Genomic DNA, 72089 nt, shown 5'->3' with positions numbered 1-72089 from the left:
GTGAGGGTCGATCCCACGAGGATTGATGGACCAGGTGATGAGCGGATAATTTATACGCTTTTTGGCATTGTTTTTAGTATGTTTTTAGTATATTTTTATTAGTTTTTAGTTAAAATTCACTTTTCTGGACTTTACTATGGGTTTGTGTGTTTTTCTGTGATTTCAGGTATTTTCTGGCCGAAATTGAGGGATCTGAGCAAAAATCTGATTTGGAGGCTGAAAAGGACTGCAGATGCTGTTGGATTCTGACCTCCCTGCACTCGAAGTGGATTTTCTGGAGCTACAGAAGCCCAATTGGCGCGCTCTCAACGGCGTTGGAAAGTAGACATCCTGGGCTTTCCAGCAATGTATAATAGTCCATACTTTGCCCGAGATTTGATGGCCCATACCGGCGTTGCAAATCAGCTTCAGAATTTCCAGCGTTTAACGCTGGAACTGGCATAAAACTTGGAGTTAAACGCCCAAACTGGCATAAAAGCTGGCGTTTAACTCCAGAAAGAGCCTCTACACGAAAATACTTCAATGCTCAGCCCAAGCACACACCAAGTGGGCCCGGAAGTGGATTTTTCTGTCATTTACTCATTTCTGTAAACCTTAGGTAACTAGTTCACTATTAATAGGATCTTTTGACATTGTATCTGTACCTCATGACACTTTACACGTTTCTTTGTGTACCTTCCACGGCATGAGTCTCTAAACCCCATGGTTGGGGGTGAGGAGCTCTGCTGTGTCTTGATGGATTAATGCAATTACTACTGTTTCTCATTCAATCATGCTTGCTTCCATTCTAAGATATTACTTGTTCTTAAACCGGATGAATGTGATGATCCGTGACACTCATCATCATTCTCAACTATGAACGTGTGCCTGACAACCACCTCCGTTCTACCTTAGATTAAGTAGATATCTCTTGGATTCTTTAACCGGAATCTTCGTGGTATAAGCTAGAACTGATGGCGGCATTCAAGAGAATCCGGAAGGTCTAAACCTTGTCTGTGGTATTCTGAGTAGGATTCAATGATTGAATGACTGTGACGAGCTTCAAACTCCTGAAGGCGGGGCGTTAGTGACAGACGCAAAAGAATCACTGGATTCTATTCCGGCCTGATTGAGAACTGACAGATGGATAGCCGTGCCGTGACAGGGTGCGTTGAACATTTTCACTGAGAGGATGGGAGGTAGCCATTGACAACGGTGAAACCCTACATACAGCTTGCCATGGAAGGAGCCTTGCGTGCTTGAAGAAGAAGACAGTAGGAAAGCAGAGATTCAGAAGATGGAGCATCTCCAAAACCTCAACCTATTCTCCATTACTGCAAAACAAGTACTTATTTCATGTTCTTTTGCTTTTCACAATCAATCCAGATAATTTCTGATATCCTGACTAAGATTTACAAGATAACCATAGCTTGCTTCAAGCCGACAATCTCCGTGGGATCGACCCTTACTCACGTAAGGTATTACTTGGACGACCCAGTGCACTTGCTGGTTAGTTGTGCGGGATTGCAAAAGTGTGATTGCAATTTCGTGCACCACCAGGCAACAATAGTTGAGTGATTTACTTAGTCAGACAAGCAAAAAGGAGTGTTTTAAGTTCAAATTGCATTAAACAAAAATTCAGAAAAGTTTAAGAAAGCAAACAGTAAATTGGTTGTGAAAAGCATGTGAGAAAGTAGTTAAGGCTTTGGAGATGTTCAGATTTTAGGATTAACAATTCTTATTAACTTCTTTGATTATGCAAATATTCAATTCACAGCAAACTTTAAGTGATTAGACTCCAATTCCTTGGGAATTTTATCCTTATATAACTCAATTAACTGCCAATTTCTTGGTCACTTAATCTAATTAGAAACTTTAGGTTCAAATCCTAGTTTATAAGCCACACAAAACCCTAACAATCCAAAGATGATATGATTATATGTCACGTATCACATTAAGTCCAGATAGTTAGAGATTTATGAGAATTAAATTTTAAGCAATTATGTAGGTGAGATCACTTTTCCAAGAGTCAACAAGAATTCAAGTTAGAAAAGAGTTATTTTTCAATATACTCTAATCTTTAGGATGAAGAACGAAACTAATTATTGAATGTAAATCATTGCATAAATCAAAAGTAGAAAATAATATTTATTAATCCATCCAAATAAACAGAGCTCCTAACCTTAACAATGGAGGTTTAGTTGCTCATGGTGTAGAAAACCCTAGCAGAGAAAAGTGTAAAGTGTGAAAAATAGGAGAAGAAGAAGAGAGAGACTCGAAGGGCTTTATCTTTTCTCCTTTTATATCTAACCCAATTGATTTAGAAATTAAATTCAGAAACCTAATTAATCTTTTTTATAATTAAAAATAAATTAAAATATAATTTAAATACATGCGGGACCACACCCTGGGTGCAGTTGGTGGCGCCATACTTGGAAATCCAAGTGCTGTACTTAAGAAGCTTGGGATGCACATGGTGTTTGCCTTAAGAATTCGGGAGTTTGCCTCGAAAGTCCTTGAGTGGCACGAAACTTGGTGAGAGTGGCGTTTGGCTTGAGGGCTTGGGTTCGCATGGCACCAAACTTGAAGATCATGGCGCCATACTTGTGCTTGTGGCGTTTGGCGCCGCCTTCTGCTCCAAATCCAGCAAGTAAGCATAGACTATTATATATTATTGGAAAGCTCTAGAAGTTGGCTTTCCAATACCTTTAAAACCATGCCAATTGGACCTATAAATCAAGTTATGCTCGTTAGAGTGTGAAGCAGTCAGGGTTGACAGCATCCACGAATTGCACTTTGCCAAACTCGCCCGAATGCCACCTGTAATAAATCAAATTGCAAAACAACTAAAAATAACATTCATGGTGGCTTAAAATACCTAAATATCAGAATAATATAGCAAATCCACATGCAAATTACTAAGAAAAGATAAGAAAGATGCTCACACATCACAATACCAAACTTGAATTGTTGCTTGTCCTCAAGCAACATAAATAATAGAAATTTGAGATGTGGGTTTGCTTAAGAGTTGAGCTATCAATCAAGCTCATTTCTATCCTCTAAATGGGGTTAATGACACTGTGATTATGAACAGTTTTGGCATCTCTCTTTCTCTTGAAAACTTGGTGATATCAATGTCATACAAAACTAGAACCCGAATGATGTTATGAACACACTCTCTCTATCTCTCTTTTAACTCTTGATTGATTCTTGAACACAACATTTTTCTTTTTTTCTTAGGTGCTTTGCACCTTGAGCCTAGTCGTGTCTAAATGTTTTATCTCAAGCTTTGCTCAACACCGAAATACCATAAGCACTTAATTGGGAAACTCTTTGAGCTTTTATTATTTTTCTTTAGATTCTTCCCAATCAGTGGTGTTCAGAGCCTTTGGCTTCTCCAAAATTGCGTTTGACTTTGACTCTAAGTGTTCTGTCTCAAGATTTATTGACACATTCACACCACAAGCATATAGCTAGGAAAATAACTCGTTTGAGCTTTTGATCCTAGCCATTGATGCTCAGAGCCTTGAGCCTTGCTTTTTCTTATTCTTTTATTGTTGTTTCTTTTGCTTCAAGGATTAATTTCTTGTTTATCTCTTGGAGAGCTCATAACACTTTTCTAAGTTCCTGTTTATCATGAAGTAACATCTCCTTGTTTCCAGAGTCATTCATGCACTATTCTTTTCATGTAGTCACAATCATAGATAAATACCACCACATACAATTTGACAAATAATTATAAATTTAAGCTCAATAACACTTGCATTACACCACTTTTCTCTTCCTTTTTTTTTGAATTCAAGCTCAGATAGTGATACATGAGACATATTAGGATTGAAATAAAACTAAAATAACTAAAAAAAAACTAAGATGAACTAGAAAAACTAAAATTGACTCAGGCCCATGCAAAGGACACTAAAAATCAAATAGAAAATAGGAAAATAACATAATAATAAGGGAATGAAAATAAGAATGGAAAAAGGAACTCAACCACCTCAGTCATCATGGTGGTCATCTCCCTGCTAAGGCGGTGCTCCATAAGGTCCTCTAAAGAGGTCAACTGTTGCCATGGATAAAAAATAAAAAAATTAGTGGAGCGACAACACTAAACTTAAAATTTTGCTCATTCTTAAGTAAAATAAAATTAGACTAAGAGAAAAAGAGGAAGAGGAAGAGTGACGGCAGGGTAAAATAGTAAGTGAAAAAAAAAATTAAAAAAATACTTATTTTAAAATTCTGCATTTTGTGTTTTGTGTTTGGCCCTTTCTTTATTAAATGCCTTTAATTTCTCTCTAAGCTCCCAATCTCTCGTCCCATGTGTTATATTTTCTACCTCTTTCTTTATCCGTATTGCAATTTATACATACGGTGTAACACAAAAGAAAGAATTAATACTCTTTTTGCAGCTGAAATAAGTTGTTGGCAAAGATTCCTATATATAATAGTTTAGCTTATATGTATGCTCCGTGTAATTAATTAGAAAAGTTTGGAAGCTATATATATATTACCTAAGTACACAAAATAATAATGTGCGGCGAAGCCACCAGGTTTTGTCTCTCAGTTTGGGATTCTATATATAACCTTACCATAATAGAGCATTGTTATTAATTTGCTTAACTACAATAACTATGAAGCAAGTAGAGTAGTTAGTTATTAGTAACTTGATGTACATTAAATCTTGTTTATATATTAATGAACTGTGAAGCAACTTTGAGACAACATTGTTCCGAGGGTTACCTGAAACTAGAGGTCGATTTCGGACGAGATCTTCTATGCTGGTCGTTGCTGCGGAGTCCGATTTGATGATGGTGGTCGGAGTTTGGTGTGTCCGACTCGTTGGACTTGGTGATGATGCTGATCCTTCGTCCCTGGAGGGTGGGGGGTACCTGCAAGGGACTCCGATACTTAAGTTAGCAAGGGTATTAAGCAGGTATTGAGTAGAATCAGAATATGAGTTATACCTGGGTGCTCCAGTGTATTTATAATAGCGTGGAGTGACCTTTCTGGAGATAAGATAGTTATCTTATTTTATCTTATCTTTGAGTGAGGTCATCTTATTTTCAAGGGAACCGCCTTTATCTCTACGGGCTTTGGGCTGCCCGTGGATTCGGGACGTGTTCCTCTGTTTGGGCCCTTTATTGGGCCTTCTTGTGTCTTGGCCGAGCTCTTTGAGAAGAGGTCGGGTCATCTTGACCTGAAGAGGTCGGTCGCTTTATCTGTAGAACATCCCGGGTCGGATAGCTTTGACCCAGGGTATGAACAGTGCCCGCTCGAGCTTGGTCTTTATTTGGGGGTCGAGTCTTAGTTTTAGGACTTCGAACCTTCTCAGGTGAAGCCGAACTCGAGCATTTTGTCAACTTTGCCTTTGTAGGGTTCCTTTTTGAATGCAAAACGTTTCGCCTCCTTTTGAAAATGCGCGCTTTTGGATTAGCATCCTGGCCTTGGGAACGTACGAGGATTTTTAATGCCCCATTAATTGGTTTTTGATGCTCTATTTTTCTTGGCTTTTATCTTGAAATTTACCCTCAAAAAATGTTTTTCTCCTCTCTTGCTTTTGCTGTGACTTCCCTTTTTCTCCTCTCCTTCTGTTTTCTTCTGAAAATTTACGTTCCTTGGTGTTTCTTCTTGCGATGTTTGTTTGGCGATCGTAAGTGCTTTCGACGGAGATTTCTGGCCTCCTCGTCTTCAACCTTCTTCTACATTCTTTTCCTTTTCAGGTTGTGTGATCTTCTCATTTCTGCGACGTTTGCTTTTTTCTCCAGGTTGGTTCTTTATTTGCTTTGGAATGTGATTCTTCAATAGAGTTTCGATTTTGCCTGTATCTATGTTGGAAAGCCTGAATCTTTTCGTATTGCCATGCTTGACTGCCGCTGTGATGTACATGCTCTGGTCCTCTTTTTGCCCTTCTGTTTAGTGTTTCTAGGGTTTTGCATGTTGCCGCTGCTTGAAAAAGGTTGTTCTTTTAGTGGTTATAGGTTCTGTTGGTAGTTTCTCTTTTGGTGAAGACGATGTTTTGTTTGATGATTTCTGCTTTGGTTGTTGTTTCTGGAACGTTGTTGCTGGGGTGTGAATCTTGTAAATCTCCTTGGGTTCTTGTATTGTGGCTTGCCCCCAAATGGTGCCCCAGGATTTTCAACGTAAATCCTGCGGACTCCTTTTGTTGCTTGTAATGTACTGGGTTGTGTGGTCGAGTTGTTTTGCTGCTGTCCGAGATGTGTTTTAGTAATCCGATATTCTTTTCTTTATTGTAGGACTAGTTGGTCTTATGGCTTCTCGCAAGAATATTGTTGAGACGTCTTCCCGAGTCCCTGAGGGCATGGCCGATTGGGTAGATTCCATGGTTCTTCTATGTCTTTCAGTGGTGGATTCTGACTTCTGTAGAGAGCTGCGAAAACACCATAGGGTCTGTGGTAGTGGTGCCCAGGAAGGGAATTACGAGCTGGTAGCGCTTGATTCCAATGAGAGAGTTTGTTTTCCTACTTCTGTTGAGGGGGAGCGTCCCTACTTTTATGCTTAGGAATACTTCTTTAGTCTGTTGGACATTACTTTTCCTTTTTCCGCTTTTGAGACCAACTTGTTGTGGTCTTGTAACATTGCTCCATCCCAGATTCATCCCAATTCGTGGGGCTTTATAAAAATTTTTCAGCTGCTGTGTCAAGAGTTAGGCATCAAGCCTTCTCTAACTCTTTTCCTCTATTTGTTTGTTTCGGCCAAGCCTGGGGCCTCTTCAAAAAAGAAAGCTTCTTGGGTTTCCTTTAGATCTACCCAAGGGCGCAAGGTCTTTGCCATCTATGATGAGTCCTTTAAGGATTTTAAAAACTATTTCTTTAAAGTTTGAGCTGTCGAGGGGGTTCGCCCCTTTTTTCTTGATGAAAATGATGAACCTGCTTTTCCTCTTGAGTGGCAAAAGAATGTCATAGTGTCTCGGTATACTTGGGAGATATTGGACGGGGTCGAACAGGCATTTGTGAGCGTATTGGAGGATATTTGGGGGGAGCCTCTGCATCTGGATACTAAGAAATTTCTGGGGGACCCCTCTTTGGTCTGAAAAGTGTTGGGTATTGACTGACGTGCTTTTTTATTCTATTTTATCCCTGTGATCCATGACTTTTATTTGCTGATTCTGTTTTTTCTGTTTTTCAGAAATGTCAAAAAATACCGACTCCATGAAGGCTTTCAAAAAAGCCAGGAAGGTAGTCGCTGCACAAAACATCTCGGTCAAGGCGGCAGGGGAGGGATCTTCTCAAACCACCATGAAACCGCCTGTACCAGGTTTCCCTGGGCAAAGGAGGGTGATCCCTACTCCTCGGGTTCGCCTGTTAGATCCTCCACAAACTTCTACTGCTGCTTCTGGTGCTCCTTCCTCAAAAAAGAAGAAAACAAATGAGCCCTTTAACCTGGATGCCCCGGATTTTGATGCTGTCGAGTTTGTCGACCAGCAAGTTGCCCCTTACGGTGCGCATTCTATGGATGATGTGTCCCTTCTTCAGCATTTAGACTTTATTACCAGAAACAGTGTGAAGATGGCACATATGGGTGCGGCTATTTTCTGAACTGTTTAGGGTATCCCGATTCATACTACGAAGTCTTTCATGGAAGAGGCTAAATCGGAGTTTGATCGAAACAAGGGTCTGAAGGAGGAATTAGAGGTGAAGTTGGCGAAGGTAGAAAAGGAACTGGAGGGTGAGAAGGCTAGCTCTATCGCCTTGGCGGCTTCCTTGAAGTTGGCTGAGGACATGGCGTTGAAGCACAAGGATAGCTATGTCTTAGCTTATAGGGAGTTTGTGCATCTCCGAGATGACTTAGAAACTTCTCGGGTTAATTATGCCGAGCTCCAGGGTCACCTTGTGGGCAGCGTGACTGTTGCCTATGAGAACTTGATGGAGCAGTTCCAGATTGTTGCCCCTGATGCCAATTTGACTCTCGTTAGTCTTGATAACGTAGTAAAGGATGGCAAGATTGTCTCGGATGATCCCGATGATGAGATTGAACCTCACCCCGGGATGCTGCTACTGGGAAACCTTTGGACTCTCTTTGATTATTTCTGATGAATTTGTGTGTAGTCCGGCCTGTGGTCTTTGAACTTTTTTATTTTGTAAATGGTGTTTTGTTGACTGTTGATACTTTCTATTGCTTGTTTAGCAACTTTGTTTTGAAAAACAAAGTGACTTTCAAGCTTTCTGGGCTGATTTGGGTGGCCTCTGAAGCTTTGCTATTATAATTTAGTAGTTTTTATATCCTGTCTGCTTTGCACTCGTCTTGGCACCTTCGTAGGTTTTTATCTGACATGATTAACTTGATCCTTTGGCCTGATGCTGCTCTTATCAATCTTAAACTGTTGTTTATCGTAATACTGATATTGCCGAACTTGGTTTTTGATTTGTTTTGTAGCCCTCCTTTTTGGACCTTACTCAAGGTCTCTTCCAAGGGTAGCTTTATCAGGTCGATTCCGGTCAAATTACTCGGTAATTCTTTTTCTGGGACTTTGTTCATGTCTCTTTCAAGGATTACCTTCGTAGCTTTGTATCTTGGACCGATTTCGTCATGTCGGGCTTTTGACGAGTTACTTGATAATCCTCTTTCTTGGACCTTGTTCAGGTCTCTTTCAGGGATTTATCTTTTGTAACTTTCTCTTTCCGGGCCGACTTCGTCATGTCGGGTTTTTGTCGAGTTACTTGATAATCCTCTTTCTTGGACCTTGTTCAGGTCTCTTTCAGGGATTTATCTTTTGTAACTTTATCTTTCCAGGCCGACTTTGTCATGTCGAGCTTTTGTCGAGTTACTTGATAATCCTCTTTCTTGGACCTTGTTCAGGTCTCTTTCAGGGATTTATCTTTTGTAACTTTATCTTTCCGGGCCGACTTTGTCACGTCTGGCCCTATCGAGTTACTTGATATACCTCTTTTTTGGACTTTTTCAGGTCTCTTTCAGGGATTTATCTTTTGTAACTTTATCTTTCCGGGCCGACTTTGTCACGTCGGGCCCTGTCGAGTTACTTGATAATCCTCTTTTTTGGACCTTGTTCAGGTCTCTTTCAAGGATTATTTTTTGTAACTTTTTTGTAGGAGTCTGACTTCCTCATGTCGGGCTCTTCGAAGTTATAGTAATCCCCTTTTATAGGGTTGGCCAGACCTCTTTCCAAGGCTTTACTTATAACTTGGTTTGTTGTGGTTGGTCCGACTCTTCGTGTCGGCCAACCTTTAAGTTATTTTATAGCAATCCACTTTATTAAGACCTCGTCAGGTCCTTTCTATGGATCACTTTCTATAACTTCTTGTATTATTCTTGTTTTCATCATTGCCGATTTTGTAGAATTTGGGTTTTTAGCCCTCGTTTTTATCGTGATCGCGTAGTGAATTTGGTTTTCACTTTCTGTCGATCTGTAGCTTTACAATCGGGCAATGAATGTTTTTAGAATAATACGACTTGAGCGTTTGTAGAGAATCAGGAAAAATTTTATTAAAAGAAAATGCAAATATACATGAGGAATTAATTTCCTAAGTCGGGTGATTCGTAGGTCTTGGCGGGGCGCCTCGTTAAAAAACCTTTCAGGAAAAAGAGTGCACCTTGTCCAAAATCTTTTATCACTCCTAGCTATGGTACCTTCTTAGGTTGCAGGCGTGCCATGATCTAGGAAGCTCTCGCCCGTCGAGTTCGGAAAGTTTGTAGTAGCCCTTTCCCAATACTTCTATGACACAGAAGGGTCCTTTCCAGTTTGCTGCCAGCTTTCCTTCTCTAGGTCGAGTTGTTCTTATATCATTTTAAATTAGGACAAGATCGTTTTCAATAAAGGCCCGTTGTATTAATTTTCGGTTGTATCTGGAGGCCATTCGTCTTTTCAGCGCCTCTTCCCTTATCCGAGCTTTCTCTTGGATTTCTGGAAGTAAGTCGAGCTCTTCCCTTTGAAGTTGGGAATTGACTTTTTTGCTAAAATGGATTACTCTGGGTGATCTTTCTTCGACCTCTACTGGAATCATTGCCTCCATTCCGTAAGCTAATCGGAAGGGTGACTCTTTTGTCGTGGAATGTGGAGTCGTTCGGTACGCCCATATGACTTGTGGGAGCTCCTCAGCCCAGGCTCCCTTTGCATCTTGTAATCTCCGTTTTATCCCTGCTAATATAACTTTGTTAGCAGCTTCGGCTTGCCCATTGACTTGGGGGTGCTCAACAGAGGTGAATTGTTGTTTTATATTCAGGTCGGCCGCTAGTTTTCTGAAGCCTGCGTCTGTGAACTGGGTACCATTGTCTGTAGTGATGGAGTATGGAACTCCGAACCTTGTGACGATGTTTCTATACAGGAATTTCCAACTTCTTTGAGCTATGACATTGGCTAGGGGTTCTGCCTCGATCCATTTTGTGAAGTAGTCTATTCCTACTATGAGAAATTTGACTTGTCCTAATCCTTGAGGAAAAGGTCCGAGGAGATCGAGTCCCCATTTTGCGAATGGCCAAGGTGAGGTTACGCTGATGAGTTCCTCTGGCAGAGCAGTGTGGAAGTTGGCATTCTTTTGACATGGCGAACATGTCCTTACGAATTCTATGGCCTCTTTTTGTAGGGTTGGCCAATAGAATCCTGCCCGTAGTACTTTTTTGGCGAGTGCTTGCGCTCCGAGGTGATTGCCACAAATGCCACTGTGTACTTCTTCTAAGATATCTTTAGTGTTGGAAGTCGGCACGCATTTTAGCAATGGTGTTAAAATCCCTCTTTTGTATATTTATGATGGTATAATATTGTGCTTCTCGTTTTAACCTTTTTGCCTCTTTCTCATCTGTAGGGAGGGCTTCTGTTGTGAGGTAATTAATTATGGGGGTCATCCATCCCTGATCGCGACCTGTTATGGCTAGGACCTTTTCTTCTTCTGAGATTGATGGCTTCTGTAGAATTTCTTGGATAAAGCTTCTATTGTTGCCTCCTGGTTTGGTGCTGGCTAGTTTTGAGAGTGCATCGGCCCGGGCATTCTGTTCTCAGGATATCTCTCCAAGTTGTCTGAGCTGTTCCCTGGTTTTGTCCAGGTACTTTTTCATAGTGGGATCTTTAGCTTGGTAGCTGCCTATTATTTGTGAAGTGACTACCTGTGAATCGCTGAAGATGATAAGTTTTTGAGCTCCAACCTCCCTAGCCAGCTTCAAACTAGCTAGTAGTGCCTCATATTCTGCTTGATTGTTTGAGGCAGGGAACCCAAATTTGAGGGAGAGTTCGATCTGGGTCCCCTGGTCGCTTTCAATTATTACGCCTGTGCCACTTTCCGTTTTATTTGAGGAGCTGTCCACGTATAGATTCCATTATGTGGGGATTTCTGGTGTACCCGTAAATTCCGCAATGAAGTCGGCCAGATATTGAGATTTGATGGCCGTCCGAGCTTCGTATTGAAGGTCGAATTCAGACAACTCGACTGCCCATTGCAAAATTTTGCCTGCCAAGTCTGTTTTCTGTAAGATTCCTTTTATGGGTTGGTTAGTCCGAATTTTAATGGTGTGAGACTGGAAATATGGGTGAAGTCGTCGAGATGTTATTATGAGAGCGTAAGCGAACTTTTCTATTTTCTGGTAGTTCTGCTCGGACCCTTGTAACGCTTTGCTGATAAAATATATAGGTTGTTGCCCACTGTTGTCTTCTCGGACCAGTACTGAGGCTATTGCCCGATTTCCCACTGCGAGGTTGATGAGCGGATAATTTATACGCTTTTTGGCATTGTTTTTAGTATGTTTTTAGTAGTTTTAGTTAGTTTTTAGTATACTTTTTATTAGTTTTTAGTTAAAATTCACTTTTCTGGACTTTACTATGAGTTTTGTGTTTTTCTGTGATTTCAGGTATTTTCTGGCTGAAATTGAGGGACCTGAGCAAAAATCTGATTCAGAGACTGAAAAGGACTGCAGATGCTGTTGGATTCTGACCTCCCTGCACTCGAAGTGGATTTTCTGGAGCTACAGAAGCCCAATTGGCGCGCTCTCAACGGCGTTGGAAAATAGACATCCTGGGCTTTCCAGAAATATATGACAGTCCATACTTTGCCCAAGATTTGATGGCCCGAACCGGCGTTCAAAGTCACCTTCAGATTTCCCAGCGTTAAACGCCAGAACTGGCACCAAAGTGGGAGTTAAACGCCCAAACTGGCACAAAAGCTGGCGTTTAACTCCAAGAAGAGTCTCTACACGAAAATGCTTCATTGCTCAACCCAAGCACACACCAAGTGGGCCCGGAAGTGGATTTTTATGTCATTTACTCATTCTTAAGCTACTAGTTCTCTATAAATAGGACCTTTTACTATTGTATTTTCATCTTTCAATCTTAGGATCTTTTGATCATGTTTTTATGATTGAACCCTCTTTGGGAGGCTGGCCATTCGGCCATGCCTAGACCTTGTTCTTATGTATTTTCAACGGTGGAGTTTCTACACACCATAGATTAAGGTGTGGAGCTCTGCTGTACCTCGAGCATTAATGCAATTACTATTGTTCTTCTATTCAATTCCGCTTGTTCTTGTTCCAAGATATCACTTGTTCTTCAACTTGATGAATGTGATGATCCGTGACACTTATCATCATTCTCACCTATGAACGTGTGACTGACAACCACCTCCGTTCTACCTTAGATTGGGTGAATATCTCTTGGATTCCTGATACACGACGCATGGTTGATTGCCTGACAACCGAACGCTCGCCTGACAACCGAACGCTCGCCTGACAACCGAGCCAGCCATTTCGTGAGATCAGAGTCTTCGTGTTATAGGCAAGAACTGATGGCGGCATTCAACAGAATCCGGAAGGTCTAACCTTGTCTGTGGTATTCTGAGTAGGATTCAATGATTGAATGACTATGATGTGCTTCAAACTCCTGAGGTCGGGGCGTTAGTGACAGACGCAAAAGAATCACTGGATTCTATTCCGGCCTGATTGAGAACCGACAGATGGATAGCCGTGCCGTGACAGGGTGCGTTAAACATTTCCACTGAGAGGATGGGAGGTAGCCACTGACAACGGTGAAACCCTTGCATAAACTTGCCATGGAAAGGAGTAAGAAGGATTGGATGAAGACAGTAGGAAAGCAGAGAGACGGAAGGGACAAAGCATCTCCATTCGCTTATCTGAAGTTCTCACCAATGAATTACATAAGTATCTCTATCTTTATCTTTATGTTTTATTCGTATATCACCCATACCCATTTGAGTCTGCCTGACTAAGATTTACAAGGTGACCATAGCTTGCTTCATACCAACAATCTCCGTGGGATCGACCCTTACTCGCGTAAGGTTTATTACTTGGACGACCCAGTGCACTTGCTGGTTAGTTGTGCGAAGTTGTAGTGATCACAATTTCGTGCACCAAGTTTTTGGCACCGTTGCCGGGGATTGTTTCGAGTATGGACAACTGACGGTTCATCTTGTTGCTTAGATTAGGTATTTTTCAGAGTTCTTAAGAATGAATTCTAGTGTTTCAAGGTGATGATCTTATCATCACTAAAGCTGATTGATTCTCATCAATTTAGCTCTTGAATGCAATGTCCTGCTGAAGCTTGACTATCCATGTCTAATTCTTTTAGACTGAAGCTTTAGACTAACATTGCATGATTCTTGGAATTCTCATTAAGAATTTTGATACCTTTATTTTCTTTTCCACTTAATTTTCGAAAAAAGCACAAAAAAATTATAAAATCATAAAAAACCAAAAAAAGATTTTATGTTTCTTGTTGAGTCTAGTGTCTTATTTTAAGTTTGGTGTCTTGCATGCATTGTTTATTTGATCTTGGTTCTATTTTCAAGTCAATAGTACAGGGAACTGAAGATTCAGAACATGCAGCAGAGGAATTACACAGAAAAAGCTGGGCGTTCAAAACGCCCAGTGAAGAAGGATAGACTGGCGTTTAAACGCCAGCCAGGGTGCCTGGTTGGGCGTTTAACGCCCAAAAAGGTAGTGCATTGGGCGTTAAACGCCAGAATGTGCACCATTCTGGGCGTTTAACGCCAGGATGGCACAAGAGGGAAGATTCTGTTTTTAATTCAGATTTTTTTTTCAAGTTTTCAAAGTTTTTCAAAATCAAATCTTTTTCAAATCATATCTTTTCAATCAAATCTTTTTCAAAATTAATTTCTTTCCTTTTTCAAAGATACTTGCTAACAATTAATGATTTGATTGAACAATTCAAGTATGTTGCCTTTTCTGTTGAGAAAGGTTTAATGTTTGAATCATATCTTTTCTTGTTAGGCAAGTCATTAATTTTTAAAATCAAATCTTTTTAAATTGTTTTTCAAATCATATCTTTTTAATCATATCTTTTTAAAAAACCATTGTTTTTCAAATCATAACTTTTAAATCACATCTTTTTCAAAAATAGTTTTCAATCATATCTTTTTCAAAATCTTTTTCAAAAAACACTTGATTTCTTTCCCACCTTTAATTTTCGAAAATTATCAATCAATTTTTCAAAATGTTTTTAAAATCTTTTTAATTAATTTTCGAAAAAGCTCTTCCCCTCTTCTCACATCCTTCTATTTGTGGAGTATCACTCCTCCTCAATGCACAATTCGAACTCTATCTCACTAAGTTCGAATTCTTCTACCTCTTTCTTCTATTTTTCTGTACCTCTGACACCTCAAAGAATCCTTATACTGTGACATAGAGGATTCCACATTTTCTGGTTTTCTTCTCTTTCATATGAGCAGGAGCAAAGACAAAAGCATTCTTGTTGAGGCTGATCCTGCACCTGAAAGGACCTTGAAGTGAAAGCTAAGAGAAGCTAAAGCGCAACTCTCTGTAGAGGACCTAACAGAATTCTTCAAGGAAGAAGAACCTATGGCAGCCGAAAATAACAACAATGCTAACAATGCAAGGAAGGTGCTGGGTGACTTTACTGCACCTACTCCCGACTTCTATGGGAGAAGCATCTCTATCCCTGCCATTGGAGCAAACAACTTTGAGCTTAAGCCTCAATTAGTTTCTCTAATGCAACAGAATTGCAAGTTCCATGGACTTCCATTGGAAGATCCTCATCAGTTCTTAGCTGAATTCTTGCAAATCTGTGACACTGTCAAGACTAATGGGGTTGACCCTGAGGTCTACAGACTAATGCTATTCCCTTTTGCTGTAAGAGACAAAGCTAGGACATGGTTGGATTCACAACCTAAAGAAAGCCTGAACTCTTGGGAAAAGCTAGTCAATGCCTTCTTGGCAAAGTTCTTTCCACCTCAAAAATTGAGTAAGCTTAGAGTGGAAGTCCAAACCTTCAGACAGAAGGAAGGAGAATCCCTCTATGAAGCTTGGGAAAGATACAAACAATTGATCAGAAAGTGCCCCTCTGACATGCTTTCTGAATGGAGCATCATAGGTATCTTCTATGATGGTCTGTCTGAACTGTCCAAGATGTCTTTGGATAGCTCTGCTGGAGGATCTCTTCATCTGAAGAAGACGCCTACAGAAGCTCAAGAACTAATTGAAATGGTTGCAAATAACCAATTCATGTACACTTCTGAAAGGAATCCTGTGAACAATGGGACTAATCAGAAGAAAGGAGTTCTTGAGATTGATACTCTGAATGCCATTCTGGCTCAGAACAAAATATTGACTCAGCAAGTCAATTTGATTTCTCAAAGTCTGTCTGGAATGCAAAATGCACCAAGCAGTACTAAGGATGCTTCATCTGAAGAAGAAGCTTATGATCCTGAGAACCCTTCAATGGAAGAGGTGAATTACATGGGAGAACCCTATGGAAACACCTATAATTCTTCATGGAGAAATCATCCAAATCTCTCATGGAAGGATCAACAGAGACCTCAACAAGGTTTCAACAACAATAATGGTGGAAGAAACAGGTTTAGCAATGGCAAGCCTTTTCCATCATCTTCTCAGCAACAGACAGAGAATTCTAAGCAGAACCACTCTGACTTAGCAACCATGGTCTCTGATCTAATCAAAACCACTCAAAGTTTCATGACTGAAACAAGGTCCTCCATTAGGAATTTGGAGGCACAAGTGGGACAGCTGAGCAAGAAAGTTACTGAACTCCCTCCAAGTACTCTCCCAAGCAATACAGAAGAAAATCCAAAAGGAGAGTGCAAGGCCATCAACATGACCGAATTTGGAGAGGAAGGAGAGGCAGTGAACGCCACTGAGGAAGACCTCAATGGACGTCCACTGGCCTCCACTGAGTTCCCCAATGAGGAACCATGGGAATCTGAGGCTCAAAATGAGACCATAGAGATTCCATTGGACTTACTTCTGCCTTTCATGAGCTCTGATGAGTATTCCTCCTTTGAAGAGGATGAGTATGTCACTGAAGAGTAAGTTGCTAAATACCTTGGAGCAATCATGAAGCTAAACGACAAGTTATTTGGAAATGAGACTTGGGAGGATGAACCCCCTTTGCTCACCAAAGAATTGGATGACATGTCTAGGCAGAAATTACCTCAAAAGAGGCAGGACCCTGGGAAGTTCTCCATACCTTGTACCATAGGCACCATGACCTTCAAGAAGGCTCTGTGTGACTTAGGGTCAAGTGTAAACCTCATGCCTCTCTCTGTAATGGAGAAGCTAGGGATCTTTGAGGTACAAGCTGCAAGAATCTCACTAGAGATGGCAGACAATTCAAGAAAACAAGCTTATGGACTTGTAGAGGATGTTTTGGTGAAGATTGAAGACCATTACATCCCTGCTGATTTCATAGTCCTAGAGACTGGGAAGTGCATAGATGAATCCATCATCCTTGGCAGACCCTTCCTAGCCACAGCAAAGGCTGTGATTGATGTTGACAGAGGTGAACTAATCATTCAAGTGAATGAAGAATCCTTTGTGTTTAAGGCTCAAGGATATCCCTCTGTCACCATGGAGAGAAAGCTTGAAGAGCTTCTCTCAAAACAGAGTCAAACAGAGCCCCCACAGTCAAACTCTAAGTTTGGTGTTGGGAGGCCACAACCAAACTCTAAGTTTGGTGTTGAACCCCCACAGTCAAACTCTAAGTTTGGTGTTGGGAGGTTCCAACATTGCTCTGAGTATCTGTGAGGCTCCATGAGAGCCCTCTGTCAAGCTACTGACATTAAAGAAGCGCTTGTTGGGAGGCAATCCAATGTTATATTTTATCTATTTTCCTTTGTTATTTTATGTTTTCTGTAGGTTGATGATCATGAGAAGTCACAAAATCAATTGAAAAAGCAAAAACAGAATGAAAAATAGGAAGAAAAATAGCACACCCTGGAGGAAGAACCTACTGGCGTTTAAACGCCAGTAAGGCTAGCAGATGGGCGTTTAACGCCCAGTCTGGCACCATTCTGGGCGTTTAACGCCAGAAAGGGGCACCAGACTGGCGTTAAACGCCAGATATGGGCAAGCACTTGGCGTTAAACGCCAGAAATGGGCACCAGCCCGGCGTTTAACGCCAGAATTTGCTCAAAACGCATTTTTGCATGCCATTTGGTGCAGGGATGACTTTTCCTTGACACCTCAGGATCTGTGGACCCCACAGGATCCCCACCAACCCCACCACCCTCTTTCTTCTTCACCCATTCACCAATCACCTCAATACCTCTTCCCCAAAAACCCTTCACCTATCAAATCCCATCTTTCTCTTCACCACTCACATCCATCCTTCATAAAACCCCACCTACCTCACCATTCAAAATTCAAATCACTTTCCCTCCCAAACCCACCCATAATGGCCGAACCCTACCCCTCCCCTCACCCCTATATAAACCCATCTTCACTCCTTCATTTTCACACACCCTAAACACTACTTCTTCCCCCTTTGGCCGAACCACATAGCCTCCTTCATCTCCTCCATTTTCTTCTTCTTCTACTCTATTCTTTCTTCTTTTGCTCGAGGACGAGCAAACCTTTTAAGTTTGGTGTGGTAAAAGCATTGCTTTTTGTTTTTCCATAACCATTTATGGCATCCAAGGCCGGAGAAACCTCTAGAAAGGGGAAAGGGAAGGGAAAAGCTTCCACCTCCGAGTCATGGGAGATGGAGAGATTCATCTCAAGGGTGCATCAAGACCACTTCTATGAAGTAGTGGCCTTGAAGAAGGTGATCCCCGAGGTCCCTTTCAAACTCAAAAAGAGTGAATATCCGGAGATCCGACATGAGATTCGAAGAAGAGGTTGGGAAGTTCTCACCAACCCCATTCAACAAGTCGGAATCTTAATGGTTCAAGAGTTCTATGCCAATGCATGGATCACCAAGAGCCATGATCAAAGTGTGAACCCGAACCCAAAGAATTGGCTTACAATGGTTCGGGGGAAATACTTAGATTTTAGTCCGGAAAATGTGAGGTTGGCATTCAACTTGCCCATGATGCAAGGAGATGAACATCCTTACACAAGAAGGGTCAACTTTGATCAAAGGTTGGACCAAGTCCACACTGACATTTGTAAAGAGAGCGCCCAATGGAAGAGAGATTCAAGAGGGAAGCCGGTTCAATTAAGAAGGCATGACCTCAAGCCCGTGGCTAGAGGATGGTTGGAGTTTATCCAACGCTCAATCATTCCCACTAGCAACCCGTCTGAAGTTACTCTAGACCGGGCCATCATGATCCATAGCATCATGATTGGAGAAGAAGTAGAAGTTCATGAGGTTATAGCCCAAGAACTCTATAAGGTGGCGGACAAGTCCTCTACCTTGGCAAGGTTAGCCTTTCCTCATCTCATTTGTCACCTCTGTTATTCAGTTGGAGTTGACATAAAAGGAGACATCCTCATTGATGAGGACAAGCCCATCACTAAGAAAAGGATGGAGCAAACAAGAGACCCCTCTCATCATGAAATCCCTGAGATACCTCAAGGGATGCACTTTCCTCCACAAAACTATTGGGAGCAACTAAACACCTCCCTGGGAGAACTGAGTTCCAACATGGGACAACTAAGGGTGGAGCACCAAGAACATTCCATCCTCCTCCATGAAATTAGAGAAGATCAAAGAATCATGAGAGAGGAGCAACAAAGACAAGGAAGAGACATTGAGGAGCTCAAGCACTCCATAAGACCTTCAAGAGGAAGAACAAGCCACCATCACTAAGGTGGACCCGTTCTTTAATCTCCTTGTTCTTTATTTTTCTGTTTTTCGAAAATTATGCTTTATGTTTATCCATGTTTGTGTCTTATGATCATTAGTGTCTATGCCTTAAAGTTATGAATGTCCTATGAATCCATCACCTTTCTTAAATAAACAATGTTCTTAATTGAAAAAGAGAAGAATTGCATGAATTTTGAATTTTATAACAGATTGATTATTTTGATGTGGTGGCAACACTTTTGTTTTCTGAATGTATGCTTAAACAGTGCATATGTCTTTTGAATTTGTGGTTCATGAATGTTGGCTCTTGAAAGAATGATGAAAAAGGAGACATGTTACTGAGGATTTAAAAAATCATAAAAATGATTCTTGAAGCAAGAAAAATCAATGAATACAAAAAAAACGAAAAAAAGAAGGGAGAAAAAGAAAAAGAAAGAAAAAGAAAGAAATAAAGTTGTGATCCAAGGCAAAAAGAGTGTGCTTAAGAACCCTGGACACCTCTAACTGGGGACTCTAGCAAAGCTGAGTCACAATCTGAAAAGGTTCACCCAGTTATGTGTCTGTGGCATGTATGTATCCGGTGGTAATACTGGAAGACAGAGTGCTTTGGGCCACGGCCAAAACTAATAAAGTAGCTGTGTTCAAGAATCATCATACTTAACTAGGAGAATCAATAACACTATCTGGATTCTGAGTTCCTATAGAAGCCAATCATTCTGAATTTCAAAGGATAAAGTGAGATGCCAAAACTGTTCAGAGGCAAAAAGCTAAAGCCCCGCTCATCTAATTAATACTGATCTTCATAGATGTTTTTGGAGTTCATTGCATATTCTCTTCTTTTTATCTTATTTGATTTTCAGTTGCTTGGGGACAAGCAACAATTTAAGTTTGGTGTTGTGATGAGCAGATAATTTATACGCTTTTTGGCATTGTTTTTAGTATGTTTTTAGTAGTTTTAGTTAGTTTTTAGTATACTTTTTATTAGTTTTTAGTTAAAATTCTCTTTTCTGGACTTTACTATGAGTTTGTGTGTTTTTCTGTGATTTCAGGTATTTTCTGGCTGAAATTGAGGGACCTGAGCAAAAATCTGATTCAGAGACTGAAAAGGACTGCAGATGCTGTTGGATTCTGACCTCCCTGCACTCGAAGTGGATTTTCTGGAGCTACAGAAGCCCAATTGGCGCGCTCTTAATGGCGTTGGAAAATAGACATCCTGGGCTTTCCGGCAATATATGACAGTCCATACTTTGCCCAAGCTTTGATGGCCCAAACCGGCGTTCAAAGTCACCTTCAGATTTCCCAGCGTTAAACGCCGGAACTGGCACCAAAGTGGGAGTTAAACGCCCAAACTGACACAAAAGCTGGCGTTTAACTCCAAGAAGAGTCTCTACACGAAAATGCTTCATTGCTCAGCCCAAGCACACACCAAGTGGGCCCGGAAGTGGATTTTTATGTCATTTACTCATTCTTAAGGTACTAGTTCTCTATAAATAGGACCTTTTACTATTGTATTTTCATCTTTCAATCTTAGGATCTTTTGATCATGTTTTTATGATTGAACCCTCTTTGGGAGGCTGGCCATTCGGCCATGCCTAGACCTTGTTCTTATGTATTTTCAACGGTGGAGTTTCTACACACCATAGATTAAGGTGTGGAGCTCTGCTGTACCTCGAGTATTAATGCAATTACTATTGTTCTTCTATTCAATTCCGCTTGTTCTTGTTCCAAGATATCACTTGTTCTTCAACTTGATGAATGTGATGATCCATGACACTCATCATCATTCTCACCTATGAACGTGTGACTGACAACCATCTCCGTTCTACCTTAGATTGGGTGAATATCTCTTGGATTCCTGATACACGACGCATGGTTGATCGCCTGACAACCGAGCGCTCGCCTGACAACCGAGCCAGCCATTCCGTGAGATCAGAGTCTTCGTGGTATAGGCAAGAACTGATGGCGGCATTCAAGAGAATCCGGAAGGTCTAACCTTGTCTGTGGTATTCTGAGTAGGATTCAATGATTGAATGACTGTGACGTGCTTCAAACTCCTGAGGGCGGGGCGTTAGTGACAGACGCAAAAGAATCACTGGATTCTATTCCGGCCTGATTGAGAACCGACAGATGGATAGCCGTGCCGTGACAGGGTGCGTTGAACATTTCCACTGAGAGGATGGGAGGTAGCCACTCACAACGGTGAAACCCTTGCATAAGCTTGCCATGGAAAGGAGTAAGAAGGATTGGATGAAGACAGTAGGAAAGCAGAGAGACGGAAAGGACAAAGCATCTCCATTCGCTTATCTGAAGTTCTCACCAATGAATTACATAAGTATCTCTATCTTTATCTTTATGTTTTATTCGTATATCACCCATACCCATTTGAGTCTGCCTGACTAAGATTTACAAGGTGACCATAGCTTGCTTCATACCAACAATCTTCGTGGGATCGACCCTTACTCGCGTAAGGTTTATTACTTGGACGACCCAGTGCACTTGCTGGTTAGTTGTGCGAAGTTGTAGTGATCACAATTTCGTGCACCAGAGGTACAAGATGAGTGGTTCTCCATCCCGTGGCTGACTTAATATAGGTTGCTGTCCTAAAATTTTTTTGAAGTCTTGGAAGACTTGCTCGCATTCAGCTGTACATTCAAACTTCTTTCCCTTCCTTAGAGTGGCGTAGAAGGGGAGATATCTTATTGGGGATCCCGCCAGGAATTTGGACAAGGTTGTCAACCGCCCGTTGAGTTGTTGTACCTCTTTGATACAAGTCGGGCTTTTCATGTCGAGTGCGGCCCTGCATTTGTCCGGGTTTGCCTCGATTCCTCTCTGTGTGATCATAAAACCCAAGAATTTACCAGCTTCTACTGCGAAGGTACATTTTATGGGATTGAGTCGTATGCCGTGTCGTCTTATGGTGTTGAATACTTGTGTCAGGTCGGATAATAACATCTCTTCGTTTTGCGTCTTCACTAGCAGAAATTTTTTATAGTCGGTGGGTAATTTGCCTTTTGGGTTAAGAAAGAGGTTTTTTCTTGGTCGGGTGGGTACATTGGGATTTGGTTATATCCCGAGTATGCGTCCATAAAGGAGAGGTATTTGTATCCGGAGGAGGCATCTACCAGTGCGTCGCTGTTTGGGAGCGGATAAGGATCTTTCGGGCAAGCTTTGTTGAGATCGGTATAGTCGGTGCACATTCTCCACTTTCCATTTGACTTTTTTACCAAAACGATATTAGCAAGCCATAGCGGGTATTTGACTTCTCTTATGAAGCCTGCCTCCAGTAGAGCTTGTACCTGTTTTTCCACTGCTTAAGAGCGTTCTGGCCCTAGCTTTCTGCGCCTTTGTTGTACCAGCCGAGATCTTGGGTAGACTGCTAGCTTGTGGCACATTAGTTTGGGATCTATGCCTGGCATGTCTGCGGCCTTCCACGCAAAGAGGTCGGCATCGTCGCATAGGAGCTGTATGAGTGATTCTTTTAATATCCCCTTTTAGGAGTGTGCCAATGTTGGTTGTTTGGTCCGGGGTGTTCCCGATTTGGATTTTCTCTATTTCTCCTTCAGGTTGTGGGCGGAGCTCCTCCCGCCTCCGAACTCCACCGAGCTCGATCGTGTGGACTTCTTCTACTCTGCTTCTAAGGTTTAGACTTTCGTTGTAACAGCGGCGCGCCATCTTCTGATCTGCCTTTACTGTGGCTATTTCTTCTGCGGTTGGGAACTTCATGCATAGATGCGGAGTCGAGACTATTGCGCCGAGTTGATTTAACGTTGCCCGACCTATTAGGGCATTGTAGGCTGAGCTTACGTTAACGACGATGTAATCTATTTTGAGTGTTCTTGGCTGACTTCCCTTTCCAAAAGTTGTGTGGAGCGGGATGTATCCCATTGGTTGAACCAGGGTATCTCCTAACCCGAACAGGCTGTCCAGATATGCTCTGAGTTCTTTTTCTTCCAAGCCGAGCTTGTCGAAGGCGGTTTTGAATAAGATATCGGCAGAGCTCCCCTGGTCTATCAATATGCGGTGAAGATTTGCGTTTGCCAGTATGATAGTGATGACCATGGGATCGTCATGCCCTGACGTGATGCCGGATGCGTCTTCCTTGGTAAAAGTGATCGCCGGGATGTCGGGTGTTTCCTTCTTTTCTGCGACGTGGTATACATCTTTGAGATGTCTTTTGTGGGATGATTTGGAGATTTCTCCTCTGGCGAATCCACCGTGTATCATGTGGACATATCTTTCTGGCGTCCGGGATGATCGCGCGGTTGGTCCGACGTCTTCTGCTTTTCTTCTTTTCCTTTGTTCATCATCACGGGTGGCCAGGTATTGATCTAGCTTTCCTTCTCGTACGAGCTTTTCTATGACATTTTTTAAGTCAAAACACTCATTGGTGGAGTGCCCGCGGATCCGATGGTATTCACAATATTCAGCCCAGTTCCCTTCTCCTTTTTTGCCTTTGAGTGGTCGAGCTGGTGGTATTTTTTCTGTGTTACAAACCTCTCTGTAGACATCCACAAGAGACACCCAAAGAGGGGTGTAATTGTGGTATTTTTTATTTTCTCTCTATGGCGATCTTCTTTCTTTCTTGAATCTTTGTCTTTATCCCGAGAGGTGAACCCGGTCTTTGAGTCTCTCTTAATTGGGAGTTTTCTTCCATGTTGATGTACTTTTCCGCTCGGTCCTGCACCTCGTTCAGAGACGTGGGGTACTTCTTTAATATAGATTGACTAAAAGGTCCTTCTCATAGGCCATTAATGAGGCCCATGATAGCGGCTTCTGTTGGCAGGTTTTGTATATCCAGGCATATCTTGTTGAATCTCTCCATGTAGTTGCGCAGGGTTTCCCTTTCTCCTTGTTTGATTTCCAGTAAGCTTGGCGCATGTTTAGCTTTGTCCTTTTGGATGGAGAATCTGGCCAGGAACTTCTTGGCCATGTCGTCGAAACTCGAGATGGATCTTAGAGGGAGGTTGTCAAACCATCTAATTGCTGTTTTGTTAAAGTAGCTGGAAAGGCTTTGCAATGAACTGCATCTGAGGCATCGGTGAGGTACATTCTGCTTCTGAAGTTGCTGAGATAATGGCTAGGATCTGTAGTGCCGTCGTATAAGGTCATGTCTAGGAGTTTAAAGTCCTTTGGGATTTTTGTCTTCATGATTTCTTTGGTGAATGGGTCTTGCTCCTTTCGTGTGTTATCTTCGGAAATGGATCTGCTGGCTTTAGTCTTGACATCGGCTTCAAGTTTTAGGAGTTTGTTCTCCAATTCCCGGCGTCCTCTTATTTCTCTTTGTAGATCCTTCTCGGCCTCTTGTTGACGTAGAGCGTCTTCCTCCAGTTGTTTTAACCGATCTTGAAATGCCTCCAGGGCTCCCTCATTTGGGGTGTTCTTATTGTTGATTTGGGGAGTATCTTTTGGTGTTGTGTCCGCATTTTTATGCGGCGTTCTTTCTTCTAGATCTAAGGTGTGATCATTGTCATGGTCATCCGCCATGGTAATGGGATGACTTCTAGGTTCCCCGGCAACGGCGTCAATGTTCTGAGGGTTACCTAAAACTAGAGGTCGATCTCGGACGAGATCTTCTATGCTGGTCGAAGCTGCGGAGTCCGATCTGATGATGGTGGTCATAGTTTGGTGTGTCCGACTCATTGGACTTGGTGATGATGCTGATCCTTCGTCCCCGGAGGGTGGGGGTACCTGCAAGGGACTCCGATGCTTAAGTTAGCAAGGGTATTAAGCAGGTATTGAGTAGAATCAGAGTATGAGTTATACCTGGGTGCTCCACTGTATTTATAATAGCGTGGAGTGACCTTTCTGGAGATAAGATAGTTATCTTATCTTATCTTATCTTTGAGTGAGGTCATCTTATCTTCAAGGGAACCGCCTTTATCTCTACGGGCTTTGGGCTGCCCTTAGATTCGGGACGTGTTCCTCTCTTTGGGCCCTTTATTGGGCTTTCCTGTGTCTTGGCCGAGCTCTTTGAGAAGAGGTCGGGTCATCCTGACCTGAAGAGGTCGGTCGCTTTGTCTGTAGAACATCCTGGGTCGGACAGCTTTGACCCAAGGTATGAACAAACACTTTGAATGATATAATTTAGAAGGATCGATATAATTGATGAGCATCCTTTTTTTGTATCACAAACTTTTCAGTTTCTATTTTTTTTGGAGTTTTTTAGTCATAAGCTTTCCAATGACCATAGAATAAATATTTTGTTTTCCTTCCTAGCTCTTATTCTAGCTTCATCTTATTTTATGATAATTTTCTTGCTTATCATTTGTTATTAGAGACACTAAGTCAATTTGTTTCAATTTTGTATATGATAAAAATTAAACAATAAAAAACTTATCAAATATTATATGTTTTCCTAACATTTACTCCTGTTTTATTTTTTTATTTTTAAAAAAGTTTTTCTTTCTTTTTTCATTTTTTGACTTTAAAACCAGCAATTCTTTTTATCAGTAATTTTTTAGAAAGCACAAAATTTTGTAATGAGTAAGCAACCTTCTCAATACCTTTCGTATGCTACATATTAGGTTGATTGGAGGTAACTTTGTTTTTGTTTTCTTTTAAGTTATCACTACTAAAAAATCAGTTATTACAGACGGATATTTTCAACGGATTTTATCCCACAGAAATACAGACGAAATTTCAGAGAAATTTTTTTGTCGGAAAACAAGAAAAATAAATTAGCATAAATTACAGACGGAAAACAAAATCCGTCGACAATTTTGTCGGTAAAATTAATTTTTTTTGTGGAAAATAGTTACAGATGGAAAATCAATCTGTAATTAAATAGACAAAATGCTGCGCTTTATTAAATTATTACAGACGAAAAATCTGTCTGTAATTTAAAATTTTTCGTCGAAAATATTAGAATAAAGATTTGAAGATCACGGTTATCTCTTCATTTCACACTACACCCTCACGATTCATCACTCATCCCTCTGAATGCTTCATCGGCGGCGCTATCAGCATTGCACCGCCGTCTCACCGAACCTCCATTGCACTCTACTTCCATCGGCCTTGCTCGCATCACTCCCTTCCGTCGCACCCCTTCCTGGTTCTTTTCGTCGCACCCCTTCCATCGGCCTTGCTCGCTTCGCTCCCTTTTGAACCCTAATGTGTGTTTCTCTCTTCAATCTCGCCACTAGTGCTTGCTCTTTTCCGTGTGTTGCTGTGTTTCTCTCTTCGATCATGCCTCAGCTGTGAAGATAACCTAATCTCTTTTCTCTTTCATCGCTGTTTTCTTTCTTTCAATACCATCGCTAACTCTAATTATATTATCCTATGTTCCATCGCTAACTATGATTCTATTTCCTATTCTATGATAAGAACTTGTAACAGTTATAGTTTTTTATTTTGTGTTCTTATAAACATGTTCGTGAAATCAAGGTTCCTGAATGCATTGACTAGTTTTATTTTTATTGCTGAGGAAGAGGAGGAGGTATGCATCTGCATTTTCTGTTGTCATATATGTGTCATGCAAAACTGTTTGAAATTTTACTTGAACAATATGTTGCCTTGTATTTAATTTCTTTTTTCATTTTTGGTTATTAAACAGGAAGCAGAGATAGAGTATATGGAAGGTTATGATGAACTTGAAGAGGAAGATGACACGAAGGATTTTGTTAATTTTAGAATTGATGATGCTGGTGGTGATCACAATGATGAAAATGGTAGGGATTAGACAGTTCAATTTAGAGAATATATCCTAAAGCAATTTCAAAAAATATTCTTTAATGGAAAGAAATTTTTATTTTGCATTGTTCAAACCCAGTTGCAGGATTTTGGATATGATATGATTGTGTGATGGTTGCAACCTATTCACCTAGTGATTTTAGTAAAATATATTCCTCAATGTTTAATTGAGACCTGAAAAGCAAGTCATATATAAATCCAATACCAATATGCAGAATTACAAGAGTGGTATTTTCTCATCAAATATACTGTAATTTTGATGCCATTTGTTGTACATTCCAACATATTTGTTGGCTTCTAGCAAATAAAATAAAATAAATCTCATATAACAATTACCATGATATAATATTTTTTTTGTGACTAGTGTTGCCTATTATTTTTCTTATATATTGGAGGTGAAAAGTTGTGCATGTGGAGTTGAAGCTCTATGGTTGAGTTTAGAAAAATGAAATAAACTAGGAAATGAACGCATTTGAAAATCAAAAGTATAACAGAGTTTTCTAATGCAGCTAGAAGCTCTGAAGATGAAGAGGCAGAAGCAGCTGCTCAGAGAAGGGTGAAACGGAAGAATAAGTTAGCTTTAATGAAATCTGAGAAGGATTCTGTTGATCTTAAATCAAAGAAGGCAAAGGTCCTTGTTGAGGTAAATCTATATTGCGCCCTTCAATTGAAAAAATGATATCATTTCTCTTTTAAACGCTGGTTTTTGTTCTGATATGAATTAATTTATGTAAACGAAAACTTGTCCAGAATTTAACCACTTATTAATGGTGCTTTAGGGTATAGGGATTCCAAAATTAATAAATAGAAAACCAAAACTACTACTTGTCTCTTTGCCTCATTGCCAAAACCACCACTGCCTTAAGCTTAGTGTGAAACCAAATCACTTTCATTCATTCATATACATCAAGAGAGAGAGAGAGAGAGAGAGAGAGAGAGAGAGAGAGAGAGAGAGAGAGAGAGAGAGAGAGAGAGAGATAGAGAGAGAGAGAGAGAGAGAGAGAGAGAGGAATACTATATATTCATCAAATTTTTCTCAATTACCCAAAAGTGGTTAGATTAAGGGTGATTGATTTTAACTTGGGTGACTAATGAAAACCATTTGTTTATTGCTGACAGGCCCACAGAGCCGTTAGGATGGTGGGCCGGTGACATTATATTGGGCGGAAGGGATGAGCTTGGCGGTGGCACATGGTTGGGCTCCACCAGAGATGGAAGGGTGGCTTTCCTCACCAATTTCAGGGAAGTTGAAAGCCTTCTGGAACCCAAGACCAGGGGAGACTTGCCCCTCCGATTCCTTCAGGTCACACATTCCATCTGTTTGTTACTTTGTTTCTTAAGATCTTGTTGCTTTTGTAAATTCATGTGACTATTTTCATATGGTACCAATTTCAAATATAATCTAATAACTTCATTTATATATCTTACGCAAACTGAGAAAATGTTGGTGATTTAGTTCATGAGTGCAAGAAGAAGCCGAGAAAAATAGAGCTTGCGAGAGATAATTCTCTTAGATTTATAGAGTAATGAACTAGAAAACTGAAATGTACAAAGGAACTAACTATTTATACTACCATAACAGTTAAACAGTTATTTATATCATCCATTACATATTTACATCGCGTAATCTTAACATATTTATTTATAACAAATGAAAATACTACAACATGACAGAGTTAGAAGAGTCCTCAGGAGTTTCCAGAGCAAATTGTTGAAGAGGCACATGTATATAATGGCTTCAATCTAGTTTGTGTTGATATTTGCAGCTCAACCATGGTTTCAAAACTATAAGAGCAAATTTCTCCCCCTTGTTGTCCAAGTTAATCCCTCTGTTCCTAAAAGACATTATAGGCTTTCTTAATGGTCAAAGAAAGCCGCGTAGATTCTCATTGTTACTTGTGCAAACCAAGTAGTGATGGTGTTGTGTAAGTATAGTATTTATAGAAAAAAAAAGAAGAAGGTCACAGTTATTTATAGAAAAAATGTTGAGAGACTAAAATTAGGAGGTTAAACTGTTAAAGATAACTATAATTTGTCCTTTTTGTTAGTTTTTGTTTGTATTTATTAATTATTATTAGAAAAATATATCATTATAAATATTACCTATATATAATTATAAATATTACCTATATAAATATTTGTCCTAGAAGGAATAGAAGGTTTTAGGTGGTGCTAGAAACTTGAATGAGTGCCGCCTAAAATGTAGCCAGTCAATTAACTATTCCATCATAGTATATACTCCAAAATTAAAAAGGCAAGGGAAATAATTAATGAGTAGTAAGAATCTATGGTACTATAGTTTTGGCTTATGTGGGAAATCCAGAGTGAATAGTTCGTAGTAGTAAGTAGTAAATAGCAGTGGTAATTAAGGACACATCAAGCGCCCACAAAAGAAATCAATGTAAGCATGAAAGCATGTCAAGTCCAACCTTACCCAAAGGGTGTGTGTTTGTGCAGTGCTCTCACGTCAGAAATCAATTAAATGGAAAGGAACAACATGTTTTGAATCACTCCATAAGCCTGAAGGTGCATCATAGTTAAATTTATACTTGCATATGGGTATCTGCACCAAATAATGGTAGCTGAAAATTTCTTAACTTTGTGACCAAGTATATGTGTATCGTACTTAATACTTGCATTGTTGTATGAAATACTTGGATTTTTGTATTGGTGTAATGTAGGAGGGTACTTAGATGACAAGTGGGTTCAAGGGGGGACCAACCTTGATGCTTATGAAATTCGGCATTGGCATTTGATCGATGTTTTTGTCTACTTTTCACACAGTTTGGTTACTTTTAACACTGCTCATCGCCTAACACAGTTTGGTGGTTAATATTATTAAAGGTGAGTTTTTTTTGTCCCCGCCACACATAGATGTTTACTGGCATTACTAATTGCTCATGCTTGAATCAGAAGAAAAATAGATTATTCCATTGCATAAGTTCTGAGATGACTTACTGCATCAATTTTATTTGAACTTTGTTGGTGGAGTCTGCTCAAATGTATGTAGAACATCTGGTGGAGCTTGCTGTTACTTTAGGCTTCGATGGTTGGCTAGTAAATTCTTTATCTCCATCTGTGCTTTTAGAGTTTATATTCATGTCCATTTGAATTTTATTATCTAATTAATTTGATATATTAGTGAACTTTGTAAATAGAGATGGAAACAAATTTCAGATAAAATAATAGGAGATATTATCTTACTATAATTGATCCTTAACTTTGGTATTTTAATGGAAGTTTGTAAAACCTAGAATTCATAGAAGAGAAATGGATCGATGCTACTTTGGAATGGCTTCTTAGATACAGATATCTAGTCTTTTGCATACATACACAGTGTCACACCCATGCTGAGCAAATGCATAATTACTTTCCAATACTTCACAGAATTGCATATTTTGTAGTCTAGTCAATGAATCGTCAATTGCAGATAAATATGGAGGTAAATTTGGACCGAGGACAAATTCCTAACTTAAAAGAGTTTGTAGATCATTTATCGTCATTGATGCATTCATCTGTTGCTGGATCGTTAGTGCTTTGGTAAGTAGAGGAAGATACATCAGCAACACTCTATTGTGGTGGATGGTGACAAGGTTTGACTTCGATGTGTTTTCTTGATATTGTAGGTACGATAGTGTTACAGTTGACGGTGATCTGAATTGGCAAGACCAACTAAACTATTACAATAAACCTTTCTTTGACATATGTGATGGGATATTTGTTAACTATACATGGAAGGTATTGCTTTTCTTCTTGTCTCCTACTTCTACAACTCATATGCAAGTATAAATTTAATTATGATATGTTGCACGTGCTACTGTATTCATTGTGAAGATATTGATAATTGATCAGAGTGGGCCGTTGGGTCCATGAATTTGGTTTTGGTTGGTCATCTCAAATTATAATTTATTTTGGTGGTTAAAATCATACTTTTTGGTGGTTTTCTTAATTTATGTGTGTTCATAAAATTTCAGCCTAAGAATTTTGGTTTTAGTCAGCATACTCATACTAATCTTGATGGCAGGCTAAAATATTCCATTATGGTTCCATTAGCTTGATTCATGATCCATGCAAGTCAGCTCATCTTGCCGCGTTGCGAATTGCTAAAGAATCTGGTTGTATTCTCTCATATGATCCAAATTTGAGATTGGCACTATGGCCATCAGCTGAGGCTGCTTAGAAAGGCATAATGAGTGTATGGGACAAAGCTGATATCATAAAGGTATTATGATATATAACACTTTGCATTTCACCAATTTCATTCTTCTTTTGATTTCTTTTTTCATTTTCAATTTGTATCTATTTATTGGGTTTCTTGCTTTCAACAAAATAAAGAAAGGGGTCTTACTTTTGTAATATATGATGAAAACTTATCAACTAAAATAACAACAGAAACAAAACTAAGTGCCCCATAAGCATTTTTCATTATTTTTTGTTATTATCTTATGTAGGTGCAGAGGAGATTACATTTTTGGTCGAGGGTGATGATCCTAACGATGATGATGTTGTGTTAAAGAAGGTTTTTACCCTAATCTCAAGCTATTAATTGTGACACAAGGTTTAGAGGGTTGTAGATATTACACCAAGGTAAGTTTACTACCAAGTCCATTTGAGAGTGAGTGGCATAAGCACTTGTTTCATTGTTGATTGTGTGCACAGAAATTCAAAGGTCGGTGGCAGATGTTAAAGTTAACCACATTGATACAACTGGGCCGGTGATGCATTTGTTAGTGGGATTCTCTACGGCATTTGCTCATAATCAATGTGGAGCTTGATGCTGCCAATGCAATTTGGTTATCCATTAATATTTTAGATTGTTCCATCTTTAAGTATTAAGTGTATTGTTAATGAAAGAGATCCATGTAACATTAGGATGGTCATCTTATTTTTTTAGGTATCTTTTTAGTGAGAAAGTGAGATATTGGCCAATGATGTTGAAAAATAACATCCAATTTTATAGGTATCATGTAATGAATATTATGTTTATCTATATGATATTTGGCTTTTTTTTTTTTCAATTTACAGTGTGTTTGATGGAGGAAATTTAAAAAATAAACCTAAAGTATTCATTTTGCAATGGAAAAATTGTAAAAATTTCTATTTTATTTTATCGACAGATTTACAGACGGATTTTTTGTCTGTATTCAGAGTGTGAGATGATTTTTCAAGGTTCAAATTACAAACAGAAAATCCGTTTGTAATTATAGATGGAAAATCAGTCAGAAAATTTGTCTGTAATTACAGACAGAAAATCTGTCTGAAAATTTGTCTGTAATTACAGACGGAAAATCTGTCTGAACATTCGTCTGTAATTACAGACGGAAAATTTGTCGGAAAGTTCGTCGCCTTTGGGAAATGGATGGAGAATTTATAGAGGGAAAATCCGTCAGTAACTGGTAAAAATTCGTCGATAATGTTTCGACGGAAAAAAAATCCGTCGGTAAATAATTTCCGACGGGGCTTTTACAGAGGGACAAAATCCGTCGGTAATTTTGTCGGTAACCAAAAATCCGTCTGTAATAAAGACTAAATCCATCTGTAAATTTGTTTGTATTAATCCATTTTCTAGTTGTGTATTATCTCGCTCTCTACATGGTTTTGTTTGGAATAAATTATTGAAAATAAATCTTTTATTACTCTCCCATTATATAATCGTGATAAACTATAACTGGTTCTTTCACACATAGCCCCAATCTTTTGTTAAGTTTTTCTAACTGTATGACTTTATTAATTGTTTATTTGTTTTGTGATGAGCGGATAATTTGTACGCTTTTTGGCATTGTTTTTAGTATGTTTCTAGTAGGATTTAGTTAGTTTTTAGTATATTTTTATTAGTTTTTAGTTAAAATTTACTTTTCTGGACTTTACTATGAGTTTGTGTGTTTTTCTGTGATTTCAGGTATTTTCTGGCTGAAATTGAGGGACCTGAGCAAAAATCTGATCCAGAGACTGAAAAGGACTGCAGATGTTGTTGGATTCTGACCTCCCTGCACTCGAAGTGAATTTTCTGGAGTTACAGAAGCCCAATTGGCGCGCTCTCAACGGCGTTGGAAAGTAGACATCCTGGGCTTTCCAGCAATATATGATAGTCCATACTTTGCCCAAGATTTGATGGCCCAAACCGGCGTTCAAAGTCACCTTCAGATTTCCCAGCGTTAAACGCCGGAACTGGCACCTAAATGGGAGTTAAACGCCCAAACTGGCATAAAAGCTGGCGTTTAACTCCAAGAAGAGTCTCTACACGAAAATGCTTCATTGCTCAGCCCAAGAACATACCAAGTGGGCCCGGAAGTGGATTTTTATGTCATTTACTCATCTCTGTACACCCTAGGCTACTAGTTTTCTATATATAGGACCTTTTACTATTGTATTTTCATCTTCTGATAATCTTCTGATCTTTGGAATCTTTTGTTCTTTAGATCTTTTGATCACTTTGGGAGGCTGGCCTCACGGCCATGCCTAGACCTTGTTCTTATGTATTTTCAACGGTGGAGTTCCTACACACCATAGATTAAGGTGTGGAGCTCTGCTGTACCTCGAGTATTAATGCGATTACTATTGTTCTTCTATTCAATTCCGCTTGTTCATATTCTAAGATATTCATTCGCACTCAAGAACTTGATGAATGTGATGATTATGTGACGCTCATCATCATTCTCACTCATGAACAAAGTGACTGACAACCACTCTTGTTCTACAAGCAAACAAGGCTCTAGTGTTTATCTCTTGGATTCCTGATACACGATGCATGGTTGATCGCCTGACAACCGAGCGCTCGCCTGACAAACGAGCCAGTCATTCCGTGAGATCAGAGTCTTCGTGGTATAGGCAAGAATTGATGGCGGCATTCAAGAGAATCTGGAAGGTCTAACCTTGTCTGTGGTATTCTGAGTAGGATTCAATGATTGAATGACTGTGACGTGCTTCAAACTCCTGAGGGCGGGGCGTTAGTGACAGACGCAAAAGAATCACTGGATTCTATTCCGGCCTGATTGAGAACCGACAGATGGATAGCCGTGCCGTGACAGGGTGCGTTGAACATTTCCAATGAGAGGATGGGAGGTAGCCACTGACAACGGTGAAACCCTTGCATAAGCTTGCCATGGAAAGGAGTAAGAAGGATTGGATGAAGACAGTAGGAAAGCAGAGAGACGGAAGGGACAGTATCTTCATACGCTTATCTGAAGCTCTCACCAATGATATACATAAGTATCTCTATCTTTATCTTTATGTTTTATTCATCATCTATACCCATTTGAGTCTGCCTGACTAAGATTTACAAGGTGACCATAGCTTGCTTCATACCAACAATCTCCGTGGGATCGACCCTTACTCGCGTAAGGTTTATTACTTAGACGACCCAGTGCACTTGCTGGTTAGTTGTGCGAAGTTGTAGTGATCACGATTTCGCGCACCAAGTTTTTGGCGCCGTTGCCGGGGATTATTTTGAGTATGGACAACTGACGGTTCATCTTGTTGCTTAGATTAGGTATTTTTCTTCAGAGTTCTTAAGAATAAATTCTAGTGTTTCATGATGATCTGTTGAAGTCTGGCTGGCTGAGAAGCCATGTCTAATCTTATTGGACCGAGGTTTCAACCCATCATCACAAGAGCTTGTTGATTTCTATCAATCTTGCTATTGGAGCAATGATCTGCTAAGGCTTGGCTGGCCATTGGCCATGTCTAGTGTTTTGGACCGAAGCTTTCTTTGAAAGCTTGGCTGGCTGCGAAGCCATGTCTAATTCCTGGACCGGAGTCTTAGACTAACATTGCAATGATTCCTGGAATCCAAATTTAGAATTCTGAAACCTTTATTTTCCATTTTCATATAATTTTCGAAAAAGCACAAAAAAATTTATAAAAATCATAAAAACCAAAAATATTTTATGTTTCTTGTTTGAGTCTAGTGTCTAATTTTAAGTTTGGTGTCTTGCATGCATTGTTTATTTGATCTTGGTTCTATTTTCAAATCAATAGTACAGGGAACTGAAGATTCAGAACATGCAGCAGAGGAATTACACAGAAAAAGTTGGGCGTTCAAAACGCCCAGTGAAGAAGGACAGACTGGCGTTTAAACGCCAGCCAAGGTGCCTAGTTGGGCGTTTAACGCCCAAAAAGGTAGTGCATTGGGCGTTAAACGCCAGAATGTGCACCATTCTGGGCGTTTAACGCCAGGATGGCACAAGGGGGAGGATTTTGTTTTCAAAATCAATTTTTTTTCAAGTTTTCAAAGTTTTTCAAAATCAAATCATATCTTTTCAATCAAATGTTTTCAAAATCAATTTCTTTCCTTTTTCAAAGATACTTACTAACAATTACTGATTTGATTGAACATTTTAAGTATGTTGCCTTTTCTGTTGAGAAAGGTTTAATGTTTGAATCATATCTTTTCTTGTTAGGCAAGTCATTAATTTTTAAAAATCAAATCTTTTTAAAATTGTTTTCAAATCATATCTTTTCAATCATATCTTTTTAAAAGCATAATTTTTTTTTATCATATCTTTTTAATCACATCTTTTTCAAAACAGTTTTTAATCATATCTTTTTGATTTCTAATTTCAAAAATCTTTTTCAAAAATTACTTGATTCCTTTCCCACTCTTGATTTTCGAAAATTAATTAATTTTTTTTTAAAAAATGTTTTCAAAATATTTCACTTGATTTTCAAAAATTTCTTCCTCTCTTCCCACATCCTTCTATTTATGGAGTACCACTCCTTCTCAATGCACAATTCGAACTCTATCTAATTAAGTTCGAATTCTCTACTTCTTCCTTCTATTTTTCTATTCCTCTGACACCTCAAGGAATCTCTATACTGTGACATAGAGGATTCTATATTTTCTTGTTCTCTTCTCTTTCATATGAGCAGGAACAAAGACAAAGGCATTCTTGTTGAAGCTGACCCTGAACCTGAAAGGACCTTAAAGCGAAAGCTAAGAGAAGCTAAGGCACAACTCTCTGTAGAGGACCTGACAGAAATCTTCAAAGAAAAAGAAACCATGGTAGCCGAAAACAACAACAACAACAATAATGCAAGGAAGGTGCTGGGTGACTTTACTGCGCCTACTCCCGACTTCTATGGGAGAAGCATCTCTATCCCTGCCATTGGAGCAAACAACTTTGAGCTTAAGCCTCAATTAGTTTCTCTAATGCAACAGAATTGCAAGTTCCATGGACTTCCATTGTAAGATCTTCATCAGTTCTTAGCTGAATTCTTACAAATCTGTGACACTGTCAAGACTAATGGGGTTGACCCTGAGGTCTATAGACTTATGCTATTCCCTTTTGCTGTAAGAGACAGAGCTAGGACATGGTTGGACTCACAACCTAAAGAAAGCTTAGACTCATGGGAAAAGCTAGTCAATGCCTTCTTGGCAAAGTTCTTTCCACCTCAAAAATTGAGTAAGCTTAGAGTGGAAGTCCAAACCTTCAGACAGAAGGAAGGAGAATCCCTCTATGAAGCTTGGGAAAGATACAAACAATTGATCAGAAAGTGTCCCTCTGATATGCTTTCTGAATGGAGCATCATAGGTATTTTCTATGATGGTCTGTCTGAACTATCCAAGATGTCTTTGGATAGCTCTGCTGGAGGATCTCTTCATCTGAAGAAGACGCCTACAGAAGCTCAAGAGCTAATTGAAATGGTTGCAAATAACCAATTCATGTACACTTCTGAAAGGAATCCTGTGAACAACGGGACAAGTCAGAAGCAAGGAGTTCTTAAGATTGATACTCTGAATGCCATATTGGCTCAGAACAAAATATTGACTCAGCAAGTCAATTTGATTTCTCAAAGTCTGTCTGGAATGCAAAATGCACCAAACAGTACTAAGGATGCTTCATCTGAAGAAGAAGCTTATGATCCTGAGAACCCTTCAATGGAAGAGGTGAATTACCTAGGAGAACCCTATGGAAACACCTATAATTCTTCATGGAGAAATCATCCAAATTTCTCATGGAAGAATCAAGAGAGACCTCAACATGGTTTTAATAACAATAATGGTGGAAGAAACAGGTTTAGCAATGGCAAGCCTTTTCCATCATCTTCTCAGCAACAGACAGAGAGTTCTAAGCAGAACACCTCTGACTTAGCAACCATGGTCTCTGATCTAATCAAAACTACTCAAAGTTTCATGACTGAAACAAGGTCCACCATTAGGAATTTGGAGGCACAAGTGGGACAGCTGAGCAAGAAAGTTACTGAACTCCCTCCTAGTACTCTCCCAAGCAATACAGAAGAAAATCCAAAAGGAGAGTGCAAGGCCATCAACATGGCCGAATTTGGAGAGGAGGGAGAGGAAGTTAACGCCACTGAGGAAGACCTCAATGGGCATGCACTGACCTCCAATGAGTTCCCTAATGAGGAACCATGGGAATCTGAGGCTCAAAATGAGACCATAGAGATTCCATTGGACTTACTTCTGCCTTTCATGAGCTCTGATGAGTATTCTTCCTCTGAAGAGGATGAGTATGTCACTGAAGAGCAAGTTGCTAAATACCTTGGAGCAATCATGAAGCTAAATGACATGTTATTTGGAAATGAGACTTGGGAGGATGAACCCCCTTTGCCCACCAAAGAACTGGAAGACTTGTTTAGGCAGAAATTACCTCAAAAGAGACAAGATCCTGGGAAGTTTTCCATACCTTGTACCATAGGCACCATGACCTTCAAGAAGGCTCTGTGTGACTTAGGGTCAAGTGTAAACCTCATGCCTCTCTTTGTAATGGAGAAGCTAGGGATCTTTGAGGTACAAGCTGCAAGAATCTCACTAGAGATGGCAGACAACTCAAGAAAACAAGCTTATGGACTTGTAGAGGATGTTTTGGTGAAGATTGAAGACCATTACATCCCTGCTGATTTCATAGTCCTAGAGACTGGGAAATGCATGGATGAATCTATCATCCTTGGCAGACCCTTCCTAGCCACAGCAAAGGCTGTGATTGATGTTGATGGAGGTGAACTGATCATTCAAGTGAATGAAGAATCCTTTGTGTTTAAGGCTCAAGGATATCCCTCTGTCACCATGGAGAGGAAGCATGAAGAGCTTCTCTCAAATCAGAGTCAAGCAGAGCCCCCACAGTCAAACTCTAAGTTTGGTGTTGGGAGGCCACAACCAAACTCTAAGTTTGGTGTTGAACCCCCACATTCAAACTCTAAGTTTGGTGTTGGGAGGTTTCAACATTGCTCTGAGTATCTGTGAGGCTCCATGAGAGCCCTCTGTCAAGCTACTGACATTAAAGAAGCGCTTGTTGGGAGGCAACCCAATGTTATATTTTATCTACTTTCTTTTGTTATTTTATGTTTTTTGTAGGTTGATGATCATAAGAAGTCACAAAATCAATTGAAAAAGCAAAAACAGAATGAAAAACAGGAAGAAAAATAGCACACCCTGGAGGAAGAACCTACTGGCGTTTAAACGCCAGTAAGGCTAGCAGTGGGCGTTTAACGCCCAGTCTGGCACCACTCTGGGCGTTTAACGCCAGAAAGGGGCACCAGACTGGCGTTAAACGCCAGAAAAGGGCAAGAACTTGGCGTTAAACGCCAGAAATGGGCACCAGCCCGGCGTTTAACGCCAGATTTGGCACAAAACGTGTTTTTGCTTGCCATTTGGTGCAGGGATGACTTTTCCTTGACACCTCAGGATCTGTGGACCTCACAGGATCCCCACCAACCCCACCACCCTCTTTCTTCTTCACCCACTCACCAATCACCTCAACACCTCTTCCCCAAAAACCCTTCACCTATCAAATCCCATCTTTCTCTTCACCACTCACATCCATCCTTCATAAAACCCCACCTACCTCACCTTTCAAATTCAAACCACTTTCCCTCCCAAACCCACCCATAGATGACCGAACCATGAGCCCCCCTCTCCTATATAAACCCTTCTTCACACCTTCATTTTCACACAACCTAAACACCACTTCTCCCCCTCTTTGGCCGAACACAAAGCCATTCCCATCTTCCTCATTTCTTCTTCTTCTACTCTCTTCTTTCTTCTTTTGCTCGAGGACGAGCAAACCTTTTAAGTTTGGTGTGGTAAAAGCATTGCTTTTTGTTTTTCCATAACCATTTATGGCATCCATGGCCGGAGAAACCTCTAGAAAGAGGAAAGGGAAGGCAAAAGCTTCCACCTCCGAGTCATGGGAGATGGAGAGATTCATCTCAAGGGTGCATCAAGACCACTTCTATGAAGTTGTGGCCTTGAAGAAGGTGATCCCCGAGGTCCCTTTTTCACTCAAAAAGAGTGAATATCCAGAGATCCGACATGAGATCCGAAGAAGAGGTTGGGAAGTTCTTACCAACCCCATTCAACAAGTCGGAATCTTAATGGTTCAAGAGTTCTATGCCAATGCATGGAATCACCAAGAACCATGATCAAAGTGTGAACCCGGATCCAAAGAATTGGCTTACTATGGTTCGGGGGAAATACTTGGATTTTAGTCTGGAAAATGTAAGGTTGGCATTCAACTTGCCTATGATGCAAGGAGATGAACATCCTTACACTAGAAGGGTCAACTTTGATCAAAGGTTGGACCAAGTCCTCACTGACATTTGTGAAGAGGGCGCCCAATGGAAGAGAGATTCAAGAGGGAAGCCGGTTCAATTGAGAAGGCATGACCTCAAGCCCGTGGCTAGAGGATGGTTGGAGTTTATCCAACGCTCAATCATTCCCACTAGCAACCGGTCCGAAGTTACTCTAGACTGGGCCATCATGATCCATAGCATCATGATAGGAGAAGAAGTGGAAGTTCATGAGGTTATAGCCCAAGAACTTTATAAGGTGGCGGACAAGTCCTCTACCTTGGAAAGGTTAGCCTTCCCTCATCTCATTTGTCACCTCTGTTATTCAGTTGGAGTTGACATAGAGGGAGACATCCCCATTGATGAGGACAAGCCCATCACTAAGAAAAGGATGGAGCAAACAAGAGACCCCTCTCATCATGAGATTCCTGAGATGCCTCAAGGGATGCACTTTCCTCCACAAGACTATTGGGAGCAAATTAACACCTCCCTAGGAGAATTGAGTTCCAACATGGGACAACTAAGGGTGGAGCACCAAGAACATTCCATCCTCCTCCATGAAATTAGAGAAGATCAAAGAATCATGAGAGAGGAGCAACAAAGACAAGGAAGAGACATTGAGGAGCTCAAGCACTCCATAAGACCTTCAAGAGGAAGAACAAGCCGCCATCACTAAGGTGGACCCGTTCTTTAATCTCCTTGTTCTTTATTTTCTTGTTTTTCGAAAATTTATGCTTTATGTTTGTCCATATTTGTGTCTTATGATCATTAGTGTCTATGTCTTAAAGTTATGAAAAATGTTCTTAATTGAAAAAGAAAAGAATTGCATGAAATTTGAATTTTATAACAGTTTAATTATTTTGATGTGGTGGCAACACTTTTGTTTTCTGAATGTATGCTTAAACAGTGCATATGTCTTTTGAATTTGTGGTTCATGAATGTTGGCTCTTGAAAGAATGATGAAAAAGGAGACATGTTACTGAGGATCTGAAAAATCATAAAAATGATTCTTGAAGCAAGAAAAAGCAGTGAATACAAAAAAAAAAGAGAAAAACGAAAAAAAGGGGAGAAAAGAAAACGAAAAAAAAAGAAAGAGAAAAAGAAAGAAAAAGAAAGAAATAAAGTTGTGATCCAAGGCAAAAAGAGTGTGCTTAAGAACCCTGGACACCTCTAATTGGGGACTCTAGCAAAGCTGAGTCACAATCTGAAAAGGTTCACCCAATTATGTGTCTGTGGCATGTATGTATCCGGTGGTAATACTGGAAGACAGAGTGCTTTGGGCCACGGCCAAGACTCATAAAGTAGCTGTGTTCAAGAATCATCATACTTAACTAGGAGAATCAATGACACTATCTGGATTCTGAGTTCCTAAAGAAGCCAATCATTCTGAATTTCAAAGGATAGAGTGAGATGCCAAAACTATTCAGAGGCAAAAAGCTAAAAGCCCCGCTCATCTAATTAATACTGATCTTCACAGATGTTTTTGGAATTCATTGCATATTCTCTTCTTTTTATCTTATTTGATTTTCAGTTGCTTGGGGACAAGCAACAATTTAAGTTTGGTGTTGTGATGAGCGGATAATTTGTACGCTTTTTGGCATTGTTTTTAGTATGTTTCTAGTAGGATTTAGTTAGTTTTTAGTATATTTTTATTAGTTTTTATTTAAAATTCACTTTTCTGGACTTTACTATGAGTTTGTGTGTTTTTCTGTGATTTCAGGTATTTTCTGGCTGAAATTGAGGGACTTGAGCAAAAATCTGATCCAGAGACTGAAAAGGACTGCAGATGCTGTTGGATTCTGACCTCCCTGCACTCGAAGTGGATTTTCTGGAGCTACAGAAGCCCAATTGGCACGCTCTTAACGGCGTTGGAAAGTAGACATCCTGGGCTTTCCAGCAATATATGATAATCCATACTTTGCTCAAGATTTGATGGCCCAAACCGGCGTTCAAAGTCACCTTCAGATTTCCCAGCGTTAAACGCCGGAACTGGCACCTAAATGGGAGTTAAACGCCCAAACTGGCATAAAAGCTGGCGTTTAACTCCAAGAAGAGTCTCTACACGAAAATGCTTCATTGCTCAGCCCAAGCACACACCAAGTGGGCCCGGAAGTTGATTTTTATGTCATTTACTCATCTCTGTACACCCTAGGCTACTAGTTTTCTATATATAGGACCTTTTACTATTGTATTTTCATCTTCTGATAATCTTCTGATCTTTGGAATCTTTTGTTCTTTAGATCTTTTGATCACTTTGGGAGGCTGGCCTCACGGCCATGCCTAGACCTTGTTCTTATGTATTTTAAACGGTGGAGTTCCTACACACCATAGATTAAGGTGTGGAGCTCTGCTGTACCTCGAGTATTAATGCGATTACTATTGTTCTTCTATTCAATTCCGCTTGTTCTTATTCTAAGATATTCATTCGCACTCAAGAACTTGATGAATGTGATGATTATGTGACGCTCATCATCATTCTCACTCATGAACAAAGTGATACACAACCACTCTTGTTCTACAAGCAAACAAGGCTCTAGTGTTTATCTCTTGGATTCCTGATACACGATGCATGGTTGATCGCCTGACAACTGAGCGCTCGCCTGACAAACGAGCCAGTCATTCCGTGAGATCAGAGTCTTCGTGGTATAGGCAAGAATTGATGGCGGCATTCAAGAGAATCCGGAAGGTCTAACCTTGTCTGTGGTATTCTGAGTAGGATTCAATGATTGAATGACTGTGACGTGCTTCAAACTCCTGAGGGCGGGGCGTTAGTGACAGACGCAAAAGAATCACTGGATTCTATTCCGGCCTGATTGAGAACCGACAGATGGATAGCCGTGCCATGACAGGGTGCATTGAACATTTCCAATGAGAGGATGGGAGGTAGCCACTGACAACGGTGAAACCCTTGCATAAGCTTGCCATGGAAAGGAGTAAGAAGGATTGGATGAAGACAGTGGGAAAGCAGAGAGACGGAAGGGACAGTATCTTCATACGCTTATCTGAAGCTCTCACCAATGATATACATAAGTATCTCTATCTTTATCTTTATGTTTTATTCATCATCTATACCCATTTGAGTCTGCCTGACTAAGATTTACAAGGTGACCATAGCTTGCTTCATACCAACAATCTCCGTGGGATCGACCCTTACTCGCGTAAGGTTTATTACTTGGACGACCCAGTGCACTTGCTGGTTAGTTGTGCGAAGTTGTAGTGATCACGATTTTGCGCACCATTTTGTTTGTATGATTTCATTAAAGTAGATATAGATAAGAGTTGGATTTCAAAGCCACGAGGTGGTGTAGAATATAGGGCCAGTTTAAACGTATGTCTAGACTTCGCATTTGCTAATGCATTACCCAATAGGATGATACATTGTCCATATTCTTTGTGTAGATACCATCTTTTGCAAACTAGAGAGGATTCCTACAATCAACTGTTGATAAAACCCTTTCTCCTTAATTATACCTTTTGGTTACATCACGATGATAGACGTGTCGTAGAGATCTCTAATAATAGACAAGAAGGTGAACTCTATAGAAACCTTAGAGATCCAATGCGCAACATGGTCCACGAGGTATTCAACTTCCCAGGACTGATTGGCTAAGAAGACACAAGCAATGAACATTCCAGAGGGGGTGCAGAAGAGTTGCCGTATCTATACAGCGAACCTAGTCCCGAGGCCCGTACTTTTCACCACCTGCTTAAAGATGGAGAGCAGAAATTGTTTCCAGGATGCTCAAAATTCTCCAAGTTGTCTTTCTTGGTGTGGCTATACCATATAAAATGCATGTGCGGAGTGAGCGACAAGGCCTTCTGAATGATTCTAGAGCTACTGGGAGACCCCTTTGAGCATGCGAAAATTCCGACTTCATTGCATGATGCTAAGAGGATCACAAGAAAGCTCGGTATTGCGTACAAGAAGATAGATGCATCTCCGAATGACTGCATGCTATACCAGGGTAGCAACCAAGAACTGTCTAAGTACAAGTAATGTGGGACATCGAGATGGAAGCAAAAGACTAAGAAGAATTCTGTTGTAAGAATCAATGTGGTTGTTAAGAAGAATGGGAAATCACAGGCGGTGAAGATTCTTCGTTACTTTCCCCTTGTTCCATGACTGCAACAGATGTTCATGTCCAATGAGACATTCCTTGACATGTTGTGGCATAAGAAAGGTCCTAAATCTGATGGTTTTTTGAGGCATCCAAGGGACGGTGAGACATGAAAAGCATTTGATAAAAGATATCCTGACTTTAGTAGTGATCCGTGCTGCGTTTGCTTAGCCTTAGCTAGTGATGGCTTTAATCCTTTTGAAAATTTGAGTTCAAAATACTCAATTTGGCCCTTGATTGTTATCCCATACAACTTACCTCCCTGGGATTGCATGAAACCCATTTCTTTTATGCTATCAATGATTATTCCCGGTCCTAAAATACCTGGGAATGATATAGATGTCTACCTACAGCCCTCGATAGATGATTTGAAGCAGCTATAAGAAAGTGTTGAAATGTATGACACTAACGAGAAAAAAATATTTAAGATGTATGTTGCATTGATGTAAGCTTGTTCTATGTGCGACTTAGATGCTGAGACTAACTAACTCACCTATAGTCAAAAATGGTATTTCATGGGTCATCGGGCTTTCGTAGTCAAGGCCATAGATTTAGGCAGATGATAAACTATTATTTTATGATTTATATTGTATTTAATTGTGTGGTTTTATCAAGTCTGCACCTACTTATTCATATGATTTGCATGTATTTACAATTCCTTCCCAAAATTGTTCTATGATTGAAAACTTGCTTCCTAAAGATCTTTTAATTGTATATTTTTATTCTTCTTTATACCATTCGATGCCATGATCTGTGTGTTAAGTGTTTTAGGCTTCATAGGGCAGGAATGGCTTAGAGAATGGAGAGGAAGCTTGCAAAAATAGAAGGAACACAAGAAATTGAAGAGATGACCAGCAAGAAGCGACACCAACGCATGGCTCACGCATTCGCACGAATTGGCGAAAATCACAGCGGCACAAACGCGTGCCTGACGCGAGCGCATGGATTGGAACCTACACGAGTGACGCGAATGCGTGGACGACGTGCACGCATGGCAAGGAAAAACGGTGGATGACGCGAACGCGTGGACGACACGGACGCGTGGCATGCGCGATCTACAGAATTTGTAGAAATCACTGGCGTGGATTTTGGGCCGCGTTTTAACCCAGTTCTCGGCCCAGAAACGCAGATTAGAGCCAGGGAACATGCAGAGACTAGAAACAACTCTTATTCCGCATAATTTTAGTTTTTAGATCTGATTTTACTCCTCTCCTAGGTTTTCTCTCTACACATTTATAGTTCTTAGAATTTTGTTTTATTGCTTTTTGGATTGGGATATTGAGAAGAATTATTACCTCCGCCAAGACTTCATCATTCTAGTTTGTTTTCTTACTTTTCGCTTACTCTTTCATATCCTTAATTTATCCAGAGTTACAATTGGATTATTTTTATAATTTATTAATACAAGAACCATTTTTAATTTTAATTGATCTTTTTATTATTGTTTATCATGTCTTTCTTTATTTCCCTTTTTTAATTTTGTGAAGTTTACATTCATGATAATGGAGGAGTTCCCTAACTTGATTGGGAGTTGATTAAAAGGAGAACCTTGAGTTGGAATACTCAAGAGCTAAATTATAATTGGGTTTATTGTTGGCTGGCTCTCTAGTCACTAACGCTAATCCTTCCCAAGGGAAAGGATTAGAACTTGTGAATAGAAGTAGATTTCCAACTTACTTGACATTCCTTTATTCAGTAAAGGATAACTAAGTGGAAACAACCTTGAATTATCAATTAATCTTGAGAGAAATCCAACAAGGATAGAACTTCCGATTAATCTTCTCCTGGTCAAGGTTTTTATTTAAATTACATAAATTCTCTGATTTAAATTCCTGTTTATCAAACTCAAACATTTTGGAAAATAGTGCCAAGGGATTTATTCAATATGTATGATGGGTATGATGTTGAAGCCGAAGAGTCTAATCAGAAGGACCCCTTTGATCAAGCGAATAATTTGTTTGTCCCAAAGGATAATTGTGAAGTTCAATGGACTAGAGAAGACATGCCAAATACAATCATTGAGAAACCTTCACTTGTTCTACAACAAGCTGAATATGATGATGATTCTGATCTTTAAAGAGATTTCTCTTCTCAACATAGAATAATTTTTTTGAGTTTTATTTTTGGTGTAATTATTTATGAACAGGTGCATTTCTTATAGATTCTTGGTTCTTTTAATATGTGATATGATTTTTTCCTGTTATGTTAATAGATTTTATTTCTTTTTTTCAGAAAATGTTCAAAAAATTCATTGAAAATGAGATAGATTCAAAGTCAAGTGCTGAATTGCGTGCAAAGTTCTTCAAAAATATAGAAGTTAAGCGAGAAAAGATGTCTTCCGGTCAGCAGCAACATCAACCACCACCACCACTTAAGAGGATAAAAACCCTTAGTGATAGGGAAAGGGAGCAGTTGTTAAGAAAAAATGGTGTCCAAGCAAATGATAAGCAGAATTTTGTAGAAAAGCCAAAAGTTGCAAAAGAAAAAGGGCAGAATTTGAAGAAAAGTAAAGTACAGAAGGAAGCAAGTATGACTCGCTCACAAGGATCAACATGTAGACAAGAAAAGGAACTTCCTTCTAAATCTACTGCTATGGCTCACAAGAATACTACAGAAGTAGATTCTAGAATGAGTCAAGATTTGAAGAGAAAAGAGACCACAATTGAAGATGATATTGAAGATTGTGGCAGCTTGCAAGAAAGGCCAACTAAGAAGGGAAAAACACGTCAATTTGCTTCAATGCCGATTGATACATTTCTTAAACTTAACAATGAACCTGATGGTGAAGAGCAATTAGATGAGAATGAAGGAGATATTATAGAGGAGCAGGACAAGGATTATATTAATCCAACTGAGGCTGAGAACTTAGACAATACTTTGAAAGGTAAACTTTTACTTATGCATGCTTAGTGGATTATAGGTGGTTAGCAACTAGGAAATTATATCTGATTTGTAGTGGATTTAGGTTGAACTTTTTGGTTGCTGCTGATGCCTGGAATTTCTCTTCTCAAATTGTATAGTGCGTGCTGTTTTATCCTTGTTAATGGCTAATTTTGCTAATTTTTATATCGCTACTGATTGCCATTTTCGCTTGCTGCCATTTAATTCATATAAATTGATCTTGATTAGTGCTGATTTGATTTTAGTGAGTTCATATGGGTTGAATTTGCTGTTTGTTTAAATTCAGAAACGTCTTATTTACTGCCAGAGTACTGTCAAAATTTCTCAATTTTTTTCCATGTTTATAGTTTCTTAGTTTAATTAGTTTGTTCAGTTTTTGTTAAATCAGTCGATTTAGCTATGCATGCTTAGTGGATTATAGGTGGTTAGCAACTAGGAAATTATATCTGATTCGTAGTGGATTTAGGTTGAACTCTTTGGTTGCTGTTGATGCCTGGAATGTTCTCTTCTCAAATTGTATAGTGCGTGCTGTTTTATCCTTGTCAATGGCTTATTATGCTAATTTTGATATCGCTGTTGGTTGCCATTTTCGCTTGCTGCCACTTAATTCATATAAATTGATCTTGATTAGTGCTGATTTGATTTTAGTGAGTTCATATGGGTTGATTTTGCTGTTTGTTTAAATTCAGAAACGTCCTATTTACTGCCAGAGTACTGTCGAAATTTCTCAATTTTTTTCCATGTTTATAGTTTCTTAGTTTAATTAGTTTGTTCAGTTTTTGTTAAATTAGTCGATTTAGCTATGCATGCTTAGTGGATTATAGGTGGTTAGCAACTAGGAAATTATATCTGATTTGTAGTGGATTTAGGTTGAACTCTTTGGTTGCTGCTGATGCCTGGAATGTTCTCTTCTCAAATTGTATAGTGCGTGCTGTTTTATCCTTGTTAATGGCTAATTTTGCTAATTTTTATATCGCTGTTGGTTGCCATTTTCGCTTGCTGCCACTTAATTCATATAAATTGATCTTGATTAGTGCTGATTTGATTTTAGTGAGTTCATATCGGTTGATTTTGCTGTTTATTTAAATTCAGAAATGTCCTATTTACTGCCAGAGTGATGTCGAAATTTCTCAATTTTTTTCCATGTTTATAGTTTCTTAGTTTAATTAGTTTGTTCAGTTTTTGTTAAATTAGTCGATTTAGCTATGCATGCTTAGTGGATTATAGGTGGTTAGCAACTAGGAAATTATATCTGATTCGTAGTGGATTTAGGTTGAACTCTTTGGTTACTGCTGATGCCTAGAATGTTCTCTTCTCAAATTGTATAGTGCGTGCTATTTTATCCTTGTCAATGGCTTATTATGCTAATTTTGATATCGCTGCTGATTGCCATTTTCGCTTGCTGCCATTTAATTCATATAAATTGATCTTGATTAGTGCTGATTTGATTTTAGTGAGTTCATATGGGTTGATTTTGCTGTTTGTTTAAATTCAGAAATGTCATATATAATGAGTATCTTTGTATAGAGACAACAGTGAAGAAAACACGAGGACCTACACAATGCTTGAAGATTCATGCAAGACAGTTGGAAGATTGATGAGCGGATAATTTGTACGCTTTTTGGCATTGTTTTTAGTATGTTTTTAGTATGATCTAGTTAGTTTTTAGTATATTTTTATTAGTTTTTAGTTAAAATTCACTTTTCTGGACTTTACTATGAGTTTGTGTGTTTTTCTGTGATTTCAGGTATTTTCTGGCTGAAATTGAGGGACCTGAGCAAAAATCTGATTCAGAGACTGAAAAGGACTGCAGATGCTGTTGGATTCTGACCTCCCTGCACTCGAAGTGGATTTTCTGGAGCTAGAGAAGCCCAATTGGCGCGCTCTCAACGGCGTTGGAAAGTAGACATCCTGGGCTTTCCAGCAATATATGATAGTCCATACTTTGCCCAAGATTTGATGGCCCAAATCGGCGTTTAAAGTCACCTTCAGAATTTCCAGCGTTAAACGCCGGAACTGGCACCAAAATGGGAGTTAAACGCCCAAACTGGCATAAAAGCTGGCGTTTAACTCCAAGAAGAGTCTCTACACGAAAATGCTTCATTGCTCAGCCCAAGCACACACCAAGTGGGCCCGGAAGTGGATTTTTATGTCATTTACTCATCTCTGTACACCCTAGGCTACTAGTTCTCTATATATAGGACCTTTTACTATTGTATTTATATCTTTTGATCACTTTAGATCTCTAGATCATCTTGGGACATCTAGTTCTTAGATCAGATCTTGGTTCTTCTGGTTCCCTCTCTGGGGCCGAAACCAATGATCACTATTGTTCTTATGTATTTTCAACGGTGGAGTTTCTACACACCATAGATTAAGGTGTGGAGCTCTGCTGTACCTCGAGTATTAATGCAATTACTATTGTTCTTCTATTCAATTCTGCTTGTTCTTGTCCCAAGATATCACTTGTTCCTCAACTTGATGAATGTGATGATCCGTGACACTCATCATCATTCTCACCTATGAACGTGTGCCTGACAACCACCTCCGTTCTACCTTAGATTGGGTGGATATCTCTTGGGTTCTTTAACCGGAATCTTCGTGGTATAAGCTAGAACTGATGGCGGCATTCAAGAGAATCCGAAAGGTCTAAACCTTGTCTGTGGTATTCTGAGTAGGATTCAATGATTGAATGACTGTGACGTGCTTCAAACTCCTGAGGGCGGGGCGTTAGTGACAGACGCAAAAGAATCACTGGATTCTATTCCGGCCTGATTGAGAACCGACAGATGGATAGCCGTGCCGTGACAGGGTGCGTTGAACATTTCCAATGAGAGGATGGGAGGTAGCCACTGACAACGGTAAAACCCTACATACAGCTTGCCATGGAAAGGAGTAAGAAGGATTAGATGAAGACAGTAGGAAAGCAGAGAGACGGAAGGGACAAAGCATCTCCATTCGCTTATCTGAAGTTCTCACCAATGATATACATAAGTATCTCTATCTTTATCTTTATGTTTTATTCATCATCTATACCCATTTGAGTCTGCCTGACTAAGATTTACAAGGTTACCATAGCTTGCTTCATACCAACAATCTCCGTGGGATCGACCCTTACTCACGTAAGGTATTACTTGGACGACCCAGTGCACTTGCTGGTTAGTTGTGCAAAGTTGTGTAGTGATCACAATTTCGCACACCAAAGATAGAGAACAAATTACTCTAGATAGTGAAGGAGAGGCAATTGGTCCTACTGATGAAGCTGTAAACAACTTGAGCAAATTTTTGGGCACAGTGGCAAGGAATTCAGATTTTTGTCCATTAATTTACACAAATTGGAAGGGGATTAAAGATAAAGAAGCCATTTGGGAATATGTTCAAGTGAGAACTTTATTCTTGTTTCTTTTAGAAAGTATTTGGAAATGTACACATGTATTTTATTCTTACTAGCAAATAATAATTGTGTTTTATAGGCTAAATTCATTATTCCAACTGAAGGAAAGAGGATGGTCCTTGCTCGTATCAATGACAACTGGAGAAGGTATAAGACTACAATAAAGCAAACTCATTTTCTGCCATACAAATGTGTTAATGAGATGCTGAAAAATCGTCCTAAGAGTATACCTGAGAGTCATTTTCGCAAGTTAATTGCTTATTGGAGAACTGAGAAAGTTAAGGTAAGACATGTGAAACTTAGTGTAATTGTTTATGCAATTATATTATATACACATATGAGTGAAGTTTGATGATTTGTTGATAATACTTGTCCCTTGTTATGTAGAAAATGTCTGTGCAGAATAAAAAAAATAGGGCACAACAGAAATTTAGGCATCGAAAGGGACCAATAAATTTTGCAAGAATACGTGCAAGATTGGTACAATTTTTAATTCCTTGTTGAATTTGTTTGTGTATGTGTGGTGTGCCTTTTAACTCTATATAAATGCTATTTGAATTGGACTTATAGGCTGCTTCTAAGGAAAATAATGAACCACCTACTCAAGCAGAAATGTTTGTTGAGACTCGCCAAAGCACAAAGGGAAAATCATTGGATGAAGACACTCTGGATGTTATTGTAAGTATTAATTAGGAGTTAATTTGGTTAAAATAGGTTATGGATTTCTTGTGTCTTGGCAATTTGTCCATCACTTGTGGTTATTTTTATGCTTGCGTTGAGTTAAAGAATCTTGACATTATTTTTAATCTCTATTATTTGTTTCGATGTTGTCAAATGATATAAGCCTTTACTCCAATTGTGTATTTACTCTTATTTTATTACTATTATTTTTCTTCACATTAATTTAGGCATATTTGCAAGCTGAGAATAAAAAGTCTAAAGAATCAGCAATTAGAGCTTTCCAATCCATATTTGGGAAAGAGAAGGCAGGGAGAGTGCGATGTCACGGAAGAGTAACCACACCAACTTTGTTGAAGAAAAATGAGGAAATTGCCACCCTTAAGCAGCAACATGCAACTGAGAAAGCAACATTAGAGAATAAGGTTGATGTGATGCAAAAAGAAGTAGATAAACTAAAATCGCTTGTTAAGATGATGCTGCAACAAAAAAGCTCAGGAGCGGACCTTGACATGTTAGCTGCTCAATTAGGAAGCACTTTAGGGAATCCGAACAATAATGATGCGCATGAAGAGGTATTATTTGTTGTTAAAGTTTCTATATATTATCATATCTTAAAGATGTGTAGTTTTATATTTGATTTTTTTTTATGTTTACAGGAAAACTATGTTGAAGGGGAAATCGAACTTGATTAAGGTCAACTTTTTAAAAGCAAATGTTATAGGGTAAAAGTCATGAACTTGTGGACATGATGACTATTTGCTACTTAGCTATTTCAACCCTCTCTTTTGTTATTATATTTTTTGCAAACTCAGATGATATTGTGGATCTTACAACAATTTTTATAAGTTAAATTTGATGAGAAATATTCAATTATTTTTCTTTAGTGACTTAATTCAAATAGTTTAGAATATTTATTGATACTAAACAATTAAAAAAAACTGAAATGAATTTAATTCACGAGAAAACTATTATAAATAAAAAATTATATATCACAAAAAAATCGTTGTCAATAGTTATAAAACCGTTGTCAAAGATGACTACATAATAAAACCGTTGCCAAAACGCGACTCTAAAGGTAACGTTTTAAAACCGTTATTTTAGATCACTATAAAATAGCAATGGTATTACAACCGTTGCCGAAAACGACATCAACTGTAACACTTTAAAACCGTTGTCATAGATGGCTATAAACTGGCAACGGTTCAAAAACCGTTGCCGAAACCTGACACCAATGGTAATGGTTTAAAACCGTTGGCTATGTGAATAATAAAACGACAACAGTTTAAAACCGTTGCCTATCCAGTTACGGTTTTAAACCGTTGTCATGTTAATAGGAACGGTTCGAAACCGTTGCTTATTGAGTAACGGATCAAAATCGTTGTTTAAAATTTTTCGTCAAAATCGTTGTCTTAGGCACTAACTGTGGCAACGGTTTTTCTGTTACCATTGCCTTAGATAAAAAACCGTTGCCTTTGACCATTGGTAACGGCCGCATATACCACAGGTCAAAAACCGTTGCCAAAGCGTTGCCTAAAGTTTTGGGAACGGCTTTTCAATCTACGGCAACGGTTTTTGACCGTTGCGAAAAGCCTTGTTTGTTGTAGTGCTGGCAGCAGATGGATTTATGGATACCATTGCTCCCGACCTAAGGGAATATCAGCTTCCGCACTTACCTTAGAGGCTAGCGTATGGGCACAGATTATGTCCCATTAAGTATTTCCGAGCACTCATGAGTCCTCCTTCACTGCAGACATGGCCGTTCTACTATGGTGCATCCTTACAGACCAGCCTTTAAACTTACTAAGACACATCCGGAGTGCTATGGGACATGTACAAATTACAGGTAACTTTGCCTTTTCCCACCTTGGTTTCGGATCTCATCTCAACAGCCGGAGTCTCCTACAGAGCTGGGGACACCAAAGCCATGCTTCCACGGGATGACGAGTACGTCCCTAACGGGAAATATCTCAGGCCGCCAACAGCCACTACCAGCCAACTTGCAAAACAGGCTGAAGACATTCCTCTTCTAACACCATAGGCACCTTCAACAAGTCAGCCGCTCCATCAAATACTGGAGAGGTTGGACCAGCAAGAACAGAAAGCAAAGCTATGAGAGCGCTGCAACCAGCACCCTTTTAAATACCTCAAGGAGTTACTCACAGGTAACCACAGACCTAAGACAGACCCAGACACCCTGGACTCCACCTCCTTCACCAACACGGGGAGTCATGACGATCTCGATGGTGGAGATACTGCTATCAGCCCTCCCTTGTTCCTGACAGATGGCACCGAGGATGGTGCAAAGCTTTAAGTGTGGGGAGGTCGGTCAGTACCTGACTTCCGGAGGTAATAGAATAGGATATTTAGTTAGTTTTTCTTTTGTTGAATATGATAGATTGCATAGTAATAGGTTAATTGCATGCATGTTCTACTTGATTGAAAAGATAATAAGTTTCTTCTAAGACCCTATTTTTTTGAAAAAAATTTCACTAATTTAAATCAAAACTTTTATGTTAAATTTGCTTGAAGTTGTATCTGGAACATAGTTTAAAAAGCCAAGAACACACAACCCGTGAGACTTTGAGCCTAAATACATGGTTACATTATTTAACCATAAATATTTTATTCTTTTGTGTTTACTTCTCTATGATTGTAATCTATATTTTGTTTCATCCTATATGTCCAATGTTTAATATGTTATATGCTCGCATATGATTGAGGCCATTATTTGTTTAGCTCTCTTATCCCAAATAAGCCTACTCTTTAAATTACCTTTGTTAGTCATTTTGAGCCTTTAAATCACATCTGTTCTATATTTTGCCACATTACTAATCTTAAGCGAAAAAATAATTAAATATCCTAATTGAATCTTTGGTTAGCTTAAGATAGAGTTGTGTGTTAATTGAGTATGGGAAGATTGTGGGAACAAAGGTTAATAAGGGAATGTGTTATGATAACATAATGGAAATTTGGGTACCTACTCATGTGAAACTATAAGAAAAATTAAAAATCTATGTGCATTGATAAGCTATATTTATTTTCATGTTAAAAAAAATCCAAAAATATTCAATAAATAAATAAGGGGACAAAATTACCCCAATGCTAAGTTAAGGGTCAAAGATCAATGCATATGTGATAAAATTAAAATAAAAGTTAATACATGAGCATGGAATGTAAAGGTGAAATTTTGGGTAGCTAGGTATGAAATTTGAAGTTATATAGAATATATATATGATATGTGAAAGCTCAGGTTAATTAAAGATTCAATTTATAAGCTCACTTGGCCATATATACCCTTACCCTTACCTTAGCCCCATTACAACCTAGAAAAGACCTCATGATGTTTGCATTGGTACATTAAATGTTGTTGATTGGTTAGGTGTAGAACAAAATTTAGAATGCATGATTAGAGAAGAGTAGAGTGATTACCCTATACACTTGAGAGACTAGAGTGCACATACATCATCAGTGAGGGTTCAATGCTTAAATACTATGTTCCCTGCTTTCATGAGCTATCTTCTTGCACTTTTATCTATTCTTACTGTATAAATTGAATTGGTGGAATTTGATTTATGATTGTCTTAAAGAGCTTACTTACTTTTAACCAAGTGGACAAGAATCATATAGTTGCATTCAAATATATATATATATATATATATATATATAGGTTGCATTGTATTACATGAGTCTTACATGTCCCTATTCATTCATATTTATCTCCTTCAACTAAGCATGAGGACATGCAAATGTTTAAGTGTGGGAAGGTTGATAAACCATTACTTTATGATTTATATTGTGTTTAATTGTGTGGTTTTATCAAGTCTGCACCCACTTATTCATATGATTTGCATGTATTTACAATTCCTTCCCAAAATTGTTCTATGATTGAAAACTTGCTTCCTAAAGATCTTTTAATTGTATATTTTTATTCTCCTTTATACCATTTGATGTCGTGATCTGTGTGTTAAGTGTTTCAGGCTTCATAGGGCAAGAATGGCTTAGAGAATGGAGAGGAAGCTTGCAAAAATAGAAGGAACACAAGAAATTAAGGAGATGACCAGCGAGAAGCGACACGGACGCATGGCTCACGCCTCCGCGCGAATTAGAGAAAATAACAGTGGCATGAATGCGTGCCTGATGCAAGCGTGTGGATTAGAACCTGCACGAGTGACACGAATGTGTGGACGACGCGCACGCGTGGCAAGGAAAAATACTGGATGACGCGAACGCGTGGACGACGTAGAGGCGTGACGTGCGCGATCTGCAGAATTTGCAGAAATTGCTGGCGTGAATTTTGGGCCGCGTTTTAACCCAGTTCTCGGTCTAGAAATGCAGATTAGAGCCAGGGTACATGCAGAGACTAGAAACAACTCTCATTCCGCATAATTTTAGTTTTTAGATCTGATTTTAATCCTCTCCTAGGTTTTCTCTCTACACATTCATAGTTCTTAGAATTTTGTTTTATTGCTTTTTGGATTGGGATATTGAGAAGAATTATTACCTCCACCAAGATTTCATCATTCTAGTTTGTTTTCTTACTTTTCGCTTACTCTTTCATATCCTTAATTTGTCCAAAGTTAGAATTGGATTATTTTTATAATTTATTAATACAAGAACCATTTTTAATTTTAATTGATCTTTTTATTATTGTTTATCATGTCTTTCTTTATTTCCCTTTTTTTAATTTTGTGAAGTTTACATTCATGATAATGGAGTAGTTTCTTAACTTGATTGGGAGTTGATTAAATGGAGAATCTTGAGTTGGAATACTCAAGAGCTAAATTATAATTGGGTTTATTGTTGGCTAGCTCTCTAGTCACTAACGCTAATCCTTCCCAAGGAAAAGGATCAGAACTTGTGAATAGAAGTAGACTTCCAACTTACTTGACTTTCCTTTATTTAGTAAAGGATAACTAAGTGGAAACAACCTTCAATTAACAATTAATCTTGAGAGAAATCCAACAAGGATAGAACTTCAGATTAATCTTCTCCTGGTCAAGGTTTTTATTTAAATTACATAAATTCTCTGATTTAAATTCCTGTTTATCAAACTCAAACATTTTGGAAAACCTCTGATTAATAAAATAGCACATTTTTCTGCAACTCGTTGGGAGACGACCTGGGACTCATACTCCCAGTATTTTATTCTAATTTTGTGACAACCCTTCTAAATTGATGAGCAAATTTTTATTGGTTAAGAACTGTACTTGCAACATATCTCTTACAATAATTTCTTAATCTGCCAATTTTTGCCAAGTCAGCAAGATCGTGTTAGATTCGATGGTAAGGTAGAGGATAGAGGTCTCCCTATGATGAGCGGATAATTTGTACGCTTTTTGGCATTGTTTTTAGTATGATTTTAGTAGTTTGAGTTGAGTTTTTAGTATATTTTTATTAGTTTTTAGTTAAAATTCACTTTTCTGGACTTTACTATGAGTTTGTGTGTTTTTCTGTGATTTCAGGTATTTTCTGGCTGAAATTGAGGGACCTGAGCAAAAATCTGATTCAGAGACTGAAAAGGACTGCAGATTCTGTTGGATTCTGACCTCCCTGCACTCGAAGTAGATTTTCTGGAGCTACAGAAGCCCAATTGGCGCGCTCTCAACGGCGTTGGAAAATAGACATCCTGGGCTTTCCAGCAATATATGATAGTCCATACTTTGCCCAAGATTTGATGGCCCAAACCGGCGTTCAAAGTCACCTTCATAATTCTCAGCGTTAAACGCCGGAACTGGCACCAAAATGGGAGTTAAACACCCAAACTGGCATAAAAGCTGGCGTTTAACTCCAAGAAGAGTCTCTACACGAAAAATGCTTCATTGCTCAGCCCAAGCACACACCAAGTGGGCCCAGAAGTGGATTTTTATGTCATTTACTCATCTTTGTAATTCTTAAGCTACTAGTTCCCTATAAATAGGACCTTTTACTATTGTATTTTTCATCTTTTGATCACTTTAGATCTCTAGATCATCTTCGGACATCTAGTTCTTAGATCAGATCTTGGTTCTTCTGGTTCCCTCTCTGGGGGCCGAAGCCAATGATCACACTATCACTTATGTATTTTCAACGGTGGAGTTTCTACACACCATAGATTAAGGTGTGGAGCTCTGCTGTACCTCGAGTATTAATGCAATTACTATTGTTCTTCTATTCAATTCCGCTTGTTCTTGTTCCAAGATATCACTTGTTCTTCAACTTGATGAATGTGATGATCCGTGACACTCATCATCATTCTCACCTATGAACGTGTGACTGACAACCACCTCCGTTCTACCTTAGATTGAGTGAATATCTCTTGGATTCCTAATACATGATGCATGGTTGATCGCTTGACAACCGAGCGCTCGCCTGACAAACGAGCCAGCCATTCCGTGAGATCAGAGTCTTCGTGGTATAGGCAAGAACTGATGGCGGCATTCAAGAGAATCCGAAAGGTCTAACCTTGTCTGTGGTATTCTGAGTAGGATTCAATGATTGAATGACTGTGACGTGCTTCAAACTCCTGAGGGCGGGGCGTTAGTGACAGACGCAAAAGAATCACTGGATTCTATTCCGGCCTGATTGAGAACCAACAGATGGATAGCCGTGCCGTGACAGGGTGCGTTGAACATTTCCAATGAGAGGATGGGAGGTAGCCACTGACAACGGTGAAACCCTTGCATAAGCTTGCCATGGAAGGGAGTAGGAAGGATTGGATGAAGACAGTAGGAAAGCAGAGAGACAGAAGGGACAAAGCATCTTCATACGCTTATCTGAAGCTCTCACCAATGATATACATAAGTATCTCTACCCTTACTCGCGTAAGGTTTATTACTTGGACGACCCAGTGCACTTGCTGGTTAGTTGTGCGAAGTTGTAGTGATCACAATTCCGCGCACCAGGTGCCTTGACATTTCTATCTGCTTGTACCTTTTTTTCTTACTGTGCACTTGTCAGTCTTACGAATCTTCTTTTTGCAGTTGACATGGTCAGTGGCCTCATTACCATGGAGAATTTAATGGAGGTTTTCCTTGTCGAGGAAGAGGATAAGGAACAGCCTTATCCTAAGGAGGCCACCAACTCGGCTACAGCCTCAGGGGCCAATGCTAGGGGTTCTCGTGAGGCGGCAAAGGCTCAACTTGAGGACGACATTCATGAGATCGTACCCCGTCGCCTCAGAAGAAGAGGAATGGTGCTCTTGGCGAGAAGGGAAAAGAGATCATGGCTCCATCCGTGATGGAGAAATCTTTTGATGCTCCCGTTTTTATCGATGAACAGTTGCTACTAGGTACTAAGGAGTTCTTCACCGATTGTGATCTGGCGGCACAAGTGAAGTGGGTCTATCACTCCCTACTTTGCTTGGCCACCGTGGTGCACAAGAGGAAGCCGTTCTTGGGCAGCCTCATGTTCTGGACGATAAAATACGTCAAGCCCATACAGAATTGGCGAAGGTTCGTCAAGAGAAGGATTCGGCCGAGGAGGTCAGAATGAAGGTGGAAAAGCTAGGTCGGAAAGCTGCTAGCGAGGTCCAGCACCGCAAAGATTAGGAGACTTTGCTATGGTCAGAGGCCGTCAAAGCAAAAAGTCAGGCAGAGGAGGCCAAGAAGAAGATGACGGCTGCCAAAGCTTTGGCGGATACCTAAGCAAGAGAAACAAAGAGGTCGTCCGGGATGCGAAGGAGGCCATCTCTGCCAGAGAGGAGTCACTGAAGGCTTAGGTCTCTCTCTTGGCCCCCAATTTCGACATTGCACAGATTGGTGATTTTAAGACGATTTGTTATGGCCAGATCATGGACCTTAGCATTGAGAACACGACATAGCAGCTTTCAGTATCTCTTATTGTTTATTTTTGCTATGTATAGAACTTTCCATCTTTTGTAATTATACCCGAGGGGCCGACTTGTGTTGAGACCATTTTTGATACTCTTTATTAATGCTGTATTTTGGATATCTGCATGGGTGATTTTCAGGATTTTCAGGTTGATCAAGCCCGTGGTGCCATTTTTGTAGCTTATTGAAAAATGTTTATAAAGTGTTAGGGTCTATCATTGTGGGTTTCAATATTTGTGAAACAAAAGGGGAATTTATTCAAAGCACTTTATTGGTTGGGCCTTGTCAAAACTTTCTCATAGGTCCCTTTTAGGCCGAGGAGTGAGGAAAGAATACCCATTTCAAAATAATTAATTGAAATGACATAAAAAATCAAGAATCAACCCTTCACAAATCGGATTCTTACAAGTAAAATCTCTTTAGGTTGATGACATTCCAAGTTCTAGGAATGCACGAGCCATCGATTCGTTCCAACGGATAGGTTCCCTTTCTGTACGTCTCTTGGATTCGATAAGGTCCTTCCCACTTTGTAGCCTACTTTCCTTCTCTAGGATTCCGGGTTCCCATGTCGTTTTGTCGTAGGACCAGATCTCCCACTTTTAAAACCCTTTTGTTTGAAGGTTGTTTCTCTTAGGTGGCCTAAGGCTCCGACCTCGTCCAGTAGGTCTAGCTCTGCTTCTTGGTCAATGGCTCCGAGGAGGAATCACGGCTTTCGTACCGTAGGGTAGACGAAAGGGGGTCTCCCCAATTGTCAACTGTGGAGAGGTGCTGTAAGACCAGAAGACGAAACCGAGCTTTTTCGACCAATCTCCCTTCTTTTGTTCCAACCTCTTTTTGATACCTTTTAGGATGATGTTGTTGGCAGCTTCCACCTAGCCATTGGTTTGAGGGTGTTCGACGGTGGAGGATCAGTGCTGAGCCGTAGTCCCTCGAGGAGACCTCGAAACTTCTTATCAGAGAACTGAGTACCATTGTTGGAGATAACGACTTCTGGTATCCCAAAGTGGTTGGTCATCTGCCTCCAAAAGAACTTTTCGTACCAGGCCGCTGTTATTATAGCCAAGGCTTCTACCTCGATCCACTTGGTGAAGTAGTGGTGCACGAAATTGCAATCACACTTTTGCAATCCACACAACTAACTAGCAAGTGCACTGGGTCGTCCAAGTAATACCTTACGTGAGTAAGGGTCGATCCCACGGAGATTATTGGTTTGAAGCAAGCTATGTTTATTTTATTATTCTTAGTCAGGATTTCAATTAAAATTATCAGTTTAAATTATTAGAAAAATAAAAGAGCGTGAATTAATTACTTGTAATGCAGTAATGGAGAATATGTTGGAGTTTTGGAGATGCTTTGTCTTCTGAATTTCTGTAATGTAATATTCCATCCATGGAAAAGTGCAAAGTTTCCTCCATGGCAAGCTGTATGTAGGGTGTCACCATTGTCAGTGGCTACCTCCCATCCTCTCAGTGAAAACGGTCCAAATGCTCTGTCACAGCACGGCTAATCAGGTGTTGGTTCTCAATCATGTTGGAATAGGATCCATTGATCCTTTTGCGCTTGTCTTGACACCCATCAATCGCGAGTTTGAAGCTCGTCACAGCCATTCAATCCTTGAATCCTACTCGGAATACCACATATAAGGTTTAGACTTTTCGGATCCTCAAGAGCGGCCGCCATCAATTCTAGCTTATACCACTAAGATTCTGATTAAGGAATCTAAGAGAAGCTCATTCAATCTGATGTAGAACGGAGGTGGTTGTCAGGCACACGTTCATGGATTGAGGAAGGTGATGAGTGTCACGGATCATCACCTTCTTCATAATTAAGCGCGAATGAACATCTTAGATAGGAACACACACGTTTGAATGGAGAAATAGAAACAATTGCATTAATTCATCGAGACGCTGCAGAGCTCCTCACCCCCAACAATGGAGTTTAGAGACTCATGCTGCCAAGGAATATAAAATCCAGTTCTATAGACGTCATCAGATACAAAATAAGTCTCAAAAAGTTGTTTAAATAGTAAACTAGTAACCTAGGTTTACAGAATATGAGTAAACTAAGATAATTGGTGCAGAAATCCATTTCTGGGGCCCACTTGGTGTGTGCTGGGGCTGAGACTTAAGCCTCTCACGCGCTTGGGCTGTTTCTGGAGTTGAACGCCAGGTTGTAACGTGTTTTGGGCGTTGGACTCCAACTTGTAACCTGTTTCTGGCGCTGGACGCCAGACTGCAACATGGAACTGGCGTTAAACGCCAGTTTACGTCGTCTATCTTTGCGCAAAGTATAGACTATTATATATTTCTGGAAAGCTCTGGATGTCTACTTTCCAACCCAATTGAGAGCGCGTCAATTGGACTCCTGTAGCTCCAAAAAGTCCATTCCGAGTGCAGGGAGGTCAGGATCCAACAGCATCAGCAGTCCTTTTTCAGCCTAACTCAGATTTTTGCTCAGCTCCCTCAATTTCAGCCAGAAAGTACCTGAAATCACAGAAAAACACACAAACTCATAGTAAAGTCCAGAAATATGATTTTTGCCTAAAAACTAATAATATTCTACTAGAAACTAATTAAAACATGCTAAAATCTACATGAATTTACCCCCAAGTTATGAGTCTAAGTTGGGGTAGCGCTGTCAGAAAGGGTCCCATGAGGTCAATCCCCCAAGTTGCAAAAGTTCGGGAGGACGTGATAGGTGATAACTCGTCCGCCGGGACCTTGTGAAAATCCCCGTTCTCTTGGCACTTCACAGATGATCTTACGAGTTTCATCGCCTCTTGGGTTATTGTGGGCCAATAGTACCTAACCTGTATAGCAAGCATTTTTCCCCCATGTGATGGCCACAACATCCTTAATGGTGTTCTTTTAGCACATAATTCATCTGATCGGGGTGTAGGCATTTTAAGATGAGCTGGAAAACTCCTTTCCGGCATATAGTCCCTTGGATTATCATGTACTTGACGGCCTCTCTTTTTACCCGCTTCCTTTCTAACACATCATCAGGTAGTTTCCCTATTCCAAGTATTGTAGGATGGGCATGCTCTAATCGGGGCCCTTTACTACTCCACCAGCAAGGTTACCAACGGTTCCCTGACTGCCTCGTGGATCAGGGAGTGATTTCCTCCTAAGGTGTTGGTGCTAGCCAGCTTCAATAGCAGATCTGCCCTAGCATTTCTTTCCCAAGAGACATGCTGGACTATGATGCTTTCAAAGCCAGCGCACATATGTCTGGCCTTCTCTAGGTACTTCTAGAGGAGCGGATCCCGAGCTTGATAGGTGCTGTTGATCTGTGAAGTGACCACCTAAAAATCACTCTTGACTAGCAGCCTTTCGACTCTAAGCTCCCTATTTAGCGCGAGGCTAGCTAAGATGGCCTTGTACTCGGCTTGGTTGTTTGAAACTGGAAACTCGTACTCTATAGATTGTTCGTACAAGAGCCTGCTGGGTTTTCTAAGATTACTTCCGCTCCACATGAGACGTTATTGGAGGCTCCGTCTACATGGAGCTCCCACTGTTGAGTAGGTGGGTGGGTATCAGGGCTGGTCATCTTGGCCAAAAAGTCGGCCATCTCCTGGGCTTTAATGGCACTCCTCGGCTGGTAGGTGATGTCAAACTGAAATAGTTCTATCGACCATGTCATCATTCTACCTGCCAAGTCGGTTTTTTGGAGTACCTGCCTGATAGGTTGGTTGGTCCATACCACGATCAAATGGCTTTAGAAGTATTGCCTAAGCCACCGTGAGGAGACGAGTGAGGCTAAAGCTAATTTTTCCAAATGTGAGTATCGGTTCTCACCATTTTGGAAAACTTTACTGATGAAGTACACTGGGAGTTGTTAGCTTCGAACTTCCCTTATGAGTACAGCGCCCATCGCCTCGTCTGAGACCGCCAAGTACAGACATAGCGGTTCCCTAGCTTAAGGTTTTGCCAACACTGGGGGATTTGATAAAAGCTTCTTAAGTGATGGAAGACATCTTCACACTCCTCTATCCATTGGAAAGCAATCCTCTTCTTCATCAAATTAAAAAAAGGGGTAGCGTTTTGTGCCAAGGCCCTGAGTAACCATGAATGGGCCGCGAGCCTTCCCAACTGCCTTTAAATGTCTTTGATGGACCCTGGGCTGGCCATTCAGATAATCGCATCACACTTCTCTGGATTGGCCTCGACTCCTTAGTGGGTTAGCATAAACCCGAGGAACCTGCTTGCTTCCATTGCAAAAGTGCACTTTGTCAGGTTTAGACACATCTTGTGTTGGAGGAGGGATGCGAATATCTGACAAAGGTCATTTAGCATGGTCACTGACTCTGCTGTCTTGACGAGCATGTTGTCTACATATATTTCTATTGTCTTACCAATTTGATTGTGAAAAATTTTGATCGTTAACCGCTGGTACGTGGCCTCGACATTCTTTAGGCCAAAGGGCATGACCATGTAGCAGTAAATACTGTCTGGGGTGATGAAAGTTGTCTCTTTTTTGTCTGGTGGGTGCATTGGTATCCGGTTGTACCCGGAGAAGGCGTCCATGAAGCTCAAGTACTTGTACCTGGAAGAGGAGTCGACGGTTGGATAGCGGGAAGGAGTGCTTGGGACAAGCCTTATTCAAATTCGAGTAGTCGACGCACATCCTCCATTTGACGTTAGATTTGCAAACCATAACCACGTTCGACAGCCAAGTGGAGTAGGTGAATTCTCGGATTAAGTCGGCCTGAAAGACGTTGGTCGTTTTGCTTTTCACTTCAGCTGCTCTATCTGCCAACATCTTCTGCTGCTTCTGTGCAACTTATTTTACATCTGTCTTTATGGCTAGATGGTGAAACATGAAGTCCGGGTCTAGGCCGGACATGTCTGCCGGGGTCTATGCAAAAAGGTCCCTATTTTCTCCTAGGAGGGATGCCAAGAGGGCTTTTAGTTCGTATGGGAGGTTACGATTGACAAAGGTGTACTGATCCTCCATTTCCTCAATTTGAACCATTTCAAGGTCTCCTTCCGGTTCTGATCTGGGCCGCTCCTCTACTCTTGTGTCTAGATCTACCACGAACACTCTTGTGACATCGCGAGATTTTTTTCGAAGACTAAGGTTGGTGTGGTTGCATGCTATGGCCGTTTCCAAATCATCAAGAATGGCCCTAACAATGTCATCCTCAGCAAAAAACTTCATGGTTAGGTATCTCATGAATACCACCACGAAGAAGTCATTGAGTGTCTTTTTCCCAAAATGTCGTTGTAAGCTGTGGAGTCCTTGAAGACAACAAAGTCATCCATGACGGTTCGCCTCTTTGCCTTGTTGCTTATACGGATCAGGAGCTTCACTACCCCATCCGGCTTGATGAATAAATCTCCCAAGCTTACCACCTCATTTTGGTGGGTGTGGAGGTCAAAATCCCGAAGTCCAAGCGCATTGAAGGCATTCCTAAATAGGATATTTGAATCAGTGCCTGTGTCCACCAGTATCCTCTTGAACATCTCGGATCCTATCCTCGCCGTACCATAGCAGGATCGTTGGCTAAATCCTGAGCACAGCAAACCCCTACTCAGAACGTAAAATCTGAAAAGATTGGTCGTGGTTGATGCTCCAAGGCAGTTGCTGTGAGAACTTTGAGCTTCATTCTCTAGGAAGCTCTTGACTTTTCATCTACCTCCTCCCTTGATGGCGGCCTGGCCGTGTGGGGGTTGCAACCTTCTCCTGCTTCCGAGGATATTTCTCTCGCAAGCTTTCGAGGTTCGCGTATTATTTTTGTGAGCTTTGAGAGTTTCCTATCTCAGATGGCTTGCTCCAAGGCATCTTTTAGGTCGAAGGAGTCTTGAGTCTTGTGCCCGTTCTGCCGGTGATAATTGCAACACAGGGACTTATTACCCCCAGTTCGTTCTTTGAGTTGTCATGCCTTTGAAATTATGCCACGGTCGACTATCTGTTGATAAACTTCAATAATGGGAGCAGTTAGTGGGTATAGTTGGTGAACTTCCTGATTCTTGGTGGCCGGGGTGGTCTTCTCAGTTGTTCCTTGGCCCTCTCTTTTAGAGGAGGGTGAGTCATCTTCTGAGGGAGGGGAATGGCGATCAAGGCATTTCGCTTGTTGGCTACCACGACCTGACTGACTTCTTCGTCATTGATATACTCCCTTGCAATGTTTTTGATCTCATATATGGTCCATATGGGCTTGGTGATTAGATGTTTTTGGAAATATTCATTTGTTAGCCTGTCAGTTAGGCATAGGCTGGCCACCAAGTTCGCTAGGACGTCAATTTCTAAGCACTCATCTTTGAAACAATCCAGGCACTTCCTGGTGGACTTGTTTTTGCATTGAGTTACTCTTAAGAGCTTTATAGAGTGCTTGGCTTTCGCTATCCTAGTCATGAACTGGGCCAAGAACCTCCGCCATATGTTAGAGAAGTCCTCAATGGATCTTTGAGGTAGGGAGTTAAACCACTTGATCCCTGGCCCGGCTAATGTCATCAGGAAGGCTCGGTATCGTACTGCGTCGGTCACCCCTTCTAAATTCAGCTGAGCCTCGAACGGCGTCAAGTGCTCTTGTGGGTCTTTTATTCCGTAAATAATGCATATGCGTAGGCTTGGCAAAGTGTCTAGGGAGGCAAACCTGTAAGATTTTGTTACAGAACGGGGTTGCTATCATGACTATGCGCTCGTTGTATTGCCTCCTCTTTTCGGTTGGTAATCTTTGGCGCCACCGTTCTCACCGTTCGTAGCGTTCCTAGATTGGGAAGCACGAGTTGCTTGCGGACCTGTTTTGCCACCTCCCTGCTTGAGGTTCTGGTGCACAAAATCGCAATCACACTTTTGCAATCTGCACAACTAACCAGCAAGTGCACTGGGTCGTCCAAGTAATACCTTACGTGAGTAAGGGTCGAATCCCACGGAGATTGTTGGCTTGAAGCAAGCTATGGTTATCTTATTAATCTTAGTCAAGATACCAATTATATTTATCAATTGACTTGCAAATAAACAAGAGAGCATGGATTAAATAACACTTATTATGCAGTAATGGAGAATATGTTGGAGTTTTGGAGATGCTTTGTCTTCTGAATTCCTGCAATATAATGCATTCTCACTTTCAAACATGCAAGGCTCCTTCCATGGCAAGCTGTATGTAGGGCATCACCGTTGTCAATGGCTACTTCCCATCCTCTCAGTGAAAATGGTCCAAATGCTCTGTCACAGCACGGCTAATTATCTGTCGGTTCTCGATCATGTCGGAATAGGATCCATTGATCCCTTTGCGTTTGTCACTACGCCCAACACTCGCGAGTTTGAAGCTCGTCACAGTCATCCAATCCCTGAATCCTACTCGGAATACCACAGACAAGGTTTAGACTTTTCGGATTCTCAAGGATGCTGCCAATGGATTCTAGCTTATACCACGAAGATTCTGATTAAGGAATCTAAAAGATACTCATTCAATCTAGTGTATGAGGGAAGTGTTTTTCAGGCACACGTTCATGGGTTGAGAATGGTGATGAGTGTCACGGATCATCACATCCATCACAGTTAAGTACGAATCAGCATCTTAGATAGAAACAAGCGTGTTTGAATGGAAAACAGAAATCATTGCATTAATTCATCGAGACGCTGCAGAGCTCCTCACCCCCAACAATGGAGTTTAGAGACTCATGCCGTCAGAGAATACAAAATTCAGATCTAAAATGTCATGAGATACAAAATAAGTATCTAAAAGTTGTTTAAATACTAAACTGGTAACCTAGGTTTACAGAAAATGAGTAAACTAAGATAGATGGTGTAGAAATCCACTTCTGTGACCCACTTGGTGTGTGCTGGGGCTGAGACTTGAGCTTCTCACGTGCATGGACTGTTTCTGGAGTTAAACGCCAGGTTGTAACCTATTTCTGGCGTTTAACTCCAACTTGCAACCTGTTTCTGGCGCTGAACGCCAGAATGCAACATGAAAATGGCGTTAAACGCCAGTTTACGTCGTTTATCTTCACGCAAAGTACGGAATATTATATATTGATGGAAAGCCCTGGATGTCTACTTTTCAACGCAATTGAGAGCGCGCCAATTGGATTCCTGTAGCTCAAAAAATTCCATTGCGAGTGCAGGGAGGTCAGAATCCAACAGCATCAGCAGTCCTTTTTCAGCCTAAGTCAGATTTTTGCTCAGCTCCGTCAATTTCAGCCAGAAAATATCTGAAATATCAAAAAAACACACAAACTCATAGCGAAGTCCAGAAATATAATTTTTGCCTAAAAATTAATAAAAATATACTAAAAACTAACTAAAACATACTAAAAACTACATGAAATTACCCCCAAAAAGCGTATAAAATATCCGCTCATCACAACACCAAACTTAAACTGTTGCTTGTCCCCAAGCAACTAGATAAATAAAATAGGATAAAAAGAAATCAAGAAGCAATAGTATCTCAGAGTTTTAAGTGAAGCTCAGATTCTAACTAGATGAGCGGGACTAGTAGCTTTTTGCTTCTGAACAGTTTTGGCATCTCACTTTATCCTTTGAAATTCAGAATGATTGGCATCCATAGGAACTCAGAGTTCAGATAGTATTATTGATTCTCCTAGTTTAGTATGTTGATTCTTGAACACAGTTACTTTATGAGTCTTGGCCGTGGCCCTAAGCACTTTGTTTTCCAGTATTACCACCGGATACAAAAATGCCACAGACACATAACGGGGTGAACCTTTTTAGATTGTGACTTAGCTTTGCTAGAGTCCACAATTAGAGATGTCCAGAGTTCTTAAGCACACTCTTTTACTTTGGATCACGACTTTAACCACTCAGTCTCAAGCTTTTCACTTGGACCTGCATGCCACAAGCACATGGTTAGGGACAGCTTGATTTAGCCGCTTAGGCCTGGATTTATTTCCTTGGGCCCTCCTATCCATTGATGTTCAAAGCTTTGGATCCTTTTCACCCTTGCCTTTTGGTTTAAAGGGCTATTGACTTTTTTACCTCTTTTGCTTTTTTTTCTCTTTTTTTTTCATTTTTTCACTGCTTTTTCTTACTTCAAGAATCAATTTTATGATTTTTTAGATCAGCAATAATATTGCTCTTGTTCATCATTCTTTCAGGATCCAACAATTTTAACATTCATAAAATTTAATATAAAAAATATGCACTGTTCAAGCATTCATTCAGAAGACAAAAAGTATTGCCACCACATATAAATAATTAGAATTTTCCTTATTAAGAACTCGAAAAAATATTGCCTTTTTATTCTAAAAATCTATTATTTTATTCATGTTTGATGATGATGAGAAAAATAAATTATAGCTTAATTGGAGATAAAATCAAAATAGAGATACTAATTACTACTACTTCATATATAACTTCTAAGGTAAATTCTTAATAAGAACAATTATCAAAGAGTTAAGGCTAAGATTAGAATTCAACAACCTTTAGTTTGGAAGATGATGGGTGCTCCTTCAACCTGTGTGGTGTCTGCTCCTTCAAGAGACAGCTTCTGGTGCTTCAGCTTCTGTATCTCCAGATATTTGTCTTCTTTCAGATCGAATTTAACTTTCGGAATCACTAATCTCAGACCCATTATTTTGTGGTAATGGTCTGTATGTTCTTTGCTTAAGAACTTCTCTTGATTCCAAAGTGGTTTTGGAATATTCTCTTTCTTGCCTCTTGAAGTGGTTTGTTTTCCCTTAGGTGCCATGATCTTGATGAGTTTTAGCTCAGTGATCACGGAAAAACACACCAAACTTAGAGGTTTGCTTGTCCTCAAGCAAAAGAAAGGAAAGGAGAGGAAATTTTAAAAATTCAAAAGATATGATGAGATTTTGAAAAAGATTTGAAAAGAGATTGAACAAGAATGAAGAAATATTTTTAGGATTAAGAATTTTTTTGCATTTTGAAGTTAAAAGTTGAGAATTTGTAACATGTTTATGCAAGAAATCATGAATTGAAACATGAAAAATGAAAAAAAATTGAGTTGAAAACGAATTCACCTCCTCCACATAATCCTAGCGTTAAACGCCCAAACACTGCATGTTTTGGGCGTTTAACGCCCATTTGTAGCTTCTCCTGTGCGTTTAACGCCCAACTATTGCTTTTGGCTGGCGTTAAACGCCAGGAACTCCTTTGTCACTGCGCGTTTTTCAGAACGCCCAGGACGCTATAAATCTAGCGTTAAATACCCAGAGGATGCTTCTTTCTGGTGTTTAATGCCCAGATGGCTATCTCTACTGGCGTTGAACGCCTAGTAGATGCTTCTTTTGGGCGTTCAACGCCCAAAACAGCTCTTACTGGTTTTTTTCGCACTAGTGAGCTTCTTTTTACTGTTTTATCCTCTGAATCCTTCTGTAACTCTGTATCATTCACTGAAATGTATTATCTAATTTAAAATTAAAATTGCAAATAAAATAACTCATGACTAGGTTGCCTCCCAACAAGCGCTTCTTTACTATCTTTAGCTGGACTATTACTGAGCTTTAATCAAGTCTCAGTTTTGAGCAATCTTGCTCAAAATTGCTTTTAAGATAATGTTTGACTCTCTGTCCATTAACAATGAACTTTTTGTTAGAATCATTATCTTGAAGCTCTACGTAACCATATGGTGACACACCTGTAATCACATATGGTCCTCTCCACCGGGATTTCAATTTTTCGGGGAATAATCTGAGCATAGAATTAAACAGCAGAACTTTCTGCCCTGGCTCAAAGACTCTGGATGACAACTTCTTATCATGCCATCTTTTTGCTTTCTCTTTGTAATTTTTTTCATTTTCGAAAGCATTGAGTCTGAATTCCTCTAGCTCATTTAACTGGAGCAATCATTTTTCTCCAGCTAACTTGGCATCAAGGTTTAGGAATCTAGTTGCCCAATAGGCCTTATGTTCCAGTTCCACTGGCAAGTGACAGGCTTTTCCATACATAAGCTGGTATGGAGAAGTTCCTATAGGAGTCTTGAATGCTGTTCTGCATGCCCACAGAGCATCATCCAAGCTTCTTGCCCAATCCCTTCTATGGTTAATCACAGTCCGTTCCAGGATTCTTTTAAGTTCTCTATTAGAGACTTCAGCTTGCCCATTTGTCTGTGGATGATATGGAGTAGCTACCCTGCAGCTAATTCCATATCGAACCAAAGCAGAGTAAAGCTATTTATTGCAGAAATGAGTGCCCCATCACTGATTAGTACTCTAGGGATACCAAATCTGCTAAAGATGTGTTTCTGAAGGAATTTTAGCACTGTCTTAGTGTCATTAGTGGGTGTTGCAATAGCTTCCACTCTCTTGGATACATAATCCACTGCCACCAGAATATAAGTGTTTGAGTATGATGGTAGGAAAGGCCCCATGAAGTCAATACCCCATACATCAAACAACTCAATCTCCAAGATCCGTTGTTGAGGCATGGCATAACTGTGAGACAGATTGCCAGATCTTTGGCAACTGTCACAATTAAGTACAAACACTCGGGAGTCTTTATAGAGAATAGGCCAGTAGAAGCCACATTGGAGGACTCTTGTAGCTGTTCGCTCACTTCCAAAATGTCCTCCATACTGTGATCTATGATAGTGCTAGAGAATCTTTTGTGCTTCTTCTTTAGGCACACATCTACGGATTACTCCGTCTGCACATCTCTTGAAGAGATATGGTTCATCCCAAATATAGTACTTTGCATCCGTGATTAATTTCTTTGATTACTGCCTACTATATTCTTTGGGTATGAATCTCACTGCCTTGTAGTTTGCAATATCTGCAAACCATGGCATTTCCTGGATGGCAAAGAGTTGCTCATTCGGAAAGTTTTCAGATATCTCAGTAAGAGGGAGGGACGCCTTTTCTACGGGTTCTATTCGGGACAGGTGATCTGCTACTTGGTTCTCTATCCCTTTTCTGTCTCTTATTTCTATATCAAACACTTACAGAAGCAACACCCATCTGATGAGTCTAGGTTTTCAATCCTGCTTTGTGAGTAGATATTTAAGAACAGCATGGTCAGTGTACACAATCACTTTTGATCCTACTAGATAAGATCTGAACTTGTCAATGGCGTAAACCACTGCAAGTAAATCTTTTTCTGTGGTTGTGTAGTTCTTCTGTGCGTCATTTAAAACACGACTGGCATAGTAAATGACGTGTAGAAGCTTGTCATGCCTTTGTCCCAACACTGCACCAATGGCATGGTCACTGACATCACACATTAGTTCAAATGGTAATGTCCAGTCTGGTGCAGAGATGACTGGTGCTGTGACCAGCTTAGCTTTCAGAGTCTCAAATGTCTGCAGACACTCCTTATCAAAGATAAATGGCGTGTCATCAGCTAGCAGATTACTCAGAGGTTTGGCAATTTTTGAAAAATCTTTTATAAACCTCCTATAGAATCCTGCATGCCCTAGAAAGCTTCTAATTGCCTTAACATTGGCAGGTGGTGGTAACTTTTCAATTACCTCCACCTTAGCTTGATCCACCTCTATTCCCTTGCTCGAAATTTTGTGCCCAAGGACAATTCCTTCAGTCACCATAAAGTGACATTTTCCCAAGTTTAAAACTAGGTTAGTCTTTTGGCGCCTCTTTAGAACAAGTGCTAGATGGTCAAGACAGGAGCTGTAAGTCTCCAAATACTGAAAAGTCATCCATAAAGACTTCCAGAAATTTTTCTACCATATCAGAGAAAATAGAGAGCATGCACCTTTGAAAGGTTGCAGGTGCATTGCACAGACCAAATGGCATCCTTCTGTATGTAAATACTCCGGATGGACATGTGAATGCTGTTTTCTCTTGATCCTGGGGATTTACTGCAATTTGATTATAACCTGAATATCCATCCAGGAAGCAGTAGTATTCATGACCTGCCAGTCTTTCTAGTATCTGGTCTATGAATGGTAAAGGAAAATGATCCTTTCTGGTGGCTATATTGAGTCTTCCATAATCAATACACATACGCGACCCTGTAACTGTTCTTGTAGGAACCAGTTCATTTTTTCATTATGAACCAGTGTCATACCACCCTTCTTAGGGACGACTTGGACAGGGCTTACCCAGGGGCTATCAGAAATGGGATAAATAATCCCAGCCTCTAATAATTTAGTGACCTCCTTCTGCACCACTTCCTTCATGGCTGGATTTAGCCGCCTTTGTGGTTGAACCACTGGCTTAGCATCTCCTTCCAATAGGATCTTGTGCATGTATCTGGCTGGGCTAATGCCCTTAAGATCACTGATGGACCACCCAAGAGCTGTCTTGTGTGTCCTTAGCACTTGAATTAGTGCTTCCTCTTCCTGTGGCTCTAAGGTAGAGCTTATGATTACAGGAAAGGTATCACCTTCTTCCAGAAATGCATATTTCAGGGATGGTGGTAATGGTTTGAGCTCGGGTTTGGGAGTTTTCTCCTCTTCCTGAGAGATTTTCAGAGGTTCTGTTATTCTCTCTGGTTCCTCCAGATCAGGCTGAGCATCTTTAAAGATATCCTCTAGCTCTGATTCGAGACTCTCAGTCATATTGACCTCTTTTACCAGAGATTCAATAATATCAATGCTCATGCAGTCGTTTGGGGTGTCTGGATGCTGCATAGCTTTGACAACATTCAACTTAAACTCGTCCTCATTGACTCTCAGGGTCACTTCCCCTTTTTGGACGTCAATGAGGGTTCGTCCAGTTGCTAGGAAAGTTCTTCCTAGAATGAGAGTTGCACACTTGTGCTCCTCCATTTCCAGCACCACAAAGTCAGTGGGAAAGGCAAATGGCCCAACCTTGACAATCACGTCTTCAATCACGCCTGATGGGTATTTAATGGAGCCATCAGCAAGTTGGAGACATATCCGGATTAGTTTGACTTCTTCAGTCAAACCAAACTTTCTGATAGTAGATGCAGGTATTAGGTTGATACTTGTCCCAAGATCACAGAGTTTGCTTGGTACAAGTACCCTCTAATGTGCATGGTATCATAAAGCTTCCAGGATCTTTAAGCTTTTCGAGTAAGCTTTTCAGAATGACTGCACTGCATTCTTCAGTGAGGTAAACTTTTTCAGTTTCTCTCCAATCCTTCTTATGACT

The 72089-nt window shown here is 40.0% G+C and overlaps 1 protein-coding gene, 1 long non-coding RNA gene and 1 other non-coding gene across 8 annotated transcripts; 2 read left to right on the top strand and 1 right to left on the bottom strand.

Moving 5' to 3' along the window:
- The first annotated feature begins 25864 nt into the window (after positions 1 to 25864).
- Positions 25865 to 31675, top strand: LOC130939990 (uncharacterized). Of its 6 annotated transcripts, none has more exons than XR_009070222.1 (10): positions 25865 to 26408; positions 26526 to 26640; positions 27172 to 27305; positions 27782 to 27965; positions 29344 to 29506; positions 30093 to 30202; positions 30289 to 30400; positions 30687 to 30884; positions 31114 to 31181; positions 31322 to 31675. It is a non-coding gene; the product is annotated as an uncharacterized LOC130939990 (long non-coding RNA). The 6 variants fall into 6 exon arrangements; XR_009070221.1 differs by having other exon boundaries at positions 31114 to 31249; XR_009070225.1 differs by adding an exon at positions 29654 to 29719 and having other exon boundaries at positions 31114 to 31675.
- A 4390-nt stretch (positions 31676 to 36065) lies between these two features.
- LOC130951705 (small nucleolar RNA R71) lies at positions 36066 to 36173 on the bottom strand. Its single transcript, XR_009074074.1, has one exon. It is a non-coding gene; the product is annotated as a small nucleolar RNA R71 (small nucleolar RNA).
- Positions 36174 to 45190: 9017 nt separating this feature from the next.
- Positions 45191 to 50973, top strand: LOC130979452 (uncharacterized). The gene is made up of 8 exons (XM_057902901.1): positions 45191 to 45340; positions 45538 to 46189; positions 49412 to 49587; positions 49680 to 49883; positions 49988 to 50080; positions 50171 to 50278; positions 50509 to 50853; positions 50938 to 50973. The coding sequence occupies exons 1-8, from the start codon at positions 45191 to 45193 to the stop codon at positions 50971 to 50973; spliced, it is 1764 nt and encodes a 587-aa protein (XP_057758884.1).
- The last annotated feature ends 21116 nt before the right edge of the window (positions 50974 to 72089 follow it).

This window comes from Arachis stenosperma, chromosome 1 (genome assembly GCF_014773155.1).
Source record: "Arachis stenosperma cultivar V10309 chromosome 1, arast.V10309.gnm1.PFL2, whole genome shotgun sequence".
NCBI lineage: Eukaryota > Viridiplantae > Streptophyta > Magnoliopsida > Fabales > Fabaceae > Arachis > Arachis stenosperma.
This window is presented reverse-complemented; position numbering and strand designations above follow the sequence as displayed.

Bases quoted from the DNA above. Each gene is read 5' to 3' on its own strand.
- LOC130979452 (XM_057902901.1), top strand. From the start codon at position 45,191: ATGTATGATGGGTATGATGTTGAAGCCGAAGAGTCTAATCAGAAGGAC. The intron at 46,190-49,411 runs GTAAACTTTTAC...CGCACACCAAAG, and splicing joins CTTAGACAATACTTTGAAAG to ATAGAGAACAAATTACTCTA. The intron at 50,279-50,508 runs GTAAGTATTAAT...ACATTAATTTAG, and splicing joins AAGACACTCTGGATGTTATT to GCATATTTGCAAGCTGAGAA.